We start from the raw sequence: 52,500 nt of genomic DNA, 5'->3' as shown, positions 1-52,500 counted from the left end.
GTATTATTAATATTGTTAATGTACATACCTTATTATTAATATAATAAATATATTTTAATTGTTAATGGTATTAATATGCATACCTTATTATTCATATTATTAATACTTAGTTATTAATGCTATTAATGTACATACTTTATTAATAATATTGTTAATATTTTATTGTTAATGTTATTAATATACATTCCTTGCTATTCATATTATTAATATACTGTACATACTACCCCCCTACACAATGGACCCAGACAGCCCCCTACCCCCATTACACCTCTCTCCATCCAAGAGAGAGACCGCAACAAACTGTTAAAGAAACTGAATCCCGGCAAGGCAGCTGGACCAGACGCTGTCTCCCCCTCTACATTGAAAAGTCTGTGCAGATCAGCTTTCTCCAGTGCTCATAGACATCTCTAACGTCTCACTGGTTGAATGCAAGGTACCTGCTTGCTTCAAAACATCCACCATAATCAATGTTCCCAAAAAGCGGAGGATCACAGGCCTTAATGATTACAGACCAGTCGACCTGACCTCTGTGGTCATCAGACCTTTGAGCACCTTGTGCCATCATCAACCCCTTCCTCGACCCACTGCAGTTCACCTACAGAGCCAACCGGTCTGTAGACGACACAGTCAAAATGGGACTCACCTTCATCCTCCAGAACCTAGACTCCCCCAGCACCTATGCCTGTTTGTGGATTTCTAGCTCACCGTTATTCCAGCTCTTCTCCAGGACAAGTTGTCCCAGCTGAGTGTGCCTGAGTCTACCTGTAGGTGGAACACTGACTTCCTGACAGACAGGAAGCAGCACGTGCGGCTGGGCAAGCTTGTCTTGGGGCCCCAGACCATCAGCACTGGAGCCCCGCAAGGCTGTGTGCTCTCTCCTCTACTCTTCTCCCTCTAACAGCTGCACCTCTAGCCACCCTTCTGTCAAACTCCTGAAGTTTGCAGACGACACAACCCTCATTGGATTAATCTCCAATGGGGATGAGTCCATGTACAGAAAGGTAGTTGACAGCCTGGCTTCCTGGTGCAGCCAGAACAACCTGTAGCTCAATGCTCTAAAAACTATAGAGATGGTAGTGGACATCAAGAGCAGCCTAGCCCCAACTGCCCCTCTTATCTTGTGTGACTCCCCAGCAGTGTGGAGTCATTCAGATTCCTGGGGACAATAATTCCACAGGACCTCAGATGGAGAGAATTTCACCTCCACCACCATCAAGAAGACCCAGCAGAGGATGTTCTTCCTGGGCAGCTGAAGAAATGCAATATGTAGCAGAAAGTGATGGGCGAGTTCTACATCGTCCATCATCGAGTCCATCCTCAGCTCATCGATCATTGACCGTCTGGTTCGCTTCCTCCACTGCCAAGGACAGAGGCAGACTACAACGGATTATTCGGTCAGCCGAGAAGGTCATCAGCTGCATCCTTCCATCTGTCCTGGACCTGTTCCACTGCCAGGACCAGTAAGAGAGCAGGAAAGATCATCGCTGATCCTTCCCACCACGGTCACCACCTCTTCCAAAAACGTCCATTCGGAAAAAGGTTCTGATCTATCAAGACCAAAACCTTATGCCACCTGAACGGTTTCTTCCCTATGGCACTGGGCCTTCACAAACAAGCCCCCTGCCTCTCACTGACTCTGGACCACCCCCCCCCCCACACACACACACACACACACATTCACACACACACGCACACACATACATACACACATACAACTGACAGAGTAATTTATATTAGTTTCACATTTATTCTAATTTACTTAATTTAATTGTCTTATTATTTTTGTTGCACCAACCTATCATCCAAACCATCTTTAAACTTTAAACAAAGTTTATTTTGGAACTTATCTTGTAGTATACAGTATAGTATTAGTATTTCAGTATGTAGTTTGTATTGTGTTTGTAATAATAAACACACGACACACTCACTCTTAACCCAGTGTGCAGACATAACAGTTGTTTGCTTCAGTGAACTCCCCAGGTACTGTTTGCTTTGAAATGTGTATGTGTGGTTGAAGTTCCCCCTATGCATATTCTGTCTGACACACACACACACACACACACACACACACACACACACACACACACACACACACACACACACACACACACACACACACCTCTCATATCAATGGTAAAATGCTAGGGAGATTGAATTACAGTTTTTCTCAATTGCTAAAACACATTTCACAAAACTTCCCTCCATTTTCCCAAAACTCTAAACACAACACACTTTTCTAAAGCTACATAAGCAAAACCACACCTTCTCTCTTCAAAACTCAAACTTTCACACCAAAACAGCTGCTCAAAGCCTGCAAAAATGTAAACACTATATGCATCATTACAGACTACAACAAAAAAACTGAAAACACAATGTTCAGTGTGTGAGAATGTTCTTTTTTTTCACAACTGCCAAAGCACATTTTTAGAAACCTTACAGTATCTGTTCTCAGAATATATCACTGTAGAGTATTGGGCATTCATAGATTTGTGTGTTTCATATGAACAATATGTAAATCTACAGAAAATACAGTATGTATGTTACGGTACATGTGGGAATACGGTACATGTGGGAAAACTAGGGTTAGGGTTAGGTGCTAGGGTGACTTGGTACATGCTGGCATGTCTAACCCTAACCTTAACCCTAACCCTAACCCTACCCCTAATCCTAATCCTAACCTTAACCCTAGCACCCTAGCACCTACCCCTAACCCTAGTTTTCCCACATGTACTGTATTCCCACATGTACCGTAACATGTACACTACTGTACTGTATCACAACTCAATGCAAACACTACAGAGGATCCATTACACACAACAATACTCACTGAAAACAATGTTCAGGGTGTGATGTTTTTTTAAATTTATTTATGGAACTATACCACACACACACACACACACACACACACACACACACACACACCACAATCATTTGCAACAAGTGTCTTACATTTTGAGTCGTTATGTTTAATGAATGAAGCTAGGTGTGTTCATTGTGTTCAATTTTTGCTGACTGTGGCATGCATTTTGCATCACATGAGCTTTAATTTGAGAATTTGAGCAGAGTTTTTTGCAACTTGTGTTTTAGCAAGACAAAATGTGTTTAGACTTATGAGAAAAGGAGGATTGTGTTTTGTGAATTGTGTCTTCATGTGAAATGTGTTTATGGTTTTGGCAAATGGGAGCTAGTTGTATTAAATGTGTTTAGAGAACTGGTCATTTGGTTTAGAGAATTGGCTTTTGTGTTTTAGCAATTGGGAAAAACTGTAATCAGTAATGCATGTCTTTAGCTCTGCATAGTAACTGTTCAATAATTTCAGTCTTAATTTAAGTCTGCCTGCCTGACTCTACAGTAGTTACCATGGTAACCAATAAAAGGGGTTACATACAGTATTACAGTGTGTTGCCCCTACACACAGATCTACTGGATGTTCAGTATTGGACACTCAAGCCCCTTACCCCCTCCCCTAACAAGTGGTTCAGTTCACTTTATATTACAGTTTGGATTGGATTGGTCAGGAACCAATTTAAAGTGTCTGAAGAGAAGGATGAGGGAATATGGAGATGAAAAGTAAACTGAGAAACGTTTTCGGAATGCAGAGAAAGAGGAGAGGAGAGGAGGAAGTATGGGAGGAGGAAGCGGAATACCCTGGGCCAGTCTTTTCAAGGTCTAGGCCTTGGTTTTGATATTCATTTTGTGATAATTGTTTTTGTATTGACTAATCTATACACCTACACAGTACATTGTTATTCATAGGAGGAAAGGAGGATGGAGAGCGATGGAAGAGCAAGAGAGAGAAAGAGAGAGAGAGAGAGAAGTGAAGAATATATGATCAAGAGCAGTGACAAACATTGTGCCACACACTGAGAGACATACTGTATTACTCTGGGTAACCGCATGAATATTTCACCCTATTATTACCAGAGAGACACCGTTTGTTCTAATCGGGTTTTCTCTACACCCCATCATTTTACTGAGCGCACCTGTAGTGACAGAATGAGAACACAGTGAGAGAGTCCTAGGTATGAGGTGGCACATTACAATTAAACCTTAACAAACAGAGCCAGAGGGAGAGGGATGTTAGTAAAGATTCTGACATCGTGAGCCACTGGCAGCCTAAGGCTATGCAGAAGAGATCCAAATCTACACCTTTTTTTTTCTTCTGCTTTTGATAGCCATTACACATGTCACCTTGTGTGGGAGTGTGTGGGGGGTCTAGTTGGTTTTAACAACACCGCAATGTCAGGTGTTAATGTCACCTCACGTCACGACAATTCCTGGTGTATGTTCATAGAAACTCAATGTAGAAACGAATGCTATGGAGAAGATCAAGCGGAAGGTGAATTAGAAAACGAAGAAGAAATGAAGCGGACTCCCCATTAATAAAAGCGCTGAACTTTTTTCAAGAAGTAGTGTGGTGTGGGGGCGGTTTAGTCTGAACTGCATAGTACTGTTACAAATGTCAAATGGGCAATTTCATGCAACGTGTAAGCACTACCATTGTCAAACCATGGGGTTTAAGCCATGGAATTCCGATAAATACCCTGGAGAGAGATAATTGGATTCTCACCCCACTCACAGTAGGCTTCTGGTTCTATCTGTGCTGTTATTTCACACTGTTTCACCACCACAGATGGCACACGCACACGCACACGCACACGCACACGCACACGCACACGCACACACACACACACACACACACACACACACACACACACACACACACACACACACACACACACACACACACACACACACAGACAGAGAGACTGTCAAGGCTCTCTGTTGGCGGGTTTAATAGAAAGAGCAAATGTTGAGATGAAATGAAATGAGTCTGATTAGACAGACATTTGTCAGCTCAGAAAAGACCAGCTTAAAGCTTATCTGATTAATTAATCATAATACTCATTATACATAATGAATCCATCGACATAAATCCCTACTGACTCAATTGGAAAATCCAACATATAATTTTTTTGTAGAATCAAATGATAAAACCATGATGAAATCCATATACTGTATATATATAAAGTTGGTTTGTGTATCTATTGATTTGGACCAGTCAATGGCAACCCATCAATTGTTCTCGAATCCCTGATGGTTTCCTCCGTAGTAGTAGTAGGCCCAGGTTGTGGCGTGTGTGTAGGCCAAGCTGGCAAGGGGTTGAACACATTGGGCGAAGGCCTAATGATGATAGATTGATACTCTAATATGTTCATGAGCAAATGTTAAAACACATAGCGAAGAGAAGGGTCTGGTTCAGCCATAGTCGGCGCCAAGAGAGAGAATTTGTGTGTGATTTACATAATAATAAATAAAAAATATAACCGCAAGCGGCAATGGGTCATGTTCCTAGAGATATGCCTCCATAACCATACATGGGGTGAGATTGACAGAGATGGGGTAGACCTACAGACAGGTTGTAGATTGACAGATAGGGGGTAGACCTACAGACAGGGGGGTAGACCACTCACCTAATATGGGCCAAGTTGAACTCATTATATACTAAGCTATATGCTTACTAATCTTATGAAGTACCCTAGGACCACGGGCCAGTAAGGTACCAGTCACCTAATTATGGCCTGATATAGATAGGCTACTATGCTATGATGATAATAAACACTAAGCGTAAATACGAAAATGCATTGTGGATTAACCTTCCCCAGTTAATGACCATGTTGTATAGTTTATGTCAAGCATTTCACTACTTATAATGTGCTTACACTATATTCTGCAAGCCTAGCATAGTATGCCACCCCCATCTGACTGAATCAGGTAAAGCGGTCATGAGAAGATAAGTTTTAAAGTGCTATATTAGCATTAGCCTTAGCTTTTAGCCAAAAGGCCTGTTTTTTGAGATATCTGGAAATGCTTCAACATGGTAACACAATGTAGTGCCCTCTATCAGCCTGTCGACTGCCATAATAAATATTGATGTGGCAGAGAATTTGAAAATTCTGGGCCAATTATTATTATTTTTTTTCTCCAATATCTTTAAATGGATCTCTTAACCTTTAACAACCTATAGAGAGATGTGCACCACGCATGTTCATATAATTTATACGTTTGGCCAAATTTTCCACCTGCAGAAAAATCCATCATGGCGGACTTTATAGATTCTTGAGGCAAATATGTTCCCCATGGGGAAAGACCAAGTTAGAATGCACAACACCAATGTACCAAGTTTCATAAATGTTCATCCAACGGAGTGGAAATACCAGTTAATTATTTACTTTTGGTTATTATAGCACCACCTATGGTCTAATCATGGTCATTCTTTCTGCCATAGATACGGTACTGATGCTCTCTAGATGTGGCATGCACATTTATAGCATTTTTGGTCAGGGACTTTTTGAGCTATTTGACCAAAGCGGGGAAAAGAATAATAATAAGAAGTATAGCACCAATAACAATACTGTTCCTACTACTACTAGGAACACTAAAAACACTATTGGGTTGCCCATGATTACACAAACAGAATTCATTAAACCCAGAATCGCACAAGTTTGATCACAAGTGTGTAGTGCGTGTGTGTGTGTGTGCGTGTGTGTGTGTGTGTATGTGTGTGTGTTCCCTTATTCACGATTGCCTAAAGATGAGTGATGCACAAGCTAATTGGGAATCATTGAGCCACTAAATGTGTCAGGCTTTTAATTGCCATTGTCATAGGGGAAATCTCTCTGAGAAATAGTACTTGGCTTGAGCGGTGTCTTCCTCCACCTACCAACAGATGAAATTACAGCCATTCGGGCAAAGGGTTAAAGCCAACCAGTTCCTACTAGCTAAACTAATGTAGGAGGACCTACTGTATATAATCCACTGGTGTGGAATATCAACTTGACTTAAGACAACTTTTATAGAAAGTATCATCATTGCACAATATCATGTCTGAATTTCGATTTTCTGTTGAGTCATTCAAGGGCAGTAGATGAAGTGCTGGATAGAGTCAGAGGGCAAAGCCTCAGAGGGATAATTAGTCTGACAAACTATGGTTTGGGAGTGAACTGTCCTTGTGGCTAGTTGTGGAGCTGCTTCACGTTGAGAGGGTTGATTCTACAGTTGGCAGAGAGGGAACTATCTACACAGACAGGCTGGCACAGTAGACACATGCCCGGTCTGATGTTTACACATTCTGGATGGATGACAAACACAGCTTTTCTCTCCAACTGTCTATGACAAATCCTCTGTTTGTATTTGTCATGGACATTGAGAGGGTCCTCTGTTTGTATTGGCTTTGGAAACACCATCATCATATTCCGAGAGAGAAAGAGAGAGGGGGAGAGAGTGTGAAAGAGAGAGAGAGAGAGAGAGAGAGAGAGAGAGAGAGACAGAGAAAGAGAGGGAGAGAGAGAAAGAGACAGAGACAGAGACAAGAGAGACAGAAAGATAAAGAGCTGTGCTTATCTGCCATTATCTGTATCATACAGAGATGAAAGAGGTTTTTTTGTAGGTGCATTGTGGAGGGGTGTTGCATAAGAGAGCTCTTGGAATACATTGTTGTATACCATGGACAAGAACTTCTAACAAGGTGCAGAACAAACCAGTTACAGTACAGTACATCTTCTTTACTGAGTATCTGGAAGGTCTCTAGCCAGTGTTTTCTCTTTTTCATAATTGGCGGAGAGGAAATAGAAGAGGCCACTTCAAGGGATAGAACTTTTCAATGTTCATTTTCCATTTATTGAGGTTGTTGTAGGTTCATCCAGACATTTTTTTCCCGGTCATATTCCATTATTGATCTTTTTTGTCTGTCTTCCTACTGCAATAACACTGTACAACTCCTCCTCTGGCTGGCTTGATCTGGGTGATCAGTCAGGCTGGAGGATGTTACATCTTACCTACTGTATATAAGGTCCCAAATGTCTATTGGTCTAGCTTTATTTTGTATTTCTAGCTATTCTATTTAGCCTATTATTCAATTGTCACTTTATTAGTGTTCCTACTACGTAGTAGTAGTAGTGCTCTGCTAGGTAAAGCCCCTGACCAAAAATGCTATAAATGTGCATGCCACAACTAGAGAGCATCAGTAACAATGCCAGAAATAATTACCATGATTAGACCATAGGTGGCGCTATAGTAACTTCACAATGCTGGCATTTCTACCCTGTTGTATGAAAATGTATGAAACTTGGTATATACGTATGTGTCTTTCCTCATGGGGAACATATTTGCCTCAAGGACCCATAAAGTCCGCCATGATGGATCTTTCTGCTGGTGGAGAATTTGGCCAAACCTATACAAATTCACTTAAAATCAACTGTAAGTCAGATTGGTCCAAAATGGATTGTATATAAATTGTATATGAACATATGTGGCGTCTCTCTATAGGGTGTTAAAGGATAATAGATCGGAGAAAACGACATGAAAAGAAAAAGAATTGGCCCAGAATTTTCAAATGCTCTGAGAATTTGCCCTGCTACGTCAATATTTATGGCAGTCGACAGGCTGATAGAGGGCACTACAATGTATTACCATGTTGAAGCATTTCCAGATATTTAAAAAAAAAACAGCTTTACCTGATTCGGTCAGATGGGGGTGGCATACTATGCTAGGCTTGCAGAATATAGTGTAAGCACATTATAAGTAGTGAAATGCATGAAATAAACGATACAACATGGTCATTAACTAGGGAAGGTCCGGAACTATGGCTTTAAAACAAAGGGAGGCAGCTCACTCAGGAGATGAAGGAAACAAGATGTGGAGACAAAGCCACTTCACACTAAGAAGATACAGCATCAGTGTCAGTAGAGATGAGAAGTTGTGCACAACAGATTTTTCTTCTCTCTCTCTCTCTCTTTATTTCGACCTGGAGCTGTGTTCAGACTAGTCTGAAAGAAGCCGTTGATTCTCTTCTCCCTTTCATCTTCCCAGTGTGTGTCATCCCTCTCTCTCTTCATCCTTTACCTTATCATCATCCTCTTCTCAGATCACTAATCTAGAGGTGACGCCTTTATAAGCCTGGTAGCTTCTTTACAAACCATGAAAAGGAAAAATAAATAAACTCTCCCTTTTGTATCCCTCAGCTGACTTCATCCTCCTCCCACCATGGCCAGGGAAAAGGGAAACCAGCTGTGAAGCAGCTTCCTCTGAGGTCTGCCGGACAAAGGTTGTCAGAGGGCAATTTGTTGACCCCCCCCTACTAAGGCTGTTAAGCAAGTTGTTAACCTCTGGCCGACTCACAAGACCAGAGAGTGGACATGACATCCAATCCACTAGTGCAGGAATTTGATGTTAAACAAGTTGTTAACCTCTGATGACCAACACGTGCCCCAAAACGTTTACCCCAAAAGCACACACTTGCTTGGTCATGGTCCTGAGGAGGTCCTAATGTGGTCCCGAGTGACGCCCTGAGGATGCAACGGGGACCAAAGTTAAGTCTCCAAACCATGTCCTACTCCTAAGGACCTCGGCTGACCAGCTGAGAACATCCTCAGGACCTCATTAATGTAGGGGATGGGCCCATTGTATGCTAATTTCAATTATTTTAGCCTCCCAATATTCCCATGGATTAAACAAATAGAACACTAGGCCAACTTCCACATATTTCTAAAGGACGGTGGTATGAGGGATTATCCCCAACAGGCCAAAACTGCTGCGGTTATGATCAAATACTGTCTATTTTCACCTATTCATATCATTATTGAACATGGAACATCATACAGTGCTTTCAGTAAGTACAGTGACTTCGGAAAGGATTCAGACGACGTGTTAGCGCCTCTACACTGGGAGAGACTAAGGCTGGTAACAGCCAAATGTTTTTCTCTGCTCAGTAGAGGCATGTGAGTGAAGCAGGAAGGCTGTGTGCACCACCCAGTGTCAGCAAGAAGTACTAAAGTATATGTATTGTAACGATCCTGTATGAGGCCCCGTTAACAGCTCCTCCAAGGGAGTTAACTCTCTTGTGTTGTGGTTAGCGCGGCCGGCGGTTATGCGGGAGGTCGGGGTTCGACTCCCGCATGGGGCGAGTTACACTACCAGTTCCCGTTCGCTACAGTGGTGTCAGAATGTTGGGATGGAAGGAAGGCCATCGGAGAGGCGTGTCCACGTGAGGGACTTGACATAGTGAAGCGTGAGGGCACGCTCTCCCGAACGGTGAGGATAGTGTAACGATCCTGTATGAGGCCCCCTTAACAGCTCCTCCAAGGGAGTTAACTCTCTTGGGGCCCTATTATGCACTTCTTAACTTGCCGTCTTAAGTCTTAATTAAGACGCACCGCCAGGTTAAGACCTACCGCCACCCTTATTATGCGCTTCATACGCGCTACTGCTATTATGCAGGTGTCGCTAGGCGCCCACACATAAGACGTAAGACTCCCGTGCATATATTACTCATTGTGGGAGTGTTCATATGTTAATGAAGTGCGCTAGGCGCCCCTGCTATTATGCGATCTGACTTTGCGCCTAGCGCTAAGAAGTGGTTTGAAAAGTTCTTAGGCGCTAGACTTCATGCACACAGTAGATCACAGTAGATCACCACATATTGTTAGATAAACTGAAAGCAATTGGGTTCGATAGAACATTGGTGAGCTGGATGCAATCCTACTTAGAGGGGAGGGAACAGGTGGTTAGTGTGAACGGAACACTGTCCCCCCCCCCTCCCAGTGACCTGCGGGGTTCCACAAGGAAGCATATTGGGACCTTTACTGTTCCTAATATATGTGAATGACATGTCATCAGCATGTGATTGCAATTTGTTCCTGTTCGCGGATGACTCGGCTCTGCTGGTCTCTGACAGGGACATATTGCAGGTGGAAAAAGCGCTAAGCACTGAACTGAGTAGAATCTGCATCTGGCTAGCTGACAATAAACTATCAATACACCTAGGTAAAACTGAAACCATCCTATACGGATCCCCATCTAAACTCAGAAAGGCTGTAAATTTCAAAATAAAAGTGGGTAACATTAATATCACAAGAAAAGAGGATATTACATACCTGGGCTCCATCTTAGAGGCAAATCTTTCCGGAGATAAAATGGCAGCAAAAGTAATCAAAAAAGTGAACCATAGAACTAGATTCTTGTACAGGATATCCTCACTTGTCAGTAAAAACACACTGAGGACCCTATCAGGAGCTCTCATTCAATGTCACTTAGACTATGCCGTAACATCATGGTACTATAGAACCACAAAGGCCCATAAAACAAGACTCCAGACAGCCCAAAATAAACTGGTTAGGCTTCTGCTAGGCCTCAACCCTAGGACACATCTAACCGCTGCTCATTTTTTGAGCCTTGATTGGCTACGTGTAGTTGACAGAGTGCAGCAGCTTGCACTGGGCCTGGTCTTCAAGATACGCTACACCACAAAGACACCCAAGTACCTGTCAACATACTTCCAAAAAGTGAACAACGTCCACACATACAATACCAGAGGAAGCTCCACGAACCACGTTCAACCGCGTTGCACCACAAACAAGGGGTTAAACTCGTTTGCAAACTATGCAGTAAAAATGTGGAACGCCCTTCCTATAATCTTAAAGGAGTGCAAAACACTGCCCACCTTCAAAACCACTCTCAAAAAACATTTACAGGAGGCTGCAATCCGTAACTGGACCCTCTAAATCAAAAATCAGATTAAAAGACCCGAACTACCCACTGTACATACTTTGTGTTTTGTCCCCCGCCCCCACCTGTGGTGTATGTCCCCACCTGTCCTGTCCACTGTACATACCTTATGTTGTGTTGTATTGTTCTTCCCATGATGGATGTATATTTATCTTGTAGATAGTACTAGTTATTTGTCTGTATTATCTTGTAGATAGTACTAGTTTTTTTTTGTCTGTCTTACATGTAACGATGAATTGAGAATCAAGGACCCCAATTGAAATAAGCCAGTGGCTTTCTTGGGTTTTTATCCTGTTAGTTGACCTTGTATGTAAAATGTACTTTCATGTACCTACTTAGATAGATAGACTTTATTTGTCATTAATACAGTACAGGTACCAAACAACGAAATTTAGGAGGGGAGGCTCCCCTGGTGTTTAGGAAAGGAAAAAGAAACACATTTTGGAAAAAGCATAGATGCATAAAATCACAAGAAGGTAAGGAGCTGGTTTACATCAATAGAGGCTATGTACACAATCCACTGTACTATACTGCACAGATAGTCAACTAGGGTTGTCATATTTCACAAGAAAGTATTTTTTCACATTATTTTAAAGTGTCACAGTTTGCAGGCTTGAAAATGTACATGTTTGTGCCTCAGCACTAGCTGCCATACAATCCGTCCGGACTGTCCTGGGCCCAGAACTTAGGCCTTTTCTGTGTTCAGGGCCTTGACGGCCCTGTGGTAGAAGCTGTCCTTCAGTCTGTTTGTCTTAGCGGCCGGGGTCTTGTACCTCCTGTTCGAGGGCAGCTTGACAAAGTGTTCGTGCCCAGGGTGGGTCGGGTCCTTGGAGATCTTGGAGGCCCTCCTGAGACAGCGTGTTTTGTACAGCTCCTCCAGAGAGGGGAGGGGGGCGCCGGTGATCCTCTGTGCTGTTCTCACGACTCTCTGTAGATCGCTTCTCTCCGCTGCCGTGCAGCTGTGGTACCAGTTGGAGATGCCGAAGGTGAGGATACTCTCCACTGCGCCGTGGTAGAAGGCCACCAGCATCTCCTTCTTGCTGTGTTGTTTCTTGAGGCATCTCAGTGTGTATAGCCGCTGTTGTGCCCTCTTGATGGTGCCTTTAGTGTTGTCCTTCCAGGCCAGGTCATCCCGCATGTTGTGTCCCAGGAATCGGAGGTTTGAGACTATCTCCACGCTCTCTCCGTCGATGAGCAGGGGCAGGATCTCTGACTTTTTCCTCCTGAAGTCTACGATGAATTCCTGGGTCTTTGACTTGTTTAGCAGCAGGTTGTTAACCTTGCACAGCTTGCTCAATTGCTACTTCTGCAAATCTTCTAATAAAGTTTTCAATCAATCAATCAATGCACGTTTTGAAACACGAGCGCGCCTCCGCGGTTTGCGCATGCGCGCCGACCGACTTCTTAAGAAGCGCTTATGACTTAACGCAGCCGGTTCTTAAAGGGAATGGCACCTGGCACGCTGATTGGGTTGATTGAGAAGACGCCCAAAACACACCCATGACTAATTTCTGGGCTTAGCGCCGGGTCTTAGGCGCCCACTACCGCATGCATAATAGCAAAGCGGCCTTGACCACGCCTCCACGTCTTAAGTTTAGATCTACCGCCTCGTCTTATTGCTTTAGACTTATGAAGCGCATAATAGGGCCCTTGGTGTTGTGGTTAGCGCGGCCGACGGTTGTGCGGGAGGTCGGGGTTCGACTCCCGCATGGGGCGAGTTACACTACCAGTTCCCGTTCGCTACAGTATGTTTCGAGCAGGGTAAAGAGGGAGGGAAAGAGAACTGGGGACTGTAGAATTGAGTTCAACTGCGTCCCAATTCTTACACCAATTTGATGCTTCTAAATCTGTGTAGGGGAGCGTACAAGTTTACAATGCAGGGAAAAAAGGATGGAGTATTGGGACGCAGATTATTCTTCAAATATCCCTGCGGGCTTTTTCTGTGCAAGACCTGTGCAAGACCCCAAATATGAATGAATGAATGAATGGTCTTTATTGTCATTGCTACAGTACAGGTACCAAACAACGAAATTTAGGAGGGGTGGCTCCCCTGGTTTTAGGAAAGAAAAAATAAAATAAAAACTTCAACAAAAAAATCTCTTTAAAAAAAACACAAGAAGGGAAGGAGCTGGTTTATATAAATAAAGGCTATGTACACTATCCACTATACTATACTGTACAGATAGACGAAATGTGCTCCCAAATAGTACTAAATTGCATGCAAAAGTGTGCATAAAATGGAACTATATAATTTTTTTCAATGTATATAGTTGCAACCAAATGGATCATGGACATAAAAACACAACGCCACACATCACTGGCAGTTTTAAGATGTTTATTAAAAAATAAAATAGAAAAAAATATACCGGTACATAAAAATGTTCAAAACAAAAGCCGGGCAGTCTCTATGGCCGCCGCTAGCTCAGCAGCCATTTTGAGAGTTCTGCTCAGATGAATCGGCCAGGACATAAGAGCCGCCGCCACCTTTCTCAAAATGGCAGACATACGTTTAAAATCCCTCATTGTGTTGCAATGGGGGTAGTTTCATTGCATCTACATCAAGTGTCGATATTTCAGGAGTCCAAAGAGGCTTCCTCTCCCCCCATCTCCAGTACTTCCTCCCGATTCACACACACATCTCTGGATAGGTGAAAACAACATGGCGGAAAGCTACTGGGAGATCAGCTTTCACCTGTCCCACTTCTATCACATCAGTGGAGACGAAGGCGAGGAAACGAGGAGAAAGAAAGACGCTTTCAGACGACAGCGATGTACAGTCAATCCATACAGGCTTCTCCGAACACTGCTGTCAGCCTTACTTTGATCTGTAAAACAGCAGCGATCTTTACCAAGCCAAGATACTTCCACCAAGGATAAATAACTGGCACAGTTCACTGCTTAAAGTTGTGATCTCCCCTCTTAAAGATGCTGGTTTTCTATTCTCTAAAAGCAGACATGGCTCTCATAGGCGGCATGTTAAGGAGTAAGAAGTCGCCTCTAGATACTGATGATGGGACAGTTTTTGGTTTCACCACCCGTAATAGGGAAGGATAGAATTTGGGGAGGTTAAGCTGATCCTAGATCTGTGTCTAGAAGCAACTTCCAACAGGCAGACGTTCGTGGCCAGGAGATGTTGGCGGGTCAAAGTGGCTAAAAGTAACATCACAGAGTGTAACATTATCACTGAACACAGCTTCAGTAAATGGTAGAGGACTCTGTAGTGCACTTGGGAGAGGGTGAAGTTGTCCACACGAGTGCAAGTCGCGCCTCCGCGTACAACTTCAGCATTAAAACAGTGGTGAAACACGTCACGTCTCACTACTCTCCTCACTCACTGAAAGACACACGACAGATACCTAACCACTGACAAACATCCCCCTTCCATAGATTTCGGACTAATAGATATACAAAACTAGACTTTTAAAACATATCAGGACTTGCATACAAAACCAGGGGGGGGGGGGGGTGGGTTGTGGTTCACTTTTCGAAGTTTGTCACTTGGTTGGCAAGCCCGCCATGACAGAGTCCTGGAAACTCAGGTTTACAGTAACATTACTCCGGTCCAACAAAGCAGTGGTCGTCATTGGGAAAACAACAGAAATACAGGGTGACAATAGTAATCCACTTGCATAGTAATAACACCAGCGTATGTACCACTGAGCTGCAGCCTTAAACAGTCTTGGCTGTGCCGTCTCTGGAGAAACCACGTACACACTCCAAGTTAAAAAAAAAAAAAAAAAAAAAAAAAAAGGCATTGCAAAGAATTAGCGGAAGTACCTGGCAATCTGTACATAAGATCCCAGAATGGAATCAAAAATAATTCCCTTTCTTCAGGGTCCTATTTCCTGGAAGACCCCTCCTTATCCCCCATAACAAAGGAGAGACTCCCCCCTTTAGAGCACCTAGTGTTAGTCTGCACTGATCTTTAGCTCCAGGTAGAGGATGCTCTTCACCACAGATCTGGGATCAGATTACCCTACCCCGCAATCCCAACCTTAACCACTAGGATTTTCTAGGATAAGAAAACGTTTGACTCCGGATATCAGTGGTAGAAAGCAACTTCAACCTAGTCCTGATCTTCAAGTTCAGGTCAGTTTGGCTGTCCCTTCATCCAACCCCCCATAACCACTCAGATTTTTTTTTTTTTTTTAAAGGACGACATACAAACAACAAACACTTGAGCGCACAGTACGTGTGCGACTCTTGTAGTTCTCCAGCCTATGCAGAAATTAAGTAACTTTTTCCACATAGCCTACGCTAGGACTGTGTGGAGAGAATGGCACAAACATGATCCATTTGGAAAAACAAAATGTGAGGCAAAGACCTCGTCCTCTGATATACTGAGAAATAGTCTAGTCAAATAAGGGACCACACACACACACACACACACACACACACACACACACACACACACACACACACACGGTGTGATTAATAGAACATGACAGTAGAGCGCCCTCTAGTGAGAAAGAGTGGGATTACAGATTCCTCTGTAACCTGTCTAACATAGGGTGCATGTCTACAGTGGCTTCTCCACTGCTCTCCTCCACCTGCAAAGACATTACTACTGCTGGACTAGTAACAGAAACCTCCTGATAGATAGTCTGTTCACCATGCCTGCGTGTCTGAAGCAGTGTAGATGGAGGAGGCGAGAGGTAGCAGAGAGTCCAGTGTAATCATGACATCACACCTATAGCTGCTCCTGCTGTTCTCTGATTCACATCATAACACACCCTGAAGAGAGGTGGGGGGGCACTCAACATCGCTCACACACACACACACACACACTCCACAGTGGAGGCAAGCTGGGGAAAGGTTCTGTAAACTCTCAGCAAAATTAAAAACACTACAAAAATAAAACAACCATCTTAAAAAACAACAACAAAATGGCTTTACATACATACATCAAACATACCTCAAATTAAATAAACATTTACTTTGCAAAAAAAAAAAAAAGTAAGACAAACATTATTGCACAAATGAGAAACCGGTTCCTTGTGTGTACACTGGAAAATGTTCCATAGAAAAGCAGGCAGCTTGGCTGCCGGGTCACGACAAGGTCACGGAGAGGGCAAGAGCCACTGAAACTGGCCACTCAGTCCTGGCAATGACATCACCACTCTCAGTCCCCCACAAGTGAAATACTTGCCCACAAGTGAAATAAGGCCAATGGAAAAAAAACGCTTACGAAATTTGGAACGTAAACATAAAGACACAAAACGGGGGAAAAAAAACAACAAAAACAAAAACATTTACATCCTTAACAGGAAGTCACAGATCGAAGAGTGCTGCTGAACAGTTCCTGGGGTCAGAGCGTTACAGCGCGGGGGCAGCGTTTCGCCAGCCGCCGCTGCTGTGCTTCAGGGCCGTTGCTCAGTAAAAACATGCAGAGAAAGATAGAGGTGGAGAGGAAGAGAGATGCAGAGCTGCACTGTCTATCCAGTTTGGAGGCAGCCCGTGTGTTAAACTCACTGCTGGTCTCGTTTCTCTGTCTGTTCTTCTTTTCAAGACGAAGAGCAAAGGAGGCATCGTCAAGTGGAGTCTCTTAGACCCAATTAGAGGAGTAAAGAGCGGTAGGAGGAGGAGGAAGAGACGAGTGTTCTCTATCTGCTGAGGCTAACAGGGAGGCTGTCTCTCTTCCTGCGTCGCCAGGTGTTCCGGTTGTACTGTGTGTGCGTGTGAGCGTGCGTGTGCGCTCGGTTGGCCAGGACAGGACTGTGGACCACCGCGGGATTGTGGAAGCCCTTCATTGGAAACTTGGGACCGCTCTGGAGAGGAAGAGGAAGAACAGAGGAGGAAGAGTTGAGGATAGAAATCAAGGAATTCTGACCATTGGAAACTTCAATAAACATGCAAAATAAACACTTCAATAAACACAATACATGATGTTCTAGAGAACACTAGATTTAGCTGTTGTATATCAGAAAGTATCAGATAACCCTATGCAGTAACGGACAACAATTTTTTACATCGTAGCAATACAATCAGGTGGTGCTTTCCCACTAGAGAATGAGAGTCTATATGTCGTCTTTTCAGAAACAAAGTAAAATTATTCACAGAGAAACAAATCAACAATGTTTTTCTACAGATTCTACGCAAGGACTAGGAGCGAGATGGACAGAGAGAGAGAGAGATTGATTCTCCCTGTAGAGTGTGTGTGCACGCCTACCTTGTGCGTGTGGCCGGGGTGGGGGCTGGACAGAGGCTGGGGGCTGGGGGGGGCAGGGGCAGGGGGGGGCATGTGGAAGAAGGGAGGGAGCCCGGTGTCTATACACACCTGTCTGCCAGGTAAGGAGTGCACAGATAGACCACCGGGCAGGGAGACACGCGTCTGGAGAGACAGCGAGAGAGAGAGAGACAGGGTCAGTCATCATGTCATCTCATAATGACAACTCAAGTCATTTTTCATTAACTCTGCCTCTCCATCATATTAATAAATAGAGCACCAAGTGCCATCTAGCTGACACTTTCATCCAAAGCGACTTACACTGCAGTGAGTGCATCAATTCTTTCAGTACATGGTCCCAGTGGGAATCGAACACATAACCTAAGTGTTGTTAGCGCCGTGCTCTACCAACTGAGCCACAGAGGACCACAGTGGCGTTAAAGCATGCATCATTGAGGCTCTGTGGCATACCTGTGAGCCTGCATGTATCATGAGAGGGTGGTGCCCGCCCATGCCAGGCTTGCCCACTCCCATGGTCAGCCCCAGGGGCAAGGCCATGCCCAGCACCTGGAGAGACGGGTACGGTGGCAGGGTGGGGGGAGGGGGAGGGCACGGCGTCGAATCAGAGTCCTGAGAAACGGGAGAGAGGATGGAGGTAAAAAAAAAAAAAGTTGCCATGAATCAATCAAAGTATGTGTGTACAATTGTATTGCTCTGTGTGTGTGTGTGTGTGTGTGTGTGTGTGTGTGTGTGTGTCCTTACGTTGTCTGATCCTGAGAGAGAGGACACGGATGACGCAGAGGAGTGTTGCTGGGGGCTGGACAGGGACATGGGGGAGTCGGCACTGTGGGGGGAGACAGAGTCTCTCTGCTGCTCCTCTGGCCCCAGACCCAACACACACCCTGGGTCCTGGTCTGGCAGAGACGGCTTAGGGAGGGAGCCTACACAGAGAACACACACACAGGTTAGCATATGGACTAGGGCTGCAAACGATCAACATTTCTTTTTCGATAATCACAAGAATTAACGATCAATTATCGATTAATTGATAAGCTTTTTTTTCATTAAAACAACGCCTAGGGCAGAAATAACAAGCATGTTTTTTAACTTTATTCTTGATTTCTATGCCCCTGGTTATGGAACGTTGCGATGGAATAGGATATGCTGGCTCGACTATTTGCATGAGCGCACAAAATCCTCTACCCTCGACAAAACTGAGCGGCAGAATATCTGTTTCGATTAATTTGCAGATGGCCATCGTTACTTTCTCTTCTCAATGTGCATCACACCTCCCGCGTATTAGATGAGACGTGATGGAGGGCTGAGAAGGTAGCGAAGGAGCAATCAGGGTCGGATGTACTGTTTGCAGGTGGTATTTCATCGGGGTCGTCGTCGTGTTGTATTTATATGTCACTGCGCAGTGTTTGCAATGAGCGGCGTAACTTGTTGCATCATGCTGTACTGCGTTGCGAAATACAATGCGAAGGCAAATGCAAAGTTCATTTCTCACACATAACGTGGACAAACTAATTTCCACTCAATTTATTAATGATTATCGAGCAATATATTTTGTGATCGACCAAGATCCTTATCAATCAATTATCGATCGTCGATCATTGATGCCCACCCCTAATATGGACACATCCAAGGCACTGTTTTCCATTAATTACATCTCTCATAATAACAAAAGATCTCGCCCCGCGGTGGTGTAGCGGTCTACGCACTAGCCACTAGTGCATGCTGCCCACCGGGGCCGGGGTTCGTATCCCGGCTCGCCAGATCCAGATATGGCCGAGGCACACGGGAAGCGGCATATTGGCCGGCCGCTTCCGAGGGGGGTATAGGAGTATTTCTGGACTAGGATCCGTCGCGCAACACCGCCCCCTGGGCGCCGGAATAACGGTACTGGGCTCGAGGAGCCAGTCAGCCTAGTCTGCCTGGCGGCCTCCTCTGGGACTGCCGGCCACGGGGTCGTGCGGCGGATCCCATGCAATAGGCAGGGGATAATTGGATGCTAAGTTGGGTTAAATTGGCTACCAAATTGGGTGAAAAAGGGATAAAATCTGAAAAACAAATAAAAAAATAAAAAAAATAACAAAAGATCTCTAACTTTGTGTTTTTCCCGTTGCCTCGCACGCTCACACACTTTAGACTACTTCTATATTTTAGCGCTGCTCGCACTGTTGCGGGAAGGTGTTCCAACAGGTCTGCGGCAAAGCCGGCGCTAGGGCGTTTTGTCCCCCCCGGTGAGCGATCTTTTGGATTCGCTAAATGAATATGTGATCCACCCACCACAGTCTCACAAAATGCACGCGCGATACGCGTACCGAACTATTCCAACGGCAAATTGCGCATTACAAGGACAGAACAATGGCTGAGGCGAGGTGGCCCATTAAATCCCAACACTGCTATTTAATAGACGCCATCAATCTCACCCATCACAGTGAACGCTGGTGTACGGCGTAAAAGTTCCCCTCATGTCAGGTGTCATTAAGCCATAACTCTACTCGAGTCATTTGTGTGACCATCATTCAAATGAAACCACAGGGACTCAACAGGGAAAGTTACAGCAGATATTCCTACCATAGGAGATTGAGTTATCAGGGTTGTGGGATTGTGTGTGTGTGTGTGTGTGTGTGTGTGTGTGTGTGTGTGTGTGTGTGTGTGTGTGTGTGTGTGTGTGTGTGTGTGTGTGTGTGTGAGAGAGGACTCTTACCCCTGCTCTCCATCCGTGCCAGATGCCTTCCGCCCCACTTCTTGATGATCCACTCCCTGTAGTCAATCACTTCCTGTGTCACCTTGATTATCCTCCCCAAAGTGCTGCAGGGACAGGAAATGGTTTCAGATGAGAAAAGATGAGAACTAGACTATGAAGATGCAGCCTGGGTGGATAAAGACTAAGAGGGACCTACCTTTCGCTGTCCTGGTTGGGGTAGGAGCATGCTAGCGGTGACACAGCGTGGCTCAGGACGATGTAGGCGTAGTCAAACACCTGCTTCACCTGAACGGCCCCATAGGAACTCCTGCCCACGTCATTACCTGCAGCAGACACACCCATGTTAAAAACTGCTGACAGCCGAACACACACACAGACACACACAAGCACACGCCAGTGAAACACACACACACACACACACCTGGGATCAGTGGGTCCTCGATACAGAGTGTGGATGGTCTGTATCCGGTGGTCTTCATGAACTCCTCTTTAGCCATATAGGCCCCTCCGTTCTTGATGCGAATGCCAGTCTTCAGGTAGTTAAAATGGCGTCCATACAGCTCGAAGAACTCGATCAGCAAGATGCCAAGGTTCATGTTGGGGTTTCTGGCATCAATCCGCGGGTGTAGCTGTGAGGGAATAGGCAGAAAGTTATAAAGCTATAGGGTAGGGTGTTCAATCACAAAACATTTTTTGACCAATGCGTGAAATAAAATGTTAATTGTGTATGTGATCCTCTAAGGAAGACAATGATCCAAACCACGTCTCTATCATAATCCAACCAAATGTTATTAGAATATTTACCCTTGAACAATGGCCGAAATTAGGGTAACTAAATCAATGGAGGTCAGAGAAAAAAAGTAGTCAAATTGGGAAAAATAGCATCCCAACTAATTAGCATTAGCATCTTTCTTCAGCAGTTTTACACTCTCAAGCTAATACTAATGGGACATGCCGTCATTTCCAAAGACGCAGACGAAATTGGTTGGTGAATAAGGCCTGTTTGTGAATAACCCAGTGTATTGTCCTTTTTACCTCATAGAGATTGTTTGATTTCAAAATCCAAACGTTTGGAGTACAGAGCCAAAAGAAGAGAACATGACTTAACCGTTACTTAAGCCGGGCACTGTCTATAAATGGAGAGAAATGGTAGCATACGGGTGTATTCAACGTCTGTTCGTAACTGTAGAAAGAACAACAAGATCTGTGCATGTGTATGTGTACCTGTAGGAAGCTGATGACCATGAGAATGAGGCTGTAAGAGCTGATTCCTCCAGTGAACACCTCGTTGAGATCCCTCTGTAGCAGAAACTGCTTCAGCACGAAGATCAGGTAAGGCAGCACTGGATACCTCTGGGAGAGGGAGAGGGAAGGTGGGGGATGGAGAGGGGGCAGGCAAGGAGGGATGACGCAAAAAAGATTTTTTTAATTTGACATGTTTCACATGATACATAATCCCTTCAGGGCAGTGGAAGGTTATGTTTAATCTATATTCAAATGAAAACCCATATTAATCCAGTTATGGGCAAATGACTACCAAGGGGTATAAGTCATCCATCCAATTTCATTTTTCACAGGTTCCCCTCAGCTGAAAGTGATATTGCCTCCCTCTATGCAGGTGATGAACTCCAGTCAGAGACTTTTCTCAAAAACGATGTATGATTTAATTCCCACACAGACAGCATATCATAGTCGCAGCTAGTCTGAAAAGTGTCTGGTGTTGCAAACTAAGAAAATTACCTAGTGTATGCTTAATGAGTTTTCTAATGCAAAATGCCTTCTATGCATTGCTCAGGCGAGTGCTCCATATTTATCATATGAATGCAGACCATTGCAAAAAGGTGTGAGAAGACCCTTTGGCATATTACAGTGATTCGATTAATTGTTCATCTCGCCTGAAAGTGAAGGGGGCGCAGGCTTGCACTTGCCCAGGAAAACCATGTCAGATTCTATCATCCCTGTGTATTCAGGTAGGAAGGAAGATGGTGAATATACAGTCAGCAGAGGAGAGCCGAGCAGCCGCTGGGACGAGGTCGCGACAGCTCTCAACGTCACTGGTCAGGGGTTTTCCCCAGGTCATTCACCTCGTCAAAACCACCACCAGGTGGCACCCTCACATTTTGGCTATTTGTCCAGGAAGGCTGGATATATTTGGCACGGGGGTGCTGCCTAGGCAGGGCTCTACAGTGCGACCATTTCACTCGCATTTGCGACTAAAAATACATCTGTGCGACTAGAGAAATAAATTCACGAGCACACGTGCGAGTACATATTTTTATTTTTATTTTATTTTTTTAATTCTAAAAATAAATCTGCGCGAACCGTGTGGCCACATTTTAAGCCGTCAGCCAGCCCGCTACGACCACGGGAAGTCATGTTAAAAGTGAAGTTACTTCTGTTAAACTGGCGCTAAGCTAACATCGCTAATCGCTAACTCCCTTTTGGGCCTTAAAGAGACAAGCGCCCTTTTCTCATCTCAAGCTTCATTAGCTTCATTATCTCACCACATCTACAGATTTGGTCCCACACACTCCAGATTTGAACCCAAGGTTACAACCAGGGTTAACTACCCAGGGTAGAAAGTAGAAAGCTCTCAGACCTTCAGAACCCATTGAAAGTAGTGGAGGTACTCCAGAAGTCCAAATGCATCTCTAATCCTAGGAAACCCTAGGAAGCAAGTTGCCTAATGGCATGAAAATGCAACATGTTGTACTTGAGTGTGGCAGAGAGGTGGGACCCCCGGGGATGGTGGTGTGCTAACAGCTAGCCACCGCAGAGGCACCGTGCTGGGCTGGCCACCTCCACATGTCACCACCCCGGGCAGCATGGGGCTGGGGACTGGTCATCTGGATGTGGGGTAGTTTAATACCCCTAGATGTGGAGTTGTCTGGCCACCGTGTGTGACTGATGTAGCCTGACCCAGCAGCAGGGAGGTGGGCAGCATGGAGACAGACCTCTGCATGGCCTGGCTGGGCTGCTAGCTGACAGACCTAGCCCTAAAGCCTGGCTGGGCTGCTGGCTGCTAGCTGACAGGCATGACATGGATGAATGAATGAACATGCTGCTAACCAGGAGAACTTGACACAGCTAGTTACCATAATACAATGCCATCAACTCTGCGTCTAGTAGGGCTGTAGGCATGGGCCAATGTGTGATTTTGGTGCAAAAATGGCAAAATCACTAATAAAAATGTGTTATAATTACATTTTTCACTGTGCTCCTAAATTTCTTTGTGTGCCCCTAACATTTTTCATTTAGGAGCACATGTGCTCCTAGTGAAAAAGGTTAGCGTAGAGCCCTGCTAGGGGTGGGACGATTAGAAAATGTCATGTCACGATTATCGATTATCGTGGGCAAAATAATCGCGATCCACGATATTATCGCGAGAATTTAAAAAAAAAAAAATTTGTTTTTTATTTATTTATTTTTTATGCCAATAGAACACACTGTAATCACTTTAACTTAGATTCTGTTGTATTTTTAGGACATTTTTAGTCAGTAATTCAAATTCAGATTCTAGTGGCACATATCTCTGGCCATAATCCGGGTCATTTGGGGAATTACTGTAAAGCATCTAACATAACCTGTATTCCACGGTTCACGTTACAACCGAGCTCAGGAGAGACGAGTAGGGATACAGTCTATGGCGAGCGAGGGTTGCCGTCTCCTCTCTCCCTCAACACTCACTCCCGCGGCCAGTCTGATAGCAGCCGCGGGGAGCGTACCGTTGTTCCCCGGGTCCTCGCAGGGGGTTCGGGCAAAGTTCGGGAAATAACGGACGGTTGTCATGTGTTTATACAGCATGGATGTTACGTGCCTAATGCCTTTGATGCGCACACTTGCTACTTGCCGCTTTAATCATTGTATTTAGCCTATAGTACAAGTCATGCATTGAATGTAACCTCAAGTGCTGAACAGTATTAAGTAAACCAGTGTTTCCCCTAGGTTTGCTGCCTTGGGAGGGTGGCATGGATCCTCCAACCCCCCCCCCCCCCCCCCCGTTGTGAAATGTTAATTTCTCCTCACCCCCGCTCTTAGTAACAGAACAAGTTATCTCTGTAATATCATAATATCAATTATGTGACTAGAACAAATATGATAATTTATAGACTTTATTGTTGAGCCACAAAGCCATCACTTATTTTTATTAATTGTTTTACTGTTTTGACACTATAACAATCTTGACTTCACTATCTGTCCACTTTCTCACCTGGTTCTTCCTGCTCTCTCTCTCTCTCTCTCTCTCTCTCTCTCTCTCTCTCTCTCTCTCTCTCTCTCATCTCCATCCTCCTCTCTCCCTCTTTGCACTGACAATCACACACAAACATATGTGACAGGGTCTGGTTAAAAAGTCTGCAAGTCTGGCAACATCATTTTTCAGTTTTTTTACTACCTTTCATTATCTACCTGTCATCTGTCAGTGATGACATGCTGACATGTTTAAATAGCAAAAATGTTTTGCTAATTCAAGATTCATGTTTTTTTATTGCCATGTGTGTCAAACGTTTATGACATCCTATTATAAGTAATGAAGGGGGGTGCTGAGGGTGCTGTACCAGAACCATCGGTTCTCAAGGCTACCGTATTTTCCGGACTATAAGTCGCTCCGGAGTATAAGTCGCATCAGTCAAAAAATGCGACATTAAGAGGAAAAAACATATATAAGTCGCACTGGACTATAAGTCGCATTTATTTAGAAATATCTTTCACAAAATCCAAGACCAAGAACAGACATTTAATCTGGAAAGGCAAGTTTATTCAACTACACAATAGCACACAGAACAACCGGCTGAATAGAAGTCAGGTATGTTAACATAACACATTAACAGTTATTCAGCAACACAATAGCATAAAGAACATACTTGGGAGGCTGAATAGGCTAAATGAACATAACAAGCCAGCGAGTCCAACAAGCAAGTTACCAGTGAGCAAGTTCACCGTTTGCTTAGCTTCAACAAGCTAATGTTTTAGATAACTTCTTCATGGGAATAGGAGCAGCATATAGTTGTCACAAGCCCAGAGCGGCCCAGAGCGCCCTCTGTCGGCTGTAGACGGTAATGTTTACTCCTTGGTTCATGTCAGTCAGTATGACATTATATATTGATATATAAGTCGCACCTGACTATAAGTCGCAGGACCAGCCAAACTATGAAAAAAAGCGCGACTTATAGTCCGGAAAATACGGTACTTGTGGTCTTGACTACCGTATTTTCCGCACTATAAAGGGCTCTGCACACAGCGTGCGATTTCTGTTGCGCGTCAACATTCCATTTTGAAGTTTGAATGGAAGTCTATGAGAACATCGCATTTCAACACACACGGCCCGATCGCACGGCGAAAATTCGATTCCATTCATTTTGAATGGGACAAAGCACACGGCGTGCGAGTTTTGTCGCACTGTCAAATTTGTGCTTTTTCCCATTCAAAATGAATGGAATCGAATTTTCGCCGTGCGATTAAAATCGGGGCCGTGTGTGTTGAAATGCGATGTTCTCATAGACTTCCATTCAAACTTCAAAATGGAATGTTGACGCGCAACAGAAATCGCACGCTGTGTACATTGGCCTTAAGGCGCACTTAAAAGCCTTTAATTTTTTTTTTAAACGACAGTGCGCCTTATAATCCGGCGCTCAAGGCGCTCTGTCAAAATGTTTCAGTACGACTGGTAAACTACAAAGTCGCACCGCTTGCAGCATTACGGTAATCAGTAAACACCGGTACTGATGTGCTTACTCATAGTCCCACACCACAAGACCCCAAGTAAAGAAGACTAAACAGAGTTTCCGAGGGAACAAAGCGAGATGGCCACAGTTAGAGGACAAACTCGAACAGTGGGTTGTTGAACAGAGAGCAGCAAGTAGAAGCGTCTCTACAGTCACTATTTGAATGAAGGCAACAGCGCTAGCACGGGACATGAACATCGATGAATTTCGAGGCGGTCCTTCTTGGTGCTTTCAACTTGAAGTTTTAAAGTACCCACTCGATATAATAAACAACAGTTTAACGATCACTAAACACTTATAATTTGTGTATTGGATTCATTATTCTCGTTTGCCGGAGGCTACCGGTAAGGGAGGGTTGACTTGTAAACATACTTTCGTTTTAGCTCGTGTTCAAAAGCAAGAACTGTGTGTGTTCATCTAGTTATGTGTAGTTATGTGTTTTTAGCATGTCGATGTTCTCCCAGTATGTTGTGATGTTATTAAAATACAGTTTAGACCTTCGTAGCGATGTGTTTTGTTAGCAGCGTTCGTAGCTGTGGCTGCGTTCAGAGTCACTTTTCTCCCATTCAGTGTTTGAGGTGAACCAACATTCAAATACGCCTGTCGTGTTCAATCTTTCTCTGATTTGAATGTATGACACATCATTTGAAAGCTTACAATCTGTAGTTTAAGCATGTGTAAAATTACGTTGCACATTTCACCAGGAGCTGTCACATATTGGTTGTTGGTTATAATTGTATAGCCTATTGGTTGTTTTCTGGTGTTGTTTTATTGTTTTGCTCTGTTTGTAGTCTACTTGATGTATTTTTATCAGCTGTTAAATCACCACAGCGGTTAATCCACTAATAGAGACAATACCAGATTGAAAATGCTTGTAGCTAACTACTCTATATCTCGTGGTCGCAGCTATTGCGAATTGCTATTCACGCGAGTCAGCTGTGAATCACCGCAGGTCCTTGACGCTTGTTGCAAAAATGGATGACGAACGGCTGATACTTGAGGTGGAAAAATATATATTTTTGACAGTGGAGCAGGTAGAACATTGACGGTGACAACGCTCAGGTGGAGCATGGACAACGGGAAGTTGACACAACACCGATGGAGAGGTGACGCAACGCAGTAGGTGGAGCTTGGGCGTAACGCAACCCCAGTCAAGCGTTTGACTGCAGTATTCTATATTCTATTCTATGCGCCATATAATCCGGTGCGCCCTGTATATGAAAACAGTTCTAAAATAGGCCATTCATTGAAGGTGCGCCTTATAATCCGGTGCACCTTATAGTGCGGAAAATACGGTACCTGTCCACTTTCTCACCTGGTTCTTGCTGTCTCTTTGGTGTGCCGACACCATCCTGCTCTCTCTCCTTCTCTCCCTCTCTATCCTCCTCTCTCCCTCTTTTGCTGTCCACCGAAAGGCAAACATAACAACCAGAATATGTATAATCTAATAAGAGGTATAAATTGATCCATATCAATGTATAACATCATTCTAATTGTATATTGGGTTGCTGTGGGCAATGCAGTCAGATAATGTCATTTTGACTTGACTCTCACCTGAAAAACAATCTTATGTCCATCTATGGAAAAACAGACATTTCCAATGAGTGAGGGTTTGTTCCAATGCTTTAATCCACTTTTTTATTGTATTTTATAAAGCCCAATTCTAGCAGAATAAGACATATTGTATTATTACTACTACCATCTATTATTACTAATCACCTCTGAGCTAGCTAGCTAGCTTGCTAGTTCGTTAACACTATTCACACAATGGAACTAGACACGTTCTAGTCACCATGGAACTACAATCAGACACTTTCTAGTTAAGTCACAATAAAAACGAACAATTTGAAGCAATGTTTTCTGTCAGAAATTCAGAAATTATATTTGCTACGGTTACTTTCATCTGCTGACCTCTCTCTCTCCCTCCCTCCCTCCCCCTCCCTCTCCCTCTCTCTCTCTCTCCCTCCCTCTCCCTCTCTCTCCCTCCCTCTCTCATCTGCTGACCTCTCTCTCTCTCTCCCTCTCCCTCTCCCTCTCCCTCCCTCTCTCTCCCTCTCTCTCCCTCTCTCTCCCTCTCTCTCTCTTCCTCCCTCCCTCCCTCTCTCCCTCTCTCCCTCCCTCTCTCCCTCCCTATCTCACACTCTCACACTCGCGTGCTAAACAATTATTCTCCGGGCGAAGCGCGAGACTACTTGCGGACCAACGAGGTGCGTGTATGTAGGCTACTGGACCGGAGTGTGTAACATCATGACTGTAATTGGGCTAGAATGATTTCAGAAAATAATAATAATAATAATGATTATTCTTTTTTAGGTTGTGCTGAGATGAAATTTAGGGATACTCAAGCACCCCTAAAAAGTGTCTAAAATCGTCCATATCGCCAGATTCGGGTTTGGGTGCGTTTAATAAACGCGGGAAGTTAGCCTGCTTGTCAGAGGTTTGGGGTCTACGTCCGTCCATTACTAAAACTATTATTGTTGGCCTTTATTTGCACTTACAGTAGAGACGAATGGCTTGTTTGAGATTAGCTCCGTCAGAGCGTGTGTGTGGAGGGAGCTGAGCCCCGCCCTTCGTGAAACGAGGAGACAAGCGGACAAGCGTGGCAGCAAAACGCACAGAGGAGAAACATATTAAATGAGGGTGCACATAAATTAGGCAAATGACACAGAATAAACATATTTCGACCACATAATAAACATATTTCGGCCATATACAACTGGGAGAAAAATATTATTATATATTAAAAAAAATAAAAATAAAATAAATGAACCGAATTGACATTGAAATTTTTTCTTGCGGGGGCGGCCCCCCCAAGGCAATGGTAGGGGAAACACTGTAAACCACAATATATTTGCTAAAGCTTAGGGGCGACCGTGCCTTTTGCAGCCATAGACTGTCACTGCCTGGTAATAACAAGGAAGGCCAATGACAGTATCCCGTCTAAAGTGTTTCACCAGCCATGGTGAGTAGGCTAGCATACGTTACCTAGTGACTGACTGACAAGGCTGACTTGACAGTAACGTTACCCATGCAGGCTGAACAATAGCGCGAGACAAGTTCTGTGAGGATATTCGCGCGCGGCTCATGTGAGGAATTGCAATTATATTACAGTAACAGTCGCTAACTTGACTGCAAAAGTAATGTAGACTAGAACGAGAATGCTGCCCTTGCTGAAAATGTGTATGTCCATGTGTATGTTCCTATTATAACTATAGGCTACTTTTCTACCCCGTCTCAATCCCACTACTAAAACCCAACATATTGTACTTCCTGCTGTCACTCATGAACATTCCTAACTTCATTCTGTAATCATTCAGTTACATTATTATAGCCGACTCAAGCTTATTCATGTTAGACTGAGCTAAAACATTTCCCTGTTTCTCTGTGCTGTGGGAGAATATGTGATCGGAAATTCATGAGCTGCTATAATAAACCAGCTTTAGCAATCTATATCAAACATCAAACATCCTTCACAACTCTTCTCGCCACCTTGTGGTGGCTTTCGACAGCACTTCCCACCGCGGGCACGGTACAGCTGCAGCTTTGAAGCGCAGTGGTGGTGTGGAGGGATTAAACCCCTGCCAACTCACCACTCAAACTCACTAGGTAGTACATGCGGTGGAAATCACCTTCTAAGTGGCAGGATTTCATAAGAGCACTGTCGACCATTATTCAATGGGTTCAGTTGATTTAGGATATACAGTATGTTACGCACAAGATGGGTCATGAGTAGACACTCATCCAAATATGCAAACAGACAGGAGTCGAATCACACACGCTTTGCAAAAAGCTATCCCTGTTGACCATTATGTCCTGGCATGTTGTGGATAGTAACTTAAGGAGTCAGAGAAAAATTACTTTGAAAGGGCATGTTTACGCACTGAAGGGACATGCATTCCTAGTTGTCAGAGTAGTCACAGAAGCCCTGGGTCCTTCCTACACAGCTAGGGTTCTTGCTTGGAATGAGTTCAGCGACTATGGGTTATGGAGAATGGTAGTGGCTGTACCTTCATGTAGTCCTTGATAAAGCGGGCAGCTTTGACTCCAGTCTCCACGTTGAAACTGATGTCCACCTTCACCTCGGTCTCCTGGTCCGTTAGTTTGATGATTGGCACCTGGACGGGAGAAAAGTGGAGTGGAAAATACTTTTAGTCGTCTTTTTAGTCGTAGTGACAGACATGGGATGCATTACTAAGCCACTTGGTCAAGTGTGCTAAATGCTAGGGGGGCAGGTTTGTGGTTGGCCTAATTGTAAGCATGGGCATTGGAAAAATATTGAGTTATTCAAATAATATCATGTTTTTTTGCAGATAGCTAATGTATTAATTATAATATAATAACGCAAATGAGCCAAGACACCATTCAAGCGTTAGTTCTCAGCTTTTCATACACGCGACAGCTGAGAATAGCAAAGAATAGGCGCAAGACCAAATAGCAAGTTAACATGAGACTGCATGCTATAAGAACTATTACATAATTAGGTTTCATTTTCATTGAGACAGGATTTTAGGCTATAGCGGGATTGGAACTTGAAAGGAAAATAGTCTATTATATCACGGACAGGAAAATATTATTTCCCTTCCCCTTTTCCCTATGTGAAAAATTCTAATACGCTCACAACTAACTGAATAGCAATGTCTGATCAGATATTCAAAACACTGTGCCGATCCAGACCCAAGAGTTCATGTGAATTGAGCAATATGGTTTCAGTTGGCACTCTGGTGCGCAAGAAATAGTTTGACACATTTCTAACAAGAATATCTATTACAATTGAATTTGATTGGACAATTTGGACACTGAATTTGGACTGGGCAATACATTCAGTCTGACCACTACTCACCAATACATTCAGTCTGACCACTACTCACCAATACATTCAGTCTGACCACTACTCACCAATACATTCAGACTGACCACTACTCACCAATACATTCAGACTGACCACTACTCACCAATACATTCAGACTGACCACTACTCACCAATACATTCAGACTGACCACTACTCACCAATACATTCAGTCTGACCACTACTCACCGTAGCTTTGTCCAGTACTTTGATGGAGAATGGTTCCGCCACGTTGTGTTTCCGGAGGGCCTGTTCTAGCTGCTGCAAGTGCAGTGGTGGGCGTTCCCAATTCCCAAACACCACCAGGTCAATGTCACTATGGAAACACGCACAGAAACAGTTACCGCATGGCCAACCTGCGACATAACAGAAAAGACTACATTTAAAACCTGGATTCAATCAATCACAGACACACGCGCTGGGCTGCTGTCCTACCTTGTTGGCAGATAGAGCCCAGTGCTGAAGCTGCCAAATATCTGCACCTGAAGAGAGAGTGAGAGTTACAGAGATTGTAAACCACTGCAATTACAAACAATCAGCACCAACAGGCATTTGTTATCCTTCTTATTAAAAAAAAAAAGTATTTCACCAAATACAAAAGACATATATTGGGCATGCTCCCACAGACCTCTCATTTCGTGATTACTGAAAGCAGACCCGGTGTGTGTGTGTGTGTGTGTGTGTGTGCGTACTCACATCCGCAGTGGGCCACAGCTCCTTGATGACCGTCTCTATCCTGTTCACCACCTCCCTCCTCATGGCTGCCTCCTCTGGCCGAGGAGACATGAAATTATAGAAGTCCACCACCTCCTCATGGAGCCTGAAAACAGAGGAAGATTAATTAATTAATTAATTTTGCCATTTAGCAGACGCTTTTATCCAAAGCGACTTACAATTACGAATTACAGGGACATTCCCCCTGGAGTAACTGAGGGCTAAGTGCCTTACTCAAGGGCACACTAGTAGTGGTGTGGTTTCAGGCGGGATTTGAACTCACAACCTTCCGATCACAAGTCCAACTCACTATCCACTAGACCACCACTACCCACAACAGAGGAAGACAGAGGGTAAACACACACATACGGCCTAGGCCTACTGCACAGGCACACACACACACACAGTACACACACACACACAGTAGCCCGAGTGCGACTGTAGAGCATGCACCATCAAGTAGGCCAATCAACAAGTAGGAAAGTGGGGTATGCCCGATTACAGGTAATCCTTGTGCGTAAAATATGTATGACCACACTGACGCCTGCGAACAATAGGGTCATGTTCTACCCCATAGAAATCCATTTTCTAAGAATGAAAATCAGAATGAAATATGCAACAGGGAGTCTCTCAATACATTATTAGGGCCCTGGAGAGAATGCAGCCAGCTCATGTGCCCACTGCAAGGGACACAGCCACGCTTAACCAGAGATAGAGCCATGAGACCATTTCTGATAGGGCCTGGTAGGCCTAGATCCACTAACGAATAGGGAATTCTCCCATCCTCCCACGTCACGCCCCTCCTTCGCACCCTTCACTGGCTCCCGGTAGCTGCTGGCATCAGATCCAAGACCCTGGTACTCGTCTACCGGGCGGCAAAGGGAACAGCCCTCCCTACTTGCAAGCGACGGTCAGCCCCCAAACCCCTGTGACCGGGTCAGTCCGCTCTTCCACCTCGGCTGGCCACCTGGCACCACCGCCTCTACATGGACGCAGCAGTCGCGCAACTCGGTCACGACTTTTCACTGTACTGGCACCCCACTGATGGAACGAGCTGACCACTGCTGTCAGGACCGCAGTCACTACATCTTCCGCTGTAGATTGAAGACCCATCTCTTCAGGCTACATCATCTGTTCCTCTTAAATACCTCCTCATCCCCACTACCCCCCATGTACAGTTTCTCTACTATACATAAATAATAATAATAATACAATACTTTTAACAATGTCTTCCTCTAATTCTTCCTCCTCTAGCATTGTAACTGCCAATGGTCCCTGATTTTGGGATAGGTTACTTTTTTTCTTCTGATGACTGATGGATAGATGATTCACTAAATGTATTTAAGTCGCTTTGGACAGAGGCGTCTGCTAAATGCCAAAAATGTAATGTAAAAGGTACTGTAGTCAGAACCTCTGTGAAGGCCACCAGGGCGCACGGGCGCCCCAAGAGGCAAAGCCTTGCATTGCGCCACTAAATTCAAATAAATCATACCGTCAACTGCCCATGGAAAGAACGCAGACATTCAGCGGCCCGGTAACAAATGAATTGCCGAGGGGACTCAGGTGGATGTTGAGGGTCAAAGTCAAGTCATTTGTCAAACTCAGGGTGGGCGAGTGAGGGACCAAAAACTGCTTTCCTGACTAGCCCGAAAATTCCCAGATAGGTGCAACTTCCATTTCAAATATCACAAGTTCATGCAACACATTTGAGGCTTCCTCTATAAGACCTTTGGAAGGGGCCTTTTCTGTACATACTGCACACTAAAACGCAATAGGATACAACTTAATAACTTAAGATTTTAAAAGTGCTGACTTGAACTTGTGAACTTGTGGATAGTCATCTACTACTAGGCTAAATCTTTACTATGTAGACTTAGGTACATTTAGTTTCCAAGTTCCTCTTCCTTGCAAATGTTTTATGGCACTATGGAGTTTGATATATTCTAATATTATAGGTTAACTAACAATATCCGGTAAACCAGCAATAAAATATGGGTGGATTGAGTTGACTGTCTCCAGAGTTCAGGGTTGCATGACCCCCCCCTCGTTTGTGTTACTCAACCTACATTCCACACAAATTACCTAACCCTCAGATCTGTCTATTAACTTGCTAGCTTTAGTGGCTAGCCATTAACAAACCCTTATCCCATTCGCTAAATGGCTTGCTACTCAGTTTGCTACACATAGCAAAGCTACCATGTCCCATCTGCCAGATGTAATGTAGATGATCTGGCATTGGCTAACATGCGCAGCCATACATATCTAGTTAGCAACCAAGCTATCATAGCTAACGTCCAATAGCATAGCTACTTGTCATCTTTAAGTGCACCTAAACTAAAATGCCCAGTCAATGCATTCAGATTCAGCCAACTCAATTGATTGACGTTAGGAATAACAGTGATCTTCTGAATAACAGTGACATAGAAAGACATGTATTAGCTCATCTCAGATTAGCACACCGACATAGCAAAATCGTGGGGAATCGAAGGGCAACAATCTCACGCTGAGTCTCACCCGTTCACACCGGGGTTGTACTTCCTCGTCTTCCACGGCGTCCCGGTGCTGACATAGTTCCCGTTAGTGCAGTTCGAGAGCAGGTAATTCATCCCATAGGTGCTGGCCTTATTGTCGCTTTTCCTCCGGCCCGGGTGGTGATTGTGGTGATTTAGGAGGAGGGGTGCAGAGGGGTTCACCACCGGGTGACGCTTCGCACAATTCTGTAGAAAATTGTACTGTGGTACCGGGTCCTGGTGATTCTGGCGATGGTGATGGTAATGGTTGACGTTATTATGGATGGTTTCACTGAAGCTAAAGAACATATTATTAGCACCACCTCCAACGTTTTTATTCAGAATATTCCCCATTACATTTCCACCACCATTATTAGTCCTTCCCAATGAGCAGTTCTGAGACGGACTGTCCGTTACAGAGTCCAGTGAAGACACGGAGGAGACGGAGCCCGTCTTTTGAGGCATCTTACCCTCTCCCGAGACTCCGTTACCGTTCGCGCTTGACGGGGTCAAAGAGTTCTGGACGTTTCCGTTCGGTAACGTTCTCCCAAAGGAGGAGAATGCAGTAGTGCCGTTAGGAGGAGTAGTGCCTATGTTAATGCTGCTGTGGTGATGGCTGCTGCTGCTCAGACCGGCCGTGTCGTTAGTGCTGCTGCTGCAAATGCTCTCGCTTGACGCCACGGCCGCAACATTTTTAATTTTAAAAACGTCCAACGCCGGAGAATTCACGCACAGGTTGTGGTTCTGGTTGTGATACTGACCGGAGTTGGAGTTGGCCCCCCGGAGTACTCCCTGAGATTGAGAAGTCTCCCAGACGTGCATCCACAAAGCGTTCGCAGGTCCTTTCTGTTCGGGCTGAATCCAAGCCACCCTCGGATCCATTCAACTTCTTTTTTGACAACCCTCCTTCAAGCAAATCGATATGCCCGTTAAAATTGCGCGCGTGCCGGACCGAAAAAAAACGCTCGTGAAGTGGGTTACAAAAACAGGGAGAAGTACTCAACGCCAAAGCGAATAAGGACCATTGACGAGGTGGTCCTTTCTAACACCGCTAGCAGAAAACCGCTAGCAGAATCCTACAGTAATTCAATATGGCGTATTCTCTTCAAACCGAAGCGCTGTGCGCATGCGCGTAGGGTTTTAAACTATCGCCGTGAACACACCCCCCCGTCCACCGCCCACTCCTCCCTTTCACCACTTTCTCTCCCAGTTGGGGGATTAATGTGACTTAATTGCGAACCAGTGCTGTTTTAAATCAAATCTTTTAAAATGTTACCTGGGAATATTATACACGGCGCTCTGTATGATGTGATCTGTGATAACACTGTGCAGAAGCGACTGCTGTGCAAAAGGGCGTGTTTGGGAGATCATGTCAACTTTCTGTTTCCCTGAAAATAAACTAGCTGTCTGATGTCAAGAGGTATTTAGAGGTGTGTGCACTAGAGTGGACCGTTTTGAGTGTGAGTGAGCGCGCTTGTGTGTGTGTGTGTGTGTGTGTGTGTGTGTGTGTGTGTGTGAGAGAGAGAGTGAGAATGGGGGGTGAGATGAATTCAGTAGGTGAGGTCTTACCTCTCCTACTTAAAATAAATATGTTGTTGTGGGGAATATTACATCCCTACACACCATATTCCCAATATTTACAATTTCTAAATAAAGCAGGCTGATTTGAGATGAATGGTAATCCTTCCAGGTCTATTTTGCAATAATAGGACGGCATAATTGTGATTGGGGACCACTCTTGTAATACACAGAGAGGTTTTAATAGGTCCAGACAGACACCATTTGCAATCAACACTGGAAAAGTCCCATCTTCCAGACCATTAATTAAGCTCTGTGATGGGGAGGAAGCAAGCTGGAGCAGCAGTAGTACTGGCAGCACCTTCTGTAGTGTGTGTGTGTGTGTGTGTGTGTGTGTGTGTGTGTGTGTGTGTGTGTGTGTGTGTATGTGTGTGTGTTCCTCCTTGCATAATGTCTGCTTCCCTCCCCGCTCACGTGCAGCATGTGACACAGCCAACGAAAACCCCTCAGAGCAAGCGTGTCAGCTCGAGTAGGCTCTCTCTCTCACACACACACACACACACACACACACACACACACACACACACACACACACACACACACATAGCAGTCACACAGCTGTTCTCTCTACTGTATTTGTAAAAAGAGGAGCTCACTCTTTCTCCCTCCCTCCTTCTCTATTGCAGCAACAAGCTCTGGGTGATTGTACAGACTGAATGGGTCATTCCTGTCTGTGGCATTGAGGAGAGGTTCATAATCCCATTCACTTCCTTAAGCCTGCCCTGCAGCTAGGTGTGTGCATGTGTATGTGTGTGTGTGAGAGAGAGAGAGAGAGAGAGAAGAGAGAGAGAGAGAGAGAGAGAGAGAGAGAGAGAGAGAGAGAGAGAGAGGGAGACCAAGAGAGAGAGAGACTGAGAGAGAGAGAGTGGGGGGGTGAGAGAAATTCAGTAGGTCTTACCTCTCCTACTTAAACTATGTTGCTGTAGGGCATACATCCCTGAGAAGAAAACACATACACACCATATTTCCAATATTTTCACATTTCTAAGTAAAGCAGGCTGATTTGAGATGAATGATAATCCTTCCAGGTCTATTTAGCAATAATAAGACTTTGAGGAGTGATTCATAACCTCATTCATTCTCAACCCTCTAGCACGAGAGCTGGGGTTTCCACACTGGGGAAGACTAGAGCACTGTTGACAGATTCCTCTGACAGACACACACACACACACACACACACACACACACACACACACACACACCAGGGGTGGCTGGTTGAGGTAGAAATTGGAGGACGGGCTCATTGTAATGCATGAAATGGAATTAGGAATGTTATCAACATGCAAGTACAGATAAGTGTCTGAGGATTGACATGGAATTGGATCACAATATAAGCTAGTGAGGATAAGAGATGGATAAGGCTTAAATGGTAATGCAGAAAACCTTGTTGCAGCATGTCACAGGCATGTCATGAACTCCTGAACCACAACATTTTACACCACAACCAACATAACTAAAACCAATGGAAAACCAATGGTTTGGATAAAACATTCTTCTCTCATGGTGTCATCACTTTACCACCAGTGTGTAACATTGCAGCAATCCAAATCATTGAAGGCATGAGTTGTATGATAATACACTGCATGTTGTATTCAAGATGTCAGAGTGAATATGGTGAGCAACTGTGACATTATTTGTGTATTTATTATTATTTATTTATTATTTGTATTACAGTATATGAACGGGGCGGTATACTGTATTTGTATAGGCTGTGCAGATACATTACAAATGCTTTAGTTTACAAAAACATTTTTATCAGACCAAAGACAAGAAGACCAAGCTTGAGTGAGTGATATGTAGCCAAATACACAGTGCTGTACCTTGGGAAAATATTCTTCCTTCTTCTAGCTTTGTAGCTGCCAATGGCCCCTGGTTTTGGCATAGATTAGCCTACTATTTCTTATGATTGATGGATATACGATTCACTTACTTAGACAAATTGTTGTGTAAGCCGCTTGGGATAAAGGCGTCTGGTAAATGCCAAAAATGTAAATGTGCTGTAAATGTTGGAAGGAAGTTCGGCTAAAGCAATTACCACCCATTTGTCTTTCTCCATGGTAATGTAGTAGCAATTCACACCTTTCATTTGTAGGCCATCCTTTCTTTGTGACTTGTTGAAGTGCCCTATTACTCCTCCACTCCAATGATTGTTTAGGCACACCTTGTCTAGCAATGTTTCGAAAATCTCTGACCACCTCAATTGCAAGGTTAAACAAATAAGCCAACATTTTTCTTTTCATTTTTTAAGGGTGAGGCCCCCCTTTTTTTTTTTTTAAACCCACTGGGTTCCAGCCTCATCCTGCAAAATATGTTTGTTATTCTCTCACCTATTCATGTGAGGACAGAGAAGCACACTTACATGAGGCATGTCACCATGTACGGTTTATAGTATATCCCTCAGCAGAGTGATCTCTTATCTCACACATTAATTCATGCATTAACACACACACACAAACACACATACACGTACACACACACACACACACACACACACACGTACACATTGTGTGCAGAAATCAAAGCAATGTTTATTATAATAGTACATTGAATTGTGTCTACAAACATACCACCTCAGTCACTTGGTCCTCGTTGTTGGAATGTTTTTCACAGGCGTGGTCAATACTGGGGGAGCTGGGAAAGAAGTCATGGGACATGTTGACTGCACTGCACTGCAGGACACACTTATGGAGATTGACTTCACACACATACACAGTCATTCCCCCTCTCTGTCATAAGCTCTCTCATTCAATCTCCTCTTCCACACTCTTTCACTGTCATTCAATTTCTATACTCATTCTATCTCTTTCTCATCTGGATGCAGATGTAGTGATATAGGATGTCATTAATCTACTGTTTATGTCCTGGAGTCAGAGAGGCTATGAGCTAAAGGGACAATCCATTGTGTTCATTTCAGGCATGAGGGAGTTCTTGAGAGGCCCCTACTTTGATCCTCCAGCCTGCTCCTCAACACCTAAGGGCTAGGCTACACAGTGCCGGATTTGGCTGAAACAGCAGTGATCTGATATTGTTTGCACCCAATGGCTACATGACTCCGCCGATACTGGAGCGTGTTTTGAAAGCAATGGATCTAAAAGCATCTACTAAATATCAAAAATGTAAATGTACATATCAATATGATAAGTCTGTATGGTGTAAACCATGGCTAACTACTATCTCAATGTCCACACTTGTACACGATAAGATAAGGCTATTTTAGCTTATTTTGTTTTTGCATGATCAGATTTTGTATTTGATATTGAATACATGTGTACGGGTGCACTAATAAGGGGAACAGTGGAGAATGTATTGTTTTGTGGTTTATTTACTACTGTTCAGCACTTCAAGTTACATGACTTGTGCTATATAAATACAATTCTGAAAGCGACAAGTAACAAGTGTGCACATCGAAGGCATTAGGCACGGATGGAAACAAGGTTCCTGCAGGTTTCAACTTAATGTACAATTTAAGACTTTTAAAGACCACTTTTAATATAATTTTAGATTTCATGGCTATACCGGCAAAAAGTATGAAGGAAAGAAGAAATAAGTCCCAATGTATTCACGTTCAGCATAAGAACGAACAGTAAATGTATTAATGTTCGAATAAGAACAAACATAACAGTAAACAGAACTGGTGCCCCATTGACATACGGTTTGGCAGAGGTGCGTAATGTGTCCACAGCTTCCCACAGCAACAAGCTGAGCACCTCCATACTGTTCTGGATGCTCTTGCTGGAGAAGTTAGAAGAATTTCCAGTTCACATTGGGCCCATCCATCAAGATGGACACCAGGCTCCTCAGTTCAAGTTGGTCCACACACAACTTTTTTTTAAATTATTATTTAAAAACAGAATAGATCACATTTTGCCATAACATTGAACATGAAACAAGACTAAGCAGGCCTAGTTTAATCAATAATCTATTGATTAGTTACTTTGACATAGCATTGCTAATGAAAAGAATCAATGAATGTGACAGTCAAAATGAAGCTGTTTCATGTCCATCAGAACGAACGTGTTGTTTACTTTAGAGACAAGGGGTGTGTTCGTAAATTCGCTCTGGAAATCTGATCAGCAGTCATGGAATGCCTCTTGTCCAATCAAATTACGTGGTCCCTTTATGACGTTGAGCCCAGTGTGCCCTACGGTGCTTTCAGAGCGGATTTACGAACGCAGCCGAGTTCTCTCTTGATGTGCTCAGGGGCCCATTCCACTAAGGTCGATTATCTTCTAAGCCTCGATAAAGTTCTAAGCCTCGATAATGTTAGCTTGTGTTCGGTTCCATCAATGTGGCTCAAATAATTCGCTGCTTGGTTGAGCTCCTTCTGAGTCAGATATAATTAGCCTGGTCGCGACCAGGCTAAAACACTGGCTAAAGTAAGACACGCGTCAAAAAAGGCTCACAGGCGGAAACTACATCCCGAACGACAGTTCCTCTTTTAGGAAATATTAGTTCCCACTTCACACGAGATAGATAGATTAGATAGTTTGACTGTGTGATAGATAGATAATTTGATATTTTGAAAGTGTGATCGATCGATAGTTTGATTGTGTGATAGATAACGTGATATTTTGAAAGTGTGATAGATAGATCGATAGATAAAAGAGTGTAAAAAAAAAGAGGTAATTGTCTCAACTTGCATTGCTCTCATCACAGCGGTCTGGCTGGCGCAGTGGTTAAGGCAGCCCGCTAGTGTCCCAAAGGTTGTGTGTTCGAGACTCAACTAAGTGATATACATACTTTTTTTTACATTTAACCGAAGATTTCATGCAAAGGCTTCAAATACCATTGTAATCGTGTCAGTTCTTGTAAATTAGCCTGCACCATCATTTTATAGCCTACCGGTACATACTTTTTTAGATGAGATTTTAGATTAGATTCAGACAACGAAATGCAGTAAAAAGTGTGTCCGAAGAGGGATTCGAACCACGTCTAAAAATGACGAATAAATCCTATGGCAGCGGTCGGTACCACTAGGCCATTGTGGCGATATGACGGTTTGTAGCCTGCTGCTGATTTCACCACAGTAGTATTCATTTATTAAAATATGAACATATAACAATAACTGGGGCTAGTATGACCTACGCATTTAATCTGTCAGCAATTTCTTGCCAAACCATTTCCCTCGCCTTGTTAATTGCGGCAGTATTGCACTATTTTACATCTTATTTTTCCGTCTTCATAAAAATCAATAATTCGGAATGCTGCGCAAATGTAGGACCCCTGCAGAGTGGAGTATCTTCATTTCGACAGATCGACTCTTCGGGGCTCTTTATGTCTGCGTGCACGCGCCCATATCGAAGATTTGTAAGCCTGTCTTCTGTGAAAACACACATCACACGAGCCTGATCCTCGTTCGAGGAATCACCTGAGGCTTGAATTCCAATCCCGAGTTGCCTGATCGCCTGATTTATTTCAATCGCCGATATACTGAACCACCTTTAGTGGAACGGCCCCCTGGGAACATGTTTTTAAAAAGCTCACCAATGCCATCGTTGCTGTTGTAGGATTGGTGTTTAGCTGCAGTATTTAGCGCCCACAGCACCTCCAGCTCAGCTAGCTCAAGCTTGTCTGCTACCTGGGTGTTCTCCGGGGTCTGCAAAGCTAGTGTTTGTTGGTTCCAGACCTATTTCCATACTATTGTTGGGGGCGGCGGGGGGAACTGATAGACTAATTACCATTAATTATGCACATTGCGCTGCAGATTTATTGACTGTATCTTAAGAGTAGCCTTTTATTGTGACCAGCCTAAGGCACACCTGTGCAATAATCATGCTGTCTAATCAGCATCTTGATATGCCACACCTGTCAGGTGGATAGATTATCTCAGCAAAGGAGAAGTGCTCACTAACACAAAAACATGTAAAAAAAAATTGTGACCAAAATTTTAGAGAAATAGGCCTTTTGTGTACATTGAAAAAAGTCTTGGAGCAAAAACAAAAGTGTTTATATTTTTGTTCAGTGTACTTAGATGATTACAGATAAAGTCTCAGATACATATTTGTGACTTGCCTTTTTACCTAAGAAAAAAACCATGTAGTGAAAGGAAATTGTAGATGTGCTGTCCGCTTTCTGAAGTTCTGAGGTGAGGGTTAATGGAATCATATCTAAGGTATCCAACCACCACTGCCGTTGTGCCCTTGGGCAAGGAACTTAACCCTTAACTGCTCCGGGGTGCTGTCCCTGACCCTGGAATGTGCTGTGGTGTGTGTGTGTGTGTGTGTGTGTGCTGTCTCGGGGTGGGGGTGGGTGCTAAAAGATAATTTCCCCTCGGGGATCAATAAAAGTATATCCTCTTCTTCTTCTTCTATTAGTCCAGGTCTGCTGTGGAGGGGGGTTAATGAGGACAGAAGGGAGAGCAAGACTGAGGAATGAAATGCAACTGTGCTACATGACTGTCCACTTCTCCAGATGAAAAACTCAGGTCGTCCTGGCAAAGCTATGTTCTCGAATGTCAATACCTCTCCTACTAGCTGATGCAGTGCAGTACAAAGAGAAAGAAAATGGCTTCCTATCATTTGAGAGATTTAGAGCTCTTGTGTGATTCGTTGCATTTGAATGGACATAAAAAAACGACGAGGAGTACCCCAAGAATGAAGGCTCTGCTGTCAGTCAGGATTTGTTGAGAGCAGATGGATGAGAGAATGGAGTGGAGAGACGGATGGAGTGGAGGTGCAAACGAAGGCTCCTAAAACTGAGGAAACGGTTATTGCTAGTACAGTAGATCGTTATTTAATTACAATTCATTCATACAGAATTTATTTAAGTATACCACACAGTTTTTCTTTAAAAAAAACTGAAGACAGCTCCTTCATACAGTATCATTGAACCGAGTGAGGTTGCTCGGTTCAGTGTGAAACAAGATAGCCTTATCAAAGTATCAGTCGTCAGTGAATATGTGTGTTGATGGTGGTTCAGACGAAGCCTTGACAGCAGCGTTGTTTGTAGAGTTCTTCACTTCTTCTCAACAAAGTTCATTGTCAACTTTTTCATTTAGTGACATTCATGGTCCCTCTTGAGTGTAAAACAAAAACTGTCTATCAATGTAGACAGCAGCCAGTTTGTGTAATGGTGGTGGGCTGAATGGTACCAAGGCTGATAGATGTTAGACCATCATAGTTCACCATCGTAGTTGTCCATTAAAACACAAATGGTATCAAAGCCTTCCTGGATTTGGGGTAATCTTCAAATTTCATAAGATACCACCTATTGAAACAAGAGCATATTCTGAATGAATGTTCAGTAGGCTAATGCAAGTATTCAACGTAATCTATACATATTTCTGTAGATTCAGACTCCTGCTTACAAACCACAACATTACATTACACTGGATGGTGAAGTATGGCATTTGGCATTCATTGAGTAACTTAGCCTTGCATCATCTCCAGAGCAACTTACAGTATACCGAATGCAATAAGGAGACTAAAGCAACAACAAAATGGGAGCATCAGACAGAAAAGCCTTCAGGAGTTACTGTTAGTATCGAGTGTTTCCCACAGGATATTGTGAGACTGTGAGTGGTGGACCACATATTAAAACAACAACAACAAAAAACAGCGCTAAAAATACTTTCGGTTTGTTATGAGACTATGGCAGGACAAATGAGACTATGGCGGCCCGCCACAGTCTTGTCTATGTATGGAAACATTGGTATCAATCGTAATACTGGACTGTAATAACAGCAGTGGGTGGTTGTTACCTGTGGTGGGCCACGGCTCTGCTGGAGAGGACAATGAGGGTGAAGATGGCGAAGGATGCGCTGTGGACCGAATGAGCAGCCAGAGCGAACCCCGCCCACTCTGTTATCTCCCCGAAGAAGTTGGCTCCAGATACGTACACAAACAGACCACCTACAGAGCGAAACCATGGAATCAAAACAGGCATAAACAGACACTTTCACTCATATTGTAGCATCGGCAGGGTGGAGATGCTCATGGGCCTTATACAGAGTCGCTACACCATGCATGTTCTCCGGAGCTGGGAACAGCAGCCATATTAGGGGAACCGTTTGGAATATTTGATGAATGGCCGCTTTTCAGAATCCGAATTCATTGTGTTGAAGAAAATCTGGAACATTCTCAGTCAGTGTTCTTCTCAACAATGAACTGTTGAAAGTAGACGTTGGAGTGTTGAGGTCATTATAAAGTGAGGCAACATCAATAGGTATGAACACAGCTTCACACCGGCCAAAGATGGCTGACGGGTCATCACCTATTTGAATACAGCCTGTGTGTTCGTCCACTACCACTTCGTGAGAATGCCTGACAGGATTCCAGGAGTGCCTGGATGTTCATTTGGCATGACACATCCCACTGCATTCTCCAGTCTCTCCTACAAGGCCTCAGGGTGGAGGATTTTTAACTAGTTCATCACAAGTTGCCCTCAGGCACAAGGTGCTGTGTTGTAGCGAGACTACTCACTGTGTAACCACGCCACGGGCTCCGAACTCATCTAGCACAACAGAGTTTCCTTACCATATGCAATATTTCTGGCGAGAATCTACCATCTGTTGCACAGTTGAAAATTAATGCTCTCAGAGGTGAAATATACAGCAACCTCTCAAGCCTTCTGGAATCATCTCACAGTGCACAGGAATACTACTTGTCAACTTTGGACCAGTTAAACGACCTAGATGTGTATACACTATAAGTTGAGAAGTAGACATATTATTTTGAAACGGCATCCACTCTAACAGCTGTCTATAGTAACAACTGTAGCCTACCTGGACGGTTTACAGTGGGTTCAGACAGCAGAGCACGGATGTAAATATGTTACAACGTGCTGTCCAACTCAATTAACGTCAGGGGAGCCCCCCCCCCCCCCCCCCTCTCTCATGAATGTAGTGCATGTAATGACTCACTGACAGACCAGGGCAGCTATTTGTACTTCTCCAAGTCAAGGCCGAAAAACCTATGTAGCAATTTAAGGGGGAAACAGACAGCTTGAACCAGCGACATCTTGGTTACAGGGCAAATACGCCTGTGCCATAAAGGTGCAGAGCTCTTGGGACAGGGTGGCCATGGTACTATAGTCTATTACCATGGAGGAATAAGCTGTGTTCTCTCTCCTCTTAGTGCATGCTTTGGATAAGAAGTACTTCAAGGGGATTCACACCATCACTCCTTGAGGAAGACACTGGTGTTGATTGGAGAGAAGCATGTCTTACCTGTCGGTATCTTATAGCCAGCCTCTCCAGGCTTTCTTAGGTTCCTCAGGATATGATCAGAGTGAACATTAATCAGCCAACCCACCAACCACAGCACAGATCCTGGAAATAAACCAATGGAAAGCTTAGAATGCCATTGCGTATTACTACTAACCAATGAGGTGAAATAAAATGTTCTTGTATATCATTAGCTCAAGATTATCATATTGAGTTCCCAGGCAATTTCACAACACAATGGAGACAGCAGTTACATTGTTATTACAAAAACACCTTGTAATCAGATTTAGGCTGTATTTATATGGGAAGGTAGGCTTTTTTCTCAATATTTTACTTTAAGACAAGTAGAAAGTGGTATATAGCAGTCTTACCTAGAATGAAGCAGGGGTGTGTCACCCAGTCTGCAGGGTACTCAGCATAGTGGGTCAGGTATCTGACCTGCATGTACCCATTATATATGCAGAAGACAAAGGCCAGGGCGAAAGACACAAACGGTGTGGGTTTCCCTCCTCTGATTAAAAACGGATAAATGAGAGATCTGAAACAAAACAAAAATGATTCGTCACTTCACCACCTGTAGTAAACGTTTTAGTGACAGCTCTAGTGACATCTTGACAGCCTGCACATCACCCTTTATATGTAACAGTTCAGGCAGACCAATGTGTGTGAGAGCTGTTCTGGCATTTAGTCGTATAATTCTAAATCAATGATTCTGTTTATTATTCTAAGAACAGCTGAACTGCACAGAACATAATACATATTAGGTGACAAACCCAGGAGTATATCAAGTGACTGCTACTGCTCTACCTTTGCACATAGTGGACGAAATACATAGCCAGTAATAGCTGATTGGGGAGATGCGTGGTTTTTGCAGCAGACGTCCAAAGCACTAGGCACAGTGGCAACACAAATGCCGGTAGTTCCTGAACGAACCAGGCGAATTTCACGTTGACAGGAAATCCATATTTGCTTGAAGCGTATCTGCCATAGGGAACGTCCTCAAAAAGTAACACAAAGAATGTACATGCTGCCATGAAACACATGAAATAAGCTAAACGGTCCAAAACATACAACTCCTCAGGCTCCGAGGAGAACAGCTTCGAGATGATATCGTCCATAGTGACTGGATATGCAATTGAAATTCTATGTCTACAGCTGTTATTAATAAGTCGTCGAAACAATAATTGCAGTGTTATATCCAATACCGCATCACCCTCTACTGAATTAATCTCAGGTGTCACTTCGGTGTCACTTGTGTGAAACATACGACCAACGAACTGGCGTGCTCAGCCCCATTCACCAATCGGAACAGCGAAAGGAGGAGCGTTGATATGAATACACCAATCGAGTTACTCTGTTTTGCATACAATCATTATCAACTCTAAATCGGATGCAATGTAGCAAAATCACCACTATGCAACATTTAATAATTCGTGACGTTGGAATTATACGTTTTTTTCTGGAGATGTTTATTTAAACAAAAAAACAAAAAAAACATGATCTGATCCTTTAGGTGTTTATTAAATGCCTGTGTGGTGTTATTTTTAAAACGTTGAAATGTTTTAGTTAGTCATTAATAAAATACAAAGGTTCCGTCTCACAAAACATAATGCTGGAATGTAAAAACGTTGACGCTCAATATCTCTGAACTGCCCTAAACGGAAATAGAACCGTAGAATTCTAAGCTCAGTCTAAGATGACGTACGGGTGTGTCAATGATAGCATGTATGTCAGTGGTATCAGTCAGCACCCCACCGATAGCTAATGCTCAAATGTTGAGTAAATTTCCATTCGGACAAATTATCCACCAAAATTTTAATTTAACATTTTAACAAGGCAAAACCACTGCTCTACGATATTTTTTTATCAGGCGAATTCAAAGGCCGCTAAAACTGGTCCTGTCTCACATGGGTGCGCGAGCAGAGTGTGCGTCAGCGGCCAGCGCACGAGTTGAACCAGAACAGCGATCGCGTTTCAATCACGCTGCTAGATCAATAGTTTTCATTCCATTCTGAACACGTTTCGCAGGTATATATCCCGGGTCGTCTGTTGTTCCAACATGGGGAAAAACAGCAGAAATAGACAGAAAAATCCTCAAAACAATGGCAAGCCGGGTGGAAGAGACAACAGAGATAACGCAGTAAGTTTCGCAGCAACTCATAGGTTTGCTATTAGCATACGTGTAGTAATGCTAGCTAACATCCAATGACTATCATGCCGAGTGTTCTATCAAGATAACAAAGCGTAATTGGTTCACAGACCACCGCCTAGATCGTGATGGCGTATCCATTGCACAGTTAAACGCATATCGTGAGCTGCCACACAATGTGCGATTTGTGTTTTTACCTGTTGCTTGGATGCTGGTTAGCTACAGCATCTGTCCAATACATGATACAACTGATTTTGTAGTAATGACAGTTCATTTGGGGCCCTGGACTGTGAGAATACTCGAAATATAAACTACATGAACAATGTCTTAGCACTAACTGTCTAGTTATTTCAGATGAGTGATTACCTCAAGGAAGGAGATGTGCAATATGACAACCCTAGTTGACTATCTGTGCAGTATAGTACAGTGGATTGTGTACATAGCCTCTATTGATGTAAACCAGCTCTTTATCTTCTTGTGATTTTATGCATCTATGCTTTTTCCAAAATGTGTTTCTTTTTTCCTTTCTTAAACACCAGGGGAGCCTCCCCTCCTAAATTTCGTTGTTTGGTACCTGTACTGTAACAATGACAAATAAAGTCTATCTATCTATGTTTAACCACAGGTCTGCTTCATTGCTCCCATGCATTTGTTCATGTCCTAGCTACCCCTGCTTAGCCTATTGATCTACCCTCCCAGCATGCCATTGGAGCTGAGGTTACCTCCAAACACTCACTTCCTTCACTCTACCCTTGGGCTAATAAGTCCTTTCCTATTCTTTCTTTCCTCTGTCCTCCAGGGCTGGGGTGCTGGCTACGCTGACATCGTGAAGGAGAACAAGCTGTTTGAGCAGTACTACCAGGAGCTGGGGCTGGTGCCAGAGGGAGAGTTTGAACAGTTCATGGATGCCATGAGGGAACCATTGCCGGCCACCATCCGCATCACTGGATACAAGAGGTGTGTACGGGACCCTCTGTGGCCTGAGCGGACCTCACAACTTTATGTATGTGGAGTCCGAGGCTCACCTGTGTAGGCTGCCGAGGGGGTTTACCCGGTGGCGCGGTGGCGTTTTTAACTCCAACATTTCAGTGGGGTCACTGTCAAAAACACTCAGATGCATGCCAGTGGAACCACAGTCAAACAACACACATCACCCGTCATGAATGCAGTTGGATGTAGCCTACGTGAAGACGTAGCCTATTGGCAGAATATCTTTTAAGATGAAGAAGAAATATGTGGAACTCCTTCTCGTGGGCGAAAAACAGAAAGCTAACATGTTGGAAATGATGCACGATGGATGCAGCTTCTATTTTCAACATGTTAGCTTTCTGTTAAGCGATGACAGCTTGCTATGTGGCTACTTTTCCAGTCCAATTTGCATGCCGCACGGGAAAACAGTAGTAAAGATGCGGCAGACATCTAAACAATAAACAGTTGCCTCAGTCAACAAGCTGGCGATGCTCAACTCTACAAACCCCCAAAACTTTGTTGTCTCGTCAGCCTGCACTGCCACAAAGGCAGGGCTCCGTAGACACCTCTGTAGCAATCTCCTCCCTGTACACATCGTACATACACTCACTGAGCACTTTATTAGGAACACTATACTAATACTATGTAGGGCCTGGCTTTGTTGTCAAAACTGCCTCAATTCTTCGTGGCATAGAACATTCCTATGAGATTTTTCAGGTGCAATTTCAAGCTGTGAATCTACATTCTACCACATCCCAAAGGTGTTCTATTCGATTCAGATCCGGTGACTGGGAAGGCCACTGAAGAACACTGAACTCATTGTCATGTTCATGAAACCAGTTTGAGACGACCGTTGCTTTGTGACATGGTGCATTATCATTCTGGAAGTAGAAGCATGAGAAGAAGAATTAGAAGATGCTTAAATTGTGGCCATGAAGGGATGCACATGGTCAGCAACAATATTCAAGCAATGATTGATTCGTATTAATGTGCCAAAATGTGCCAAGAAAACATTCCCCACACCATTACACCACCTGAATGAATGAGGGTGAACAGGTGTTCCTAATAAAGTGTCCTGTGAGTGTACACTCTTAACAGTTTTTTTTGTATAATTGTGGATGTACTCGGACTCAACGGAGAGGCGTACTTTGAACATTGGGCCAGTATCATATGTGGAGGTGGTGCCAGTTTTGTTCTGGCCCCTGTCAATGAAACACTGAGTGGGGAAAATGGTTGTGCGCATGCTCAAAGTAAGCCTCTCTGTTGAGTCAAAAGCAAAACCCGCAAATTTCACACATTTTAGAGCTAAAATGGAAAATAAACTGCACAGCACATGAATGTTTCATTAGCCAAAGAAAAAAAAGTATTAGATTTGCTAAGCGTAGTATGAATATACAATTATATGACAGGGTGATTAATTCACGCAACAGTGTAATATATCCCTGCTTATTCCCTGCAACTTCAATTCCGCCCACAAAGGATGGATGCAATTTGTTTCGCAGATCTGCAGCTTGCATAATCAATCTCAATCACATGATGTTTGCTGCAAGGAGTGTGCATAGGAAGGTATTTGTAAGTCCGAAAATTACTTCTGGGTCGTATGGAAGTAGATGACTTTAGGTTCACAATCAGGTATCACAATCAGGAATCGGATACTATTAAGACCTGTAGGACTCCCCAATAATCCCCATAGCAGCTAACATAAGTCACATACGTACAGTTGTCCGGTCTGCTCGGGCTAAGGCCTCTGCACCTTTTATCAAACTATCCAGAGCACTGCTTCCAATGTAGACGGGCAATGCTAATCTGCAAATCTCCATCATCACTAGTAACTATTCTCAAAGTATTCTGTGTTTGTCTTCACCCAGTCATGCCAAAGAGATCCTTCACTGCCTGAAGGAAAAGTACTTCAAGGAGATCCAGGAAGTGGAGATTGATGGTCAGAAGATAGAGCCTCCCCAGTCTCTGAGCTGGTAAGATCAAAATGCATGCAAACACAGACCAGACACACACACCACAGACAAGACAAGACACACACACCACAGACAAGACAACACACACACCACAGACAAGACAAGACACACAAGCTGTGTTTCTGTGTGGGTGTGTAACCTCTAGTGTGTGTGCGTGTGCGTGTGTGTTAGGTATCCTGATGAACTGGCCTGGCACACCAACATGAGCAGGAAGATCCTGAGGAAGTCTCCCCTGCTGGAGAAGTTCCACCAGTTCCTGGTCAGCGAGACCGAGTCTGTGAGTCAGGAGCTGACTAGTCTCACGTAGCCGTATCTTACCTTGTTTTAAAAAGAATAATCCCTCATTTCGAACGTGTTTGGAGCAACCTTCTGCAAAGGATTTCCCCTAATTACCTTAATTAACGTAATGTCTTAAGATCCCCTCTGGGATCAATAAAGTATATATCTTATCTATCTATCTAATGGTTGTGTTGAATCAACAATGTTATTGAATTTAAACTTAATTTCGTCCTCATAGGGAAACATCAGCAGACAAGAAGCTGTCAGCATGATTCCCCCTTTGTTAATGAAAATCGAGTCCCACCATAAGGTAAGCACAGCAGGTTGTTGTCTGTCTGTATACATATAATGCGTAATCTGCAAGGCCCGGTTCCATTTCTATTGTTAGCCACTTCCCCCCTAGCTCCTAGGAGTCTAATGAGGTTTATGTTCCTGTGTAGATCCTGGACATGTGTGCCGCTCCTGGGTCGAAGACAGCCCAGCTCATAGAGATGCTCCACTCTGACATGGATGTTCCCTTCCCAGGTAACACACACACACACATGCACTACACCCTACACACACCTAAGCTACAGTAAACGTTCCATATTATAATTATTAATATAATTCTTATATTAAATGCAGAATTCTTTTGTCTCCCTAAAATGGCTGTGCTCTAGAGGGTTTTGTGATAGCCAACGATGTGGACAACAAGCGCTGCTACCTGTTGGTGCACCAGGCCAAGCGTCTGAACAGCCCCTGCATCATGGTGGTCAACCACGACGCCTCGGGCATCCCGCGGCTCCAGGTGGAGAGAGACGGCAGGAAGGAGGTCCTCTTCTACGACCGCATCCTCTGTGACGTCCCCTGCAGGTGCTGTGGAGAGAAGGGCTTCAATGCCTCAGCCAGCTGAGGGAGACTCGCTTACCTATCTTCTATCTTCTTTTAGAAGATAAGATTTAGAATCTTAACTGTCCCTCCTAAAGAACTCCTCATCCCCACGACACCCCTATACAGCTTCTCTACTATAAAGAAATAATAATGAAAAAAATATATATTTATATATATTATTCTTCCTTCTTCTAGCATTGTATCTCCTGGTCCTAGCACAGATTACTTTTTCTTACGCTGACTGATGGATAGATTATTCACTTACTTATACAAATGTAGTTGTTGTAAGTTGCTTTGGTTAAAGTCATCTGCTAAGTGCCCAAAATGTAAAAGATATGGACATGTGTGTTCTTGTCGGTCGACGTCGGGGTCGAGACACGGGAGAGACGTGTGGCCGGGTCGTTTCTCTCCCGCTGTATGATTGGCTCCCACAGAGGGCAGAACACTGTTTGTTTATAGTTAGGGAAAACCAGGCATGACCACAAGCATGAGCGAACACACACACACACACACACACACACACACACACACACACACAGCAGTCATACCTCACCACACCAGTCTCTGTGGTTAAAAGAGCATTCCCAGTGTTCTCGCTCAAATGCTGAGTCTGTGTTTGGCCACAGCTCTGCAGGCCTCGTCCCCGTGCCAAAGACAACAGCGTCTGCATTGTGGGAGGGAGAGGCAGGCGGAATGGGGTAGCAGGAAGATAGGGAGGTGGGTGGGGGCGGGGGGTCGGGGGCATGTGTATACAGTTCTCACTGTGAGAATTCCCTGGATCATGCATGTCTAGTGGATATGGGTGTCTGTCAAAAAATTCGATCTGTGCTCTATTCGTAATGTCTGCTCTGTATGTGTGTCTGCAGTGGGGACGGCACCATGAGGAAGAACGTTGACGTGTGGAGGAAGTGGACGACCGCCAACAGCCTGCATCTCCACGGGTGAGGAGGGGATTTAAATATGAGGCGTGACGGAAGAGACCGTGGAAAAGTGGGAATCGATCCAAGTGATATTAAGCGGCCCATTTCCTGGCAAAGCACCACCTCTTAAGTGTGTGTGTGTGTGTGTGTGTGTGTGTGTGTGTGTGTCCAGTCTCCAGATCCGTATAGCGGTGCGCGGCCTGGAGCAGCTGGCGGTGGGGGGCAGGATGGTCTACTCCACCTGCTCCCTCAACCCCATAGAGGACGAGGCCGTTATCGCATCACTGCTGGAGAAGAGCGAAGGTAACACAGTAACACACACACACACACTGTCATGCAAGTTATAATTCTATAATGT

At 44.0% G+C, this 52,500-nt stretch overlaps 3 protein-coding genes across 3 annotated transcripts in view; 1 reads left to right on the top strand and 2 right to left on the bottom strand.

Annotated features, from left to right (window-relative positions):
• Positions 1 to 17,168: 17,168 nt before the first annotated feature.
• Positions 17,169 to 35,123, bottom strand: tent4a (terminal nucleotidyltransferase 4A; the record flags this gene model as incomplete). The annotated part of the gene is made up of 13 exons (XM_080531081.1): positions 17,169 to 17,333; positions 17,735 to 17,896; positions 18,203 to 18,361; positions 18,494 to 18,672; positions 20,448 to 20,551; positions 20,644 to 20,770; positions 20,869 to 21,076; positions 21,672 to 21,800; positions 30,178 to 30,285; positions 31,207 to 31,333; positions 31,453 to 31,499; positions 31,714 to 31,837; positions 34,246 to 35,123. The coding sequence occupies 13 exons, from the start codon at positions 35,121 to 35,123 to the stop codon at positions 17,169 to 17,171; spliced, it is 2,517 nt and encodes an 838-aa protein (XP_080387207.1).
• Positions 35,124 to 42,676: 7,553 nt separating this feature from the next.
• Positions 42,677 to 46,196, bottom strand: srd5a1 (steroid-5-alpha-reductase, alpha polypeptide 1 (3-oxo-5 alpha-steroid delta 4-dehydrogenase alpha 1)). The gene is made up of 5 exons (XM_080530916.1): positions 45,790 to 46,196; positions 45,354 to 45,520; positions 44,986 to 45,087; positions 43,519 to 43,669; positions 42,677 to 43,025 (listed from the first exon to the last, which is right to left on the bottom strand). Exons 1-5 carry the CDS (start codon positions 46,098 to 46,100, stop codon positions 42,959 to 42,961), a joined length of 798 nt encoding a protein of 265 aa, XP_080387042.1. The 5' UTR covers positions 46,101 to 46,196; the 3' UTR covers positions 42,677 to 42,958.
• Positions 46,197 to 46,943: 747 nt separating this feature from the next.
• nsun2 (NOP2/Sun RNA methyltransferase 2) overlaps positions 46,944 to 52,500 on the top strand; it is a 10,884-nt gene continuing 5,327 nt past the window's right edge. The window contains exons 1-9 of the mRNA XM_080530908.1: positions 46,944 to 47,122; positions 47,931 to 48,088; positions 49,969 to 50,073; positions 50,245 to 50,350; positions 50,591 to 50,662; positions 50,793 to 50,877; positions 51,012 to 51,204; positions 52,089 to 52,163; positions 52,315 to 52,445. Of these exons, the coding sequence (XP_080387034.1) occupies positions 47,042 to 47,122; positions 47,931 to 48,088; positions 49,969 to 50,073; positions 50,245 to 50,350; positions 50,591 to 50,662; positions 50,793 to 50,877; positions 51,012 to 51,204; positions 52,089 to 52,163; positions 52,315 to 52,445 (1,006 nt within the window). The 5' untranslated portion in view covers positions 46,944 to 47,041. The remainder of the gene's footprint in view (positions 47,123 to 47,930; positions 48,089 to 49,968; positions 50,074 to 50,244; positions 50,351 to 50,590; positions 50,663 to 50,792; positions 50,878 to 51,011; positions 51,205 to 52,088; positions 52,164 to 52,314; positions 52,446 to 52,500) is intronic.

Source organism: Nansenia antarctica (genome assembly GCF_963989245.1).
Source record: "Nansenia antarctica genome assembly, chromosome: 5".
Lineage (NCBI taxonomy): Eukaryota > Metazoa > Chordata > Actinopteri > Argentiniformes > Microstomatidae > Nansenia > Nansenia antarctica.
The sequence above is the reverse complement of the archived record's forward strand: the minus strand, read 5'-3'. Positions and strand labels throughout refer to the sequence as shown.

Bases quoted from the DNA above. Each gene is read 5' to 3' on its own strand.
- srd5a1 (XM_080530916.1), bottom strand. From the start codon at position 46,100: ATGGACGATATCATCTCGAAGCTGTTCTCCTCGGAGCCTGAGGAGTTG. The intron at 45,088-45,353 runs GTAAGACTGCTA...GTTTATTTCCAG, and splicing joins ACACCCCTGCTTCATTCTAG to GATCTGTGCTGTGGTTGGTG. The intron at 43,670-44,985 runs GTAAGACATGCT...TTCGCTCTGTAG, and splicing joins TGGCTATAAGATACCGACAG to GTGGTCTGTTTGTGTACGTA.